Here is a 63,534-nt window from a genome sequence, read left to right as displayed (position 1 = left end):
CGTGGGTGGAGGCTGTCCCTTGGGCTGTGCCCTCCTCTGAGGTGGGACAGGAGGCTGGTTGGAGGGGACAGCCGTGCTGGGGGTCAGTGGTTCCCCACTGGAGGGACTGGGTGGGCATGAATGGAGGCCATGGTGGGCATGAATGGAAGGCCCAAACCCTTGCCCATGGGATATGTCCTGGCACGGTGCAACCAGGGGGATCTGGCTTTCTGGGGAGAGAGTCACAGGGCTCCAGATGCCCCCAGCTCCCCATCTCAGCTGGCACCAGGTGCTTGGATCCATCATGGTGTGGCCTGGTGGCACGTAGCATGGTGGCTACCGAGGGCAAGGACTACCTTGGAGCATGATCTTCCATCCAAGCCAGATGGTACATGAGCAAGCCCTGCCTGCTCTCCCTGTGTGCTGAGGTGGAAGCTGTCTCTGTGCTCTTCTTGCCCATCTGCTCCTTGCTCCCCTAGTTTCATAGTGGGTGGGATGTGTGGCACAGCCCAGCCCTTCTCCTGATGGAGGAGCTGGGCCACCGTAGGGCAGGTGAAGTGGGTCAGGGGCCTCAGGAAGGGTTTGGCTCTTCTGACTTGGGTCTCCATGAGATATCTACCATCAGCTTGAGCAACCTCATCCTTGGGGTGGAGGTTTGCCAGCTTGGATGGAGATGTTTGAAGCCACTCCAGGTGGGTCCTGTCCTCACTGATCATCTCCATGATCCTTCCAGCATCCTTGAAGGGCACTGGCATCTCGTACAGGTCAGGCTGGGGAGGTGTCAAGGAGGTTCAGAAGACTTTCCCCATCCTGCATTCCTTGCAGATTGCTGAGGGCACCATCCCTGCCCTTCCCATGGGAAAGGGCTTTCCCAGCAGAGCTTCCCACCCAGCCTTGCAGAGGACCTGCTTTTCCTGCTAGCTCTGAGCCGTTGCCCAAGAGAGGCTGCTGGGTGAAGTGGTCCAGGGTTTGATCCACAGCATCTACCCTGCTGGATCCAAACATCCTAAATCCCACCAGGAATGCACCAGATGTGGCCCCCAAGGTCGTGCTGCCATGACTTCCCAGCTGGGTCAGGCTGTGCTGAGGGCTCCAGAGCTGCACACAGCACTCCAGGTGAGGTCTCCCCGGAGCAGAGCAAAGTGGCAGAATCACCTCTCTGGCTCTGCTGCCAGCGCTGCTTTGGATGCAGCCCAGGCTGCCCTTGGCCTTCTGTGCTGCAAGCTCACACTGCCTGCTCCTGGCCAGCTTCTCCCCCGCCAGCACCTCCAGGTCCTTTCCCTCAGGGCTGCTTTCTCTGCCCTCCTCCCCCAGTCTGTATTGCTAGTGAGGATTATTCCAGCCCAGGGGCAGAGCCCTGCACTTGCTCTTGTGGAACCTCCTGAGGTTCACCTGGGCTTCACCTCTCCAGCCTGTCCAGGCCCCTCTGGATGCCATCCTGTCCCTCTGGTGGATCCACAGCCCCACTCAGCTTGGTGCCACCTGCACACTGCTGATGGTGCCTCAATCTCCCTCTCTCTGTCATTGCTAAAAAAATTGAAAGAGCACAGGTCCCAGTACAGACCCCTGAGGGACACCACTTGGCACTGATGACCTAAGTCCAATCCCTCTGCCATGGGCAGGGACATCTTCCAGTAGATCAGGCTCTGCAAAGCACCATCCAACCTCTCCTTGAACACTTGCAGTGATACATTTGAGGCATCCATGCAAGGTGATGATGATCTCTCAGGAGCTGGTGGCCCCTTGGGAGGTTACAAAGACCACGCTGGTGGTGGCCAAAGCTGCAAGGCTGGTTTCTTTGGCAAACCTCTCCTGCATGGAGCTGGTTTCCATCCCCAGCAGCCAGGGCAGCACAGTTGGGGCTTGCTTGGGGGTGCCATGGCATCGCTGATGGGGAGGAGTAACAGCAGGCACCAGGAGAGGTTAGAGGCTGCCCTGCTGGAGAGCAGCTCCATGGAGAAAGACCTTGGAGTGCTGGTGGGCAGCAAGTGCTGCAGGGGACAGCAATGTGCCCTTGTGGCCAAGAGAGCCAATGGGATCCTCGGGTGCAGCAAGAGAAGTGTGGCCAGCAGGGCCAGGGAGGTTCTTCTGCTCTTCTGCTCTGCCCTGGGGAGACCACAGCTGCAATCCTGTGTCCAGTTCTGGGCTCCCCAGTGCAAGAGAGACAGAGAGCTGATGGAGAGAATCCAACAGAGAGCCACAAGGGCACTTGAGCAGGGATGGATGGGTGTAAGAATGGAGAGATGGATGGATTGGTGGACAGAAGGATGGGTGGATGGATGGATGGATGGAAGGAAGGATGGACAGAAGAATGGAATGATGGATGGATGGATGGGTGGGTGGGTGGATGGATGGAAGGATGGACAGAAGAATGGAATGATGGATGGATGCATGGATGGATGCATGGATGGATAGACAAGATAGAAGAGTGGATGGGTTGGTGGGTGGGTGGATGGATGGATGGATGGATGGATGGATGGATGGATGGATGGACAGAAGGATGGACAGGTGGATGGATGACAGAAGGATGTGGACAATATAAAATTCCCCAAGTGTGGGGGAAGACAAGATGAGTTTGGGAGCAGTCAGGGAAGAACCTAGAGGTACCCTGGGTTGGGGGTGGATAGGGAGGCTCCAGGTGAAACCTGTGGAAGTCCTACTGTGCCCATGCCTGATGTTGCCATGGCCTTGATGCTTCCCTGTGAGTGGAGCTCTGTGACTTTGCCTTTGTGGCCATGGCACCCATGTCCCCATCCTACTTCAGGCCAAAGCCACGCCTGGGGAAAGTGAGGCTGGGTTGCACTTCCAGTAGTGGCAGGGGCTGGGTACTAACCCCTTAGTGCCTCCTGCTGCTCTGCAGAAGGCAGTGGGTGGGAAGAAGGAGAGCTCCTTCTTCCTCTTCACCGACCTGCTGGTCTGCACCCCGCTGAAGCGCAAGGCGGGGTCCCTGCGCCGCAGCTCCATGAGCCTGTGAGTGCCACCTGGGGGAGGGAGGGCACCCACCAGCTCCTTAGGGTGGTCCTCACCGCTTGGGATGGACTTTGAAGGCGTTTGGGATGTGAGTGCAGCTCAGCCAAGCCTCCCTCTGCTTCCCAGGCACACGTCGGCCAGCGTGATCGACACCGCCAGCAAGGACAAACCGCTCCGGAAGCTGCCCCTGGAGGAAGTGGGACATTGTCAAAGGTCTGCCCCTGCCTGCTGGAGTGTCCCATCCCAGCATAAACCCAGTGCTCAGAGATCACCAACCCCAATGCCAGAGGAGGATTGGGGCAGCCTCTGAAGGATGCCTGGGGATGGATGAGGGCAGTGTCGTGTGGTGGCCATGACGCTGGCCCCTGGCACCCTTACCAGGATGTCCTCTGGGAGAGAGAGAACCTCTGAAAGGGCTGAAGGCCACGAGTGTGCACTCAGACCCCCAAGATCCCACCAGCCTGAAAGCCAAAGTGGGGTTGGACAGCTTCTGAAGGATGCAGGGGGATGGATGGGGTCCTAACCAGGCATGTGGCTGGTTGTAGCCCATCCCTGAGACCTGAAATGTTGTCCCCCTCCTCAGAGCCTGCATGATGTGATCAAGGACCAGATGGCTGCCATATATCGGGAGCTGGAGGAGAAGCAAACTCTGTCCTTCAGCATGACCTTCCCCCCAGTGAGGTGGAGCTCAGCACCACCAAATCTGATGGCACTGAGGCCATTGTCTTCGGGTTTCCCAAGCCTGATGCCCAGCTCCGCTCGGAGCAAGTCTTTGAGGGTGCCAGGGAGAAGCTGGGTAAGAGCAGGGACCGGGGGAGTGGATGTGGCAGTGGGCTCAGCATCACAAGCCAGGCTAGGCAGGCCTCCATCCATCTCATTTCCTCATTCTCCAAAGTTGTTTTTTTTCCCATCTTCCAGCAAAAACTGCCTGGACCCAGAGTTCCTCAAGGCCATCCCCACCATGAAGATGAGGAGCAGGATGCAGGTACTTGGTGCTGATGCCTGGGTTCAAGCATCCTACAGGACCTGCAAGTCCCTCCTGGAGGTGGTCAAGGCCAGGTTGGTTGAGGCCTTGAGCCACCTTAGAATGTCAAAAGAGGAGAGATGTGGAGGTGGTGGAGCTGGTGCAGAGGAGGGCAGGGAAGCTGGGGAAGGGCCTGGTGAACTAATGTGATGGAGATGGACTGAGGGAGCTGTGGGTGGTTAGTTTGGAGAAGAGGAGGCAGAGGAGGAACCTCACTGCTCTTCACAGCTCCCTGAAAGGACATTGTGGAGAGGCTAGGGGTGGTTTCTTAGAGGAAATGAAGTGATAGAACCAAGAGGGAATGGATCGGATAGGATAGGATAGAATGGAATAGGATGGAATAGGATGGAATAGAACGGAGTAGAATAGACCAGGTTGGAAAAGACCTTTGAGATCTTGAAGTGATCGTGTCCAGAGAAGGGGTTGAAAGCTGGTGAGGTGTTTGGGGCACCAGCCCTGTGAGGAGACTCTGAGAGAGCTGGGGTTGATTAGCCTGGAGAAGAGGAGGCTCAGAGGAGCCCCTTATTGCTGTCCAGAACTACCCAAATGGAGATTATAGGCAGGTGGGCATTGGTGTCTTGTCCCAGGTAACCAGCACCAGGATAGCAGCACAGGAATCAATCCCTTTCCTTCAGCATGGCCTTCCCCCTACAAGGTGGATCTCAGCACCACCAAATCTGATGGCAGCCAGTCCTTCCCCTTCCAGTTGTCCAATGTGATGCCAGGCTCTGCTTTGAGCAAGCCTTTGAGGATGCCAAGAAGAAGCTGGGTAAGAGCAGGGGCCGGGGGAGTGGATGTGGCAGTAGGCTCAGCATCACAAGCCAGGCTAGGCAGGCCTCCATCCATCTCACTTCCTCATTCTCCAATGTGTTTTTTTTTCCCAGCTTCCAGCAAAAACTGCCTGGACCCAGAGTTCCTCAAGGCCATCCCCACCATGAAGATGAGGAGCGGGATGCAGGCACTTGGTGCTGGTGCTTGGGTTCAAGCATCCTACAGGACCTGTAAGTCCCTCCTGGAGGTGGTCAAGGCCAGGTTGGTTGAGGCCTTGAGCCACATAGGCACCTCAATGGAGGAGAGATGTGGAGGTGCGGGAGCTGGTGCAGAGGAGGGCAGGGAAGCTGGGAAGGGCCTGGAGAACAAATCTGGTGGGGATCGACTGAGGGAGCTGTGGATGGTTAGTTTGGAGAAGAGGAGGCAGAGGGGGAACCTCACTGCTCTTCCCAGCTCCCTGAAAGGACGTTGTGGAGAGGCTGGGGGTTGTCTCCTCTCACAGATGATGTAGTGATAGTACAAAGAGGGAATGAATAGAATAGAATAGAATAGAATAGAATAGAATGGAATAGAATAGAATAGAATAGAATAGAATAGAATAGAATGGTTTAGACTAGACTAGACTTGACTAACTAGAATGAATGGGAACTGCCTGGGTGGTAGTACTGAATGGGAGGGAATGAACGGAGCAGAGCAGAATAGAATAGAATAGCATGGAACACAACAGAATAGAAAATAATAGAATGGAAGACAAGAGAATAGAAAAGAATAGACTAGACTAGAAGTAACCAGGTTGGAAAAGACCTTTGAGATCTTGAAGTCACTGTGTGCAGAGAAGGGCAGGAAAGCTGGTGAGGGGTTTGGAGCACCAGCTCTATGAGGAGAATTTGAGGGAGCTGGAGTTGATTAGCCTGGAGAAGAGGAGGCTCAGAGGAAACCCTTATTGCTGTCTTGACCTGCCTGAAGGGAGGTTGTAAGCAAGTGGGCATTGGTGTCTTCTCCCAGGTAACCAGCACCAGGATAGCAGCACAGGAAGCAATCCCTGTCCTTCAGCATGGCCTTCCCCCTACAAGGTGGAGCTCAGCACCACCAAATCTGATGGCAGCCAGTCCTTCCCCTTCCAGTTCTCCAATGCGATGCCAGGCTCTGCTTTGAGCAAGCCTTTGAGGATGCCAAGAAGAAGCTGGGTAAGAGCAGGGGCCGGGGGAGTGGATGTGGCAGTAGGCTCAGCATCACAAGCCAGGATAGGCAGGCCTCCATCCATCTCACTTCCTCATTCTCCAATGTATTGTTTTTCCCAGCTTCCAGCAAAAACTGCCTGGACCCAGAGTTCCTCAAGGCCATCCCCACCATGAAGATGAGGAGCGGGATGCAGGCACTTGGTGCTGGTGCTTGGGTTCAAGCATCCTACAGGACCTGTAAGTCCCTCCGTGGATGTGGTCAAGGCCAGGTTGGGTGAGGCCTTGAGCCACCTTAGCACCTCAATAGAGGAGAGTTGTGGAGGTGTAGGAGCCAGTGCAGAGGAGGGCAGGGAAGCTGGGGAAGGGTGTGGAGTATAAATCTTATGGGGATCAACTGAGGGAGCTGTGGATGGTTAGTTTGGAGAAGAGAAGGCAGGGGGGGAACCTCACTGCTCTTCACAGCTCCCTGAAAGGACACTGTGGAGAGCTTGGGGGTGGTCTCTTCTCACACGTTATGAAGTGATAGAACCAAGAGGGAATGAATAGAATAGAGTTAACTAGACTAGACTAGACTAGACTAGAGCTAACCAGGTTGGAAAAGACCTTTGAGATCATGAAGTCACCGTGTGCAGACGAGGGCAAGAACTCTGGTGAGGGGTTTGGAGCACCAGCCCTATGAGGAGAATCTGAGGGAGCTGGGGTAGATTAGACTGGAGAAGAGGAGGCTCAGAGGAGCCCCTTATTGCTGTCTAGACCTGCCTGAAGGGAGATTATAGGCAGGTGGGCATTGGTGTCTTTCCCTGGTAACCAGCACCAGGATAGCAGCACAGGAAGCAATCCCTTTCCTTCAGCATGGCCTTCCCCCTACAAGGTGGAGCTCAGCACCACCAAAGCTGATGGCAGCCAGTCCTTCCCCTTCGAGTTCTCCAATGTGATGCCCCCACCCTGATATTTTTGGTCTTGTTTTTCAGACCATATACAATCTGCCACTGTTATGTGTGTGTGAATTGATTGGAGTGGAATGATTGGGTGCTAAATAAAGCATATTCTGTGAACTCTTAAGTATCTCTCAATTCCCCCTCTAGCTACGGTGCCTCTTACACTGAAGATGGCCCTGTTTATGGCAATCTCAATCAAGGTATTTCAGGTAAGCTTCATGTCAAGAAGATAAGATAGAATAGAATAGAATAGAATAGAATAGAATAGAGTAGAGTAGAATAGAGTAGAATAGACCAGACAAGGTTGGAAAAGACCTTTGAGATCATTGAGTCCAACACCATCTAACCAACTAAACCATGGCACCAAGCACCCCATCCAGTCTCTTCTTAAACACCTCCAGTGATGGTGACTCCATCACCTCCCTGGGCAGCACATTCCAATGGCCAACCTCTCTTTCTGGGAAGAACTTCTCCCTAACATCCAGCCTCAACCTCCGCTGGCACAGCTTGAGACCGAGCAGTTTTTATTGAACATGAGCATGTTTGCCTTATCTGGGCTTAAGCAAAGCTTAAGATCTTGAACTGCAGGAAAAAAAGGCCCCAAGAATAAAACCTTAACCAACTTTTTCATGTGGGGTTTGCACAAATTCAACCAAGCCAACACTCAAGGCCAGGGTGGAGCAACCTGGTCTAGTGGAAAGCATCCCTGCCCATGGCAGAGGGATTTGAAGTAGATGATCTTGAAGTTCCCTTCCAGCCCAGTCCATTCTGTGATTCTATCACTGACAACTACAAAATATCTGGAGACTGGAAGTCAGGGATCTGTTTTTCTGATGGCTGAAATGAGCAATGGCATGAGTAAAAGCTCTTACAAGATATTTGCAGAAAACTGGAAGTAGAGTCAGGAAGAGAACTGAATCACCATCTGCTGCAACTCACAGCCTCTTTCTTTCTCAGCCAGAGAAAAGCTTGCCTGTGCTGAAAGGCACAGTAGTATGTGGTTACTCCTTATTGCAAGAAGTCCTCCTAGCAGCCTAAAATGATTTCCTGCTCAGTCAGTAATGAGAAACTTCCTCTGCATTTGAAGAAACAAATGATTTTCATTTTCACAGTGTGTCTGAGTTTCTTAGCTCTTTGCCTCTCCCAAAACAGAGATTCATAGATTTTGTCAGGCTGGAAGGGACCCTCAAAGGTCATCTTGTCCAACCCTCCTGCCATCAGCAGAAGCTTCTCCAGCTAGCTCAGGCTGCCCAGGGCCACATCAAGTCTGGTCGTGAATGTCTTCAGGGAGGGGGCCTCAACCACATCTCTGGGCAACCTGTTCCAGTATTTTACCACTCTAATTGTGAAGAACTTCCTCCTAATGTCCAGCTTAAATCTACCCTGCTTTAGTTTCAAACCATTGCCCCTTGTCCTATCACTTCAAGCCCGTCTAAACAGTCCCTCCCCAGCCTTCCAGTAGGTCCCCCTCAGATATTGAAATGTTGTTCTAAGGTTTCCCCAGAGCCTTCTCTTCTCCAGGCTGAACAGGCCAAATTCTTTCAGCCTGTCTTCGTGGGAGAGGTGCTCCAGTTCTCTGATCATCTTTGTGGCCTCCTCTGGACCTAGTCCAGCAGGTCCATGTCCCTCTTGTGTTGGAGACACAGGACTCCAGGTGCTGTGTCACCAGAGCAGAGGGGCAGAATCACTGTTCTTGACTTGCTGGCCACGCTTCTTTTGATGTAGCCCAGGATGCCACTGGCCTTCTGGGCTGCACGTGCCCATTGCTGGCTCATGTCCAGCTTCTCACCCACCAGCACCCCCAAGTCCTTTTCTGCAGGGCTGCTCTCAGTCTCATTCTACTCCAGCCTGGACTGGCATCAAGGACTGAGGTGACCTAGGTGCAGGACCTTGCACTTGTCCTTACTGAACCTCATGAGATTCTCCTCAGGCCACCTCCCCAGGTCCCTCTGGATGGCATCCTGTCTTTCACTCTAAGCAGCCACACCACTCAGCTTGGGATCATGTGCAAACCTGCTGAGGATTCACTCAGTGGAGGAAGAAATCTGTGTGTGTTTTCAAAGCAAAACACACTTCTAACCCGGCAAGCTGGGGGCAGTCAGTTGTGTGGGTCTGTCAATCTTTGCAGTCTCAGCAGTGTGTCCCTAATAACTAAAACATTTCTCTACTTTGATAAATTCTAGAGGAGTGTTGTTACGAGCAGATGAAGTCCCAGCCTCAAAGGCCACTTAACCAACTACAGGTACCTTTACTTTTACTTCTGTGGGCTGTCTCAGAGTTCTTCTGTTTCTCCAGTGACAACATGTAAGCAAAACCTTCACCCTGCTCATCAGGAAAATGAGCCATGTGCTGGTGTCTCTGCTCATCACGGGATTTAAGTGGAGAATCGATCCTGTGCTCAATCTGGGTCATCCATGAGGGAGCAGAACAATTATAGACAGCTTGTTTCCATCCATATGGCTTGCTGAAGCTCAGTCATGGGCTGCCAGGGCTGAAGTAAAGAATTCATTTCATTTATTTTGGAGATTCATAGATTCATAGAATGGTTTGGGTTGGAAAGGACCAGAAAGATCAGCTGGTTTCAAACCCCCTGCTGTGGGCAGGGTTGCCTCTCAACTAGACTTGGTAGCTGAAGGTCTCATCCAACTTGGCCTTGAACACCTGCAGGGAGGGGGCATCCACAACCTCCCTGGGCAACCTGTTCCAGGGTCTCACCGCCCTCACTGTACAGAATTTCTTTCTCATGTCCAGTCTAAATTTCCCCTGCTTGTGCTTCAATCCAATTAATCAACTCCATCCAGAGCAACCAAGTGAAAACACAGGCTGCACCAGGAGAGTCTGACTGGTCCTTTCCTGCCCAGCACAAAAGCTATGTCATAACAAATTGAAGGTGGCTGTGTTGCTATGAATTTGTATTCTGTTGAGACACTTGGCTGCCTAAAAGCAAGCAAGCTTCAGCCAAAATTTGTCTGTAATTGAAACATTCCCAGCACCAATTTCCTGAGTTCATAGCTTCATAGAATGGGTTGGGTTGGAAGGGACTTTGAAGATCATCTAGTTCCAAACCCTGTGGCACTGGCAGGGACAACTTCCACTAGATCCAGTTGCTCAAGATGATTTCCAAGTATTTCATAAGGACAATTCCCAGTCTCTCTCAGGATGCTTCCAGAGGGTAGAAATATCCTTTTTTTTTGGTTATTTTTTATCTAGCTATTTGTTTTCATTAATTTCACAGGAACAGAATAATCTCTGGACATTCCAGTGTCAAAAGTGAGGGGTAATTTGGCTTGAAAAACCACAGAGAGAAGAAGGGGAACAACACCTTCCACTCTCACCTTGGAGCCCTTCAGCTCATCTCCCGTTCAGGTCCCCCCCAACCTCTCCTCTGGGACCTGCTGAAGGGTTCAGCAGCATGGCCTTCAGCCACCACCTCAGCCAGCAGTGGTGGGGGTGTTGTATCCTTGCCATGTCTTCAGCAAGGCCTGATCCTCCTCTCCACACCCCAAACCCAACAGCTGATGGCACAGCTCATCTTCAGGCCAGGTTTTCCTCCCCACACAGCATCTAAATTAAGCCCAATCTGGAAGAGAATAAGTGTCTTGCATCCCAAAGAACCTGGAGTCATTATCTAAGTTACTCTTACTCCCATAAAGCATCTTGGATGCTTGGATTCATCCTTGGATTAATTTTCCCTCACTGTCACTCTCCTGAGAATGCATGTCACAGAATCACAGAACTGTTTGGGTTGGGAAAGACCTCTAAGATCATTGGGTCCAACCAGCAACCTAAGTCCACCTGCACTGAACCATGACCTGAAGTGCCATCCCCATGAGGTTATGTTAGCCTACTCTCTGTGCTGCTACAGCTTAATTATTTGTGCTTTCAGTGGGTTCATTTGCAACTAGTCAGCTTCAGTCACCATTTGGATGGCAGTGTGGACACACTCAAAGCCTTAGATATAAAACCTTTTTTGGCTGGGGAGAGGCCTTGAGCACAGCCCTGCAAGGAGAGGCTGAGGGAGCTGGGGTTGTTTAGCCTGGAGAAGAGGAGGCTCAGGGGAGACCTTATTGCTCTCTACAACTACCTCAAGGGAGGTTGTAGCCAGGAGGGGGTTGGTCTCTTCTCCCAGGCATCCAGCACCAGAACAAGAGGACACAGCCTCAAGCTGTGCCAGGGAAAGTTTAGGCTGGAGGAGAAAGTTCTTCACAGAAAGAGTAATTGGCTGTTGGAATGTGCTGCCCAGGGAGGTGGTGGGAGTCACTGTGCCTGGAGGTGTTCAAGAGGGGATTGGATGTGCCATTTGAAGCCATGGTTTAGTTGGGTGACAGGTTGGACTTGATGATCTCTGAGGTCTCTTCCAACTTTATTGATTCAATGATTCTATGATTTTCAAACACCCCAAATGCTAAAGCAAATTTCCTTCCAGGTGGAGCCTGCCACTCAGATGTGTTATGCCTCACTTGATCACAGTGTGAAGGGAAAACGCAGGAAACCGAGGAGAAGGCAGAGCCCTTCATTGCAGGGGGATGAAGAAGAAAGATCATCCAACCACACCACGAGGGCTTCCAAAGCCTGCATTTACCTCAACAGCGAGCAGCTGGCTGCTGAAAATACAGGAAACGTGGAAGCCATTCACGATGATCCCATCAGATTGATGAGTTTGATTCACACTGCAAAAGGAGAGAACATCTGAAGTGGCCTCATGGACCAGGTCTGCAATTACACAGGGAGATCTGCTTGTTCATTCTGAATGGAGTAGGAATGGTTCAAGATTGTATCCTGGCAAAGCAACAAAGGTATAAAATGAGTGAGTATTCAAAAGTGTTCTCCTAGAGGATTTACAGGCTAAGCAAAAGAACCCCAACCCCAAACCCCAGAGATCCATGCTGCTGTGAAGGATCTGTCCTGAAGACATTTTGAAAGGAAGTTGGAGAAGCATTCTCGTGGTATTGGTTGCAGCAAAAGTGAATCCCTTGTTTAAAACAACCACCAACTCTGCCACAGTTCCAAATGCCCTTCTGTGCTGGCCTGCAGGCCTCTGGCAGGGTCTAACTGTTCCTCTGTACAGGTTCTAACAGCACTTTTGGAAGGAAATTGTGTTTCATACTTCCACACTTAAGATCCATTTGTTTCCCCAGTCCAAAACTGATCTGTTCAGCACTGTGTACTTCCTACCATGGTAATCACAAAATAAATCTCAGGCTAATTGGCAGCTAATTTACCAGTTTGCCTTAACAACCTCCTTCCAGGTCTTTCATTTTGTCCTCTGAGCCATACCAGCCTACATCTCACACCTTCTGCTAATGTCATGTTGTATCCAGCCTTATTTAAGAGGCCACAAAAATGAGCAAATGGTCTCCTAGGGGGAGGATTTTTCCTTCTGGTGGTCTATGGGTTGTTTTAGATTCCTCTTGAGTTTTACACTGCCATTGTTACCAACCCTTTGACACACATAGGAGCTGTTGGTTTCCCCAGATTCACAGAATGGTTTGGGTTGGAAGTGACCTTAAAGATCATCTAGCTCCAACCCCCCTGGCATTGGCAGGGACAGCTTCCACTAGGACCAGTTTGCTCAGGGCCCCATCCAACCTGGCCTTGTGTGCACATGCATCTGAAAAGCAGCTATGAGAAATGAAGCAAAGAAAAACCCCAGAGCTCAAAGAGCCAACCCCTCTTCTAAAAGCAGAAGCAAACTCACCCAGAGGTGGGACAAATGAAGAGTGGATATTCATAGTGATAGAACAAAACTTTTGGAGTGGAAGGGATCTGTAATATCATCCAGTTCCAACCCCTCTGCTGGGAGCAGGGACACCCTCCACTAGACCAGGTTGCTCCAAGCCTCATTCAACTTGGCCATACTTGTGTCAGTTTCACTTTGGTTTTTGTTTCCTGCTGCTAACACCAAAAAAGTGGCACTGGGATAAAATCATCTTCCAACCACCTAAGGGTTTCCAAGGACTGCCTCCTAACCTTCTTCTGATTTCCATTGAGATAACAAACTTTTGCTCTCTTGTTTACACAGGCTTACCCTCTTGCCTGCATTCAGCTTGTGGTGTAGGAGTCTTATCTAGAGTCAGAAACTTATCCAACCCCCAAATCCAGTTTACCTTGAGAACAGAAATACCAGTAATCATCTCTGACTATCTACATCTCTGGGGTATCAAGAAATACTGGGAAATAAATACCTCAACCAATCCAAGGGGAAGGTAGCTTGTGAAGCATATTCCCTACAGTTCATCCATGTCTGAAGCAGGAAGGAAAATGAGCCATAAAGACAAAATGTAGTTGAAGGAAACATACTAAGCATGAGGTATAGAATCACAGAACTTCAGGGATTGGAAGAGATCATCTAGTCCAACTGCCCTGCCACAGCAGGATCACCTAGAGTACATCACACAGGAACAAGAGGGGATTGGATGTGGCACTTGGTGCCATGGTCTAGTCATGAGGTCTGCGGTGACAGGTTGGACTTGATGATCTTTGAGGTCTCTTCCAACCTTGGTGATACTGTAACATGTCTGAGTGGACACATAAAACAACCCCAAAACATACAAATCCTTTCCAACCCCAACCACCCTGTGAATCTAGGAATCCCTGTGTGCCCAGAAATGAAGTAAAGCCAAAAGGAAAAGCTATTTGTTGTTTTCCCTGGAGCTCCCAACGCTGATGAAACTGACTGCATTTGACAACACTCCTTGCCAAAACCACCTCCTTACCCAGGGAAAAAACCCACAGCAATGAACAGATGTGGGACTCTGAGACATCAGTCTCATGGATTTCCTGTATGAACACAGACCCCTGGGAATTCCCAGAGCTGAAACAAAGCATTGAAAGCCAGCAGTTGTTCAAAGCAGGCTTTTATTTAGGACACAAATTGATTTGCAGATATAGAGTTCTCTTAGATAGATTCTTTAGAACAGGTATTTTTTCTTTGCAGATAGAATTCTCTTGGCTATAGATGGAGCAAATCCACTAAAAACTGTCAAATTGTATTGAACAATCAACTTCAGGGAATCAGTTGGGAAATAGCACTTTAAAATGACACACAGTGAGGCATATGACAATACCACTACATTTGGATCAGGCAGGCCTGAGGGGTTTTCCCCCCTCTCCCCCCTCTCTGTTAGTAAAAGTACATCTATAAAGTGTGAAAAGGCAGGAATTCAACAGAAGGGCTTGTTACTTATTACTGAAGGGATAAAAGCTTAGAAAGAGATAATAGAGATAACCCTCTGTGCTTATAAACACTGTGAAGTACAAAGACTCAGGAAAGGAAGCCACACTGCCTGCAGTATCTCACAAAGAAGTGCCCTGCCAGAAAGGATGGGCCAGTTCTTGAGGATTTTTATTAGAGGCAGCCCATGAGTGCTTCCTCAGTGAGTTTTGACCAGGAGGTTGTCCAGGGGTTTGCCAGGCTTTTGGGCTTCTCCATCCACGTAGATTACTTTTCTGGATACTCTGAAGAAAAGGTTTGTTTAGACAAAGTTAAATCACACAAACATAGGCTTGCTGAAATGCCCAGGAACAACAGAATGAAACTTGGTGACCTGTGAGTCTCTGAAACTAAACCAGCAAGGCAAGGGATCTGAACACCTGGACTGTGAACAGCAGCAAGGCTCCTTGTCCGCATTCCCAGGAGAACAAACTTCCCTGGAGAGCAACCTTTCCATCCTCTGCCATTCCAATGTTTAAACAGTTTATCAGCATTACTGAGACATGTCCCTGGAGGATGTGTAGATCTAGAGCTTGGGGATATGGCTTAGTGGTGGACCTGACAGAGCAGGGTAAACCATAGAATTGTTCAGGTGGGAAAAGGCCTCCAAGATCATGGAGCCCAACCATCAACCTAACACCACCATGGCCATCAAACCATGTTCCACAGGGCTATGTGCACGTGCTTCTTGAGCACCTCCAGGGATAGTCAATCCACCAGCTCCCCTGGACAGCCTGTTCCAATGCCTCACCACTCTTTCAGGACAGAAAGTTTTACTAATACCTAACCTAACCCTCCCCTGGCACAGCTTGAGGCCATTTCTTCTCATTCTATCACCTGATACTGGGGAGAAGATGCCAGCTCCCACCTGGGCTCAATGATCTTGAAGTTCTTTTCCAACCTAAATGTTTCTATGAAATATCAAACTGTGAGATGCAATCTTTGAATCTTTTAGCTCACCAAGAGCTAAAAGTTAAAAGACACAAGTGAGAACAGAATTCTTTCTTTGCATATTGCTGAATAAAAGGCATCACTTGTTAGCATCTCCTTTAATCTCTTTTGGTTTGATCTGCCAAGTCTAACAGAATGGCAGAGCCTCTCTCAGCCTTCTCTTCTCCAGCCTAAACAGCCCCAGGCCTCTCAGCCTTTCCTCATCAGACAGATGTTGCAGTCCTTTCATCATCCTCATAGTGTCTGTTGGACTCTCTCCAGCACCTTCCTGTCCCTCTTGAACTGGGGAGCCCAGAACTGGACACAATACTCCAGATGTGGTCTTACCAGGGCAGAGCAGAGGGGCAGGAGAACCTCCCTTGCCCTGCTGGTTACACTCTTCAGATCTGCAGGTTGGATTACCTTGAGCTCTCCCAAGCCTCCATGCTGGTTTTATGCTAGAAGCATGCATGTAAGCAACACCCTGCATACCTTTACTAGTTATTTCTTGTGACCTTTCTGTTCCCATCAGGCACTTACCTTCAGAGAGCCTCTTCCTCGCTTTTGGGACAATTGGTAACACTTCTTTGTAGAGTGGGCACCTGAAACCCCAGATTCTGGTGATAAAAGCAAAACAAACCAAACAACAACAACATAAAGAGTAAGAAAAGGGCAGGAGCAATGCTGGGCAGCTTGGACACAACATTATGTTGTTGTTGACATATTAGCCTCTTAACATCAGCAATATTTCACTGGCATACTTCAGTGAGCAAATTTCCTTCTGCAATGCACCTCATTTCTGGTGAAACTTAGTTCAAATACATTTTATACACTGAACATATGGAAGTGTAAGCTAGGGTTCTCCAAAACAGAATCATAGAATCAGCAAGGTGGGAAAAGACCTAGAGATCATCAAGTCCAACCTGTCACCCAACACCTCATGACTAAACCATGGCTTCACATGCCACGTCCAATCCCCTCTTGAACACCTCCAGGGACGGTGACTCCACCACCTCCCTGGGCAGCACATTCCAATGGTTAACAACTCTCTCTGGGAAGAACTTTCTCCTCACCTCCAGCCTAAACTTCCCCTGGCACAGCTTGAGACTCTTGTTCTGGTGCTGGTTGCCTGGGAGAAGAGACCAACCTCCTCCTGGCTACAACCTCCCTTCAGGTAGTTGTAGAGAGCAGTAAGGTCACCCCTAAGCCTCCTCTTCTCCAGGCAAAACAACCCCAGCTCCCTCAGCCTCTCCTCACAGGGCTGTGCTCCAGATCCCTCCCCAGCCTCGTTGCCCTTCTCTGGTCAAGTTCAAGTGTCTCAATGTCCTTCTTAAATGGAGGGGTCCAGAACTGGACACAGGACTCAAAATGTTTCAAGTCATCCTCTTCAGTATTTATCTGTTAGTTATCCTCATAAAAGAAAAGAAAGGGAAAAGAAAACTGGTGATGTTGCTTAGAATAAAAACCAAGCCAAGAACCCCCCCCAACAATGCTGGGGCCTGGAAGGAAGCAATCTACAAAAGCAAAAAGAGGCTCCTGAATTGCACTTCAGCTGCCTTTTAAAGGTCAAGTAGGACTTTTACTCCAAAACATGCATTTAGAATGAAATGGAAAGACCAACATCTAAAATCTGAAACTAATTTAGTTTGGTTTGAGGTTGGTTTGGTTTTTTTAAAGAAAACTCTACTGTCCTGAATTGGCAAAAGCCCTTTTTATCCTGATCATGAACCCAAGTCAGCTAAGCAAGTCAGGCTGTTTCTTCACTCTGGGGGTGGTGAGACACTGGAGCAGGCTGCCCAGGAAGGATGTGGATGCCCTCTCCCTGGAGGCTGCTCCATGCCAGGTTGGATGAGGCCTTGAGCAACCTGGTCTAGTGGAAGGGGTCCCTGCCCACTTCATGGGGTTTGGAACTAGATGATCTTTAAGGTCCCTTCTAACCCAAAGCATTCTATGATTCTAAGTCACAGTAGCTATACAACTCAACTGCAGGTTTATAGGAAGCTGAAGAATCCCAGCAAAAGCTTTGGCTTATTGAAGTGCAGGATTAGCAATCTCTGGATTCCTGCTGAACATTTAAACACAGAAAAGAGCAGCAAGAGCAAACTTAAAGAAAGAGAAAGCCTACAGATGAGAGGCAACACTTCAGTAGGAAAATTCCTAATTATTTAAAGGAAAGCAAGGCAGCTTGAGTAGCTTAATTAGTACATGCAGTTCAGGAAAGCAATTAGGTGTAAATTAAAGGAACACTTAAATATACCAAATTATTAGTGAGGAAGAAGAGCTGTCACCTTGACAGTGGTCTGTTGAGATCTGCAGATTTATCCTCAGAAGATTGCTAAAGCACTAACTCATAAAGTCTCTGAAACTAACCTTGCAGGTAAGTACCAGGAAGACAAAGACAATTTTTGTCTGTAGAAGCCTGAAGTCCAGAGTGCTGAAAAGAAAGCAGCAACAGATGACATTGAGAGAAAATAATGATGTATCACTTCCCAGCTTGCCTCAGGAGGAATCACTGGCCAGCTTGGATGGGGCCTTCAGCAACCTGGAGGTGGGAAGTGCCCCTGCCTGGGGCAAGGGAGTTGGAACTAGATGATCTTTAAAAGCTGCTTCTAACCCAAACCAGTCCATGATTCTGCAAGCCAAGGGCCTGAGTCAATAGTTGAATCAATGAGTCAAAGGAGTCAAGTGGATCCCAGTAAAGCTTAACTGGTTTGCCTTGTCCACCTACAGGGTGATTAAAAAGTCAGAAAGACAGCACCTTAATTACAAGGTGCACTACTTGAAGTGAGCTGGGCCAGTGACACAGCCTATTACAATGTGACAAAATCCTGCACTGAGCATTCTAAAGCCACTTGGAAGGTTATTAGAAACAGTGAGCTTCCTCACATGAGCCATGGAATTGGTTTGGTTGGAAAAGACTTTTAAGATCATCAAGTGCAACCATTCTCTGCCAAGTCTGGAGCTAAATCACATCTCTCAGCACCACATCACCGTGGCTTTTGAACACCTCCATGGATGGGGATTCTACCACCCCTCTCTGCAGCCTGTTCCACTGTTTGAGAGCCCTTTCAGTGAAGAAGTTTCTTCTAATGTCCAACCTAATCCTCCCTTGGTGCAGCTTGAGGCCATTATCCTCTTGTTCTGTCAGTTGTTATCTGGGAATCTGTGACACCCACCTCACTCCAAGCTCCTTTCAGGGAGCTGCAGAGAGCCAGGTCGCCCCTTAACCTCCTCTTCTCCAGACTAGACAACCCTAGTTCCCTCAGTTGCTCACCAGACCTATTCTTCAGCCCCTCCAGCAGCTTTGCTGCCCTTCTCTGGACATGCTCCAGCAATGTCCTTCCTGTAGTGAGAGGCCCAACACTGAACCAAGTGTATCCAAGGCAGTGCTGACTACAGAGGGACAATCACTGCCCTGTTCTCCCTGTCCACACTATTGCTGATCTAGGTCAGGTTGCTGGCCACTTGAGCTCACAAAATAGAGTAGCTGGTGGAGCCAACACTTCCTCAGGCAACAGGGCTGGCAAAGCAGAGAGGAGGAACCATCAGGCCCCCCAGGCGGAGGGACAGAGCCCTGCCACCACTGCCTCCACTCGATTGATTAAGAGACCTGATAGAAGTGAGATCTCAGCAAATAAAACCCCCCAACCCCCCAAAGGTGTAAAACCACCCTGCTGATCAAACAGCAAGGTCAAGTAGCTGGCTCTGACAGGTGGGACTGGCAGACAAGCTGGGGCTGCTGCTGCTGGGGGTGCTCAGAAGGTCCATGCCAACTCTTCTCATACAAATGTTTCCTCCCGGAGAAGCCTGCTGCCGTTTTGGGGAAGGCCAAGAACTTTCTGGCACATCTCTCTGTCGCTTTACTGGTGAGCAGTGGTGGGACTGAAAGTTGCCTCGCCTTTTAACTCCCAGGAGCTGAGAGGAAGCTCGAACAGGGGAGTTGACAACAGCATTGACAGTGTCAGACATGGGTATTCCTTCGTATCTCCTGTAAGCCAAAGCCCTCTGCAGCCCAGGCAGTTTTGGGGTAGGACCACCACACAGCTGCTCATAGACCCTGTCAAATGCTCTGTCAAACTCTGTGTCAGACTTCACAGCAACACTGAAACTACTCTTCACCCATCTCCCTGTCTCTTCAGGGTTCTGTGAATCTGACTGAGGTCCCAACAAGGTCAAAGGTTTGGGGCTTCCTTTGGGAGACAGTTCACTGTAGAGCTTTTCAAATGCATCTTCACATTTCTGGGCAGTCTCTGAGAGTCTCTGCTTCAGAGGCAGTGAGGAAAAGGAGTTCCTGCGCTGGAAAGGACTGTTTCTTTCAGGAGTGGCTGGTCTGGGATGTACAAGTAAAGTGTTTGATGCTCTTGCAGGATCACAGCTCGTGAGCCATGCAGAAGCGTTGCGATTGCCATCGGAACTGTCAGGGGATGGACACAGCTCTGAGGCATCCTCACAAGGCAAGGCAGGCTGAGTGCTGCTCTTGCTCACCAAATGCACCTCTGCTGACCCTGAACTGGCAGCAGATGCTACAAAACTGCCTTCTGAGGAACCTTTGTAAGCCAGGTTTTCACTTTGTTTGCATTTTGAGTTCTCTAGTGAGGCAGTCTGCAGCTTATCTTCAACCAGAAAGGTCTCTCCCATTCTAACAATATTGTCAAGAGGCTCTTTGGAGGCATTTTGGCCTTTTCCAAATACCAAATGCTGTTCCAAACTTGAGTCACAGTAGTTCCCTTTGTTTCCATTTGTAGCAATACAAGAGTAAGGGACCAGAGCAGAGGAATCACTAATGGAACAGTTGCCATCAGGAAGTTCTCTGTCCTCACATTCAAAGGTTTTATTCTGGATGTCTTCTCTTCTACTGCTGCATATGCTAGGCAGGGCTTGCTTCATTCTCAAAGGTCTGAACCCTCTCTTGTCTACAGTGATGTTGAGCCTTGACGATCTAGAGCGCCACCTTCTGCCTTTTAAGTGTCCGAACATGTATTTCAGCTGTTTCTTCAGAGAGTGCTTTGTCATGCTCCTTTTGATGATCTCCACCATCATTGGATACAGGTCTGCAGGAGTGAGGTTGCTCCAGGAGCACTCCTCGGCTCCAGACTGCTCCTCTTCTAAGTTGCTGTCACAGGAGGTGTTATGCAGCCCTGGATAAGGTGGATGCCTGGGTATGGTCATTGCAGTTGGTGAAATGGGGATACTAGAAGGCTGTAACTCTAGTGATCTTGAAGAGGAGCATTCATTTGACAGCTCTTCCCTTCTGCAGACAGCAGCCTGGTTGTCTAGTTAAAAAGAAAAACAATTGGAAAAAACCCAACCAACAAGCCAAACAAAAAACCAACACCCACCTCAAAACCCAACCATAAACCTGACAAAAGAATAGAGCAGAATAAACCAGGTTGGAAGAGATCTTTGAGATCATCCAGTCCAACCCATCACCCACCACCATTTAATCAACTAAACCATGGCACCAAGCACCTCACCCAGTCTCTTCCTAAACACCTCCAGTGATGGTGACTCCACCACCTCCCTGGGCAGCACATCCCAATGGCCAATCTCTCTTTCTGGGAAGAATTTCTTCCTAACATCCAACCTAAACCTCCCCTGGCACAGCTTGAGACTGTGTCCTCTTGTTCTGGTGCTGGCTGCCTGGGAGAAGAGACCAACCCCCACCTGGCTACAACCTCCCTTCAGGGAGTTGTAGACAGCAATAAGGTCTCCCCTGAGCCTCCTCTTCTCCAGGCTAAACAATTTGCTGCTACCCAACTCATGTTCAACTTCTCATCCAGAACCCAACCTGCAGAGCTTTGCTGTTGGATAAGGACTGCAGCTGTTTTCAGTAAATTAAATATTTAGTTCTATTAAAACAAATGAATAAAATCCACATTTCCTAGCTAACATATCTGACCAACACTCAACAGGTTTAATTGTACCACTCAGTTCTGGGCCTGGCAAAGCCAAAGGAAGAGCTACTGACGAAGCCTGAGGTGCTACCTGAAAAACAAAGGGAAAGAAAAGTCAAGACACACAGTCCAGTATCCCAAGTTTTTCCATGTTAAAGGTAACATCCAAACCTTATTTCACAGATGGCATTGGGTTGGAAGGGACCCTCAAAGGTCATCTTGTCCAACCCCCCTGCAGTCAGCAGGGACACCTCCAACTGACCAGGCTGCCCAGGGCTGCACTGTCTGACCACGAATGCCTCCAGGGATGGGGCCTCAACCACATCCCCGGACAGCCTGTTCCAGTGTTTCACCACTCTCATTGTGAAGAGCTTCCTCTCAATGTCCAACCTAAATCCACCCTGCTCCAGTTCCAAACCTTTGCCCCTCATCCTATCAACACAACCCCCTCTAAACAGTCCCTCCCCAGCCTTTGATGATGATGGATTAATCAGCTAGCAACTTCTGACAGCAGAAAATAAGTTACCGTCATCCACTCCGGAATTCTTCTGCCATAATCTTGCACTATGGGATCCACCTTGACTAGCTCTGGAATTTTCCCATCATGCCCAAACAGATTCTGAGAAGAGAAACAAAACACAGCACAAAAGGATTAAAGCACAGAAGTTACTGACAGCAATGAATTCAAACAGAGTACTTGGAGTTGGATTGAGTTAGTACTGTTCAGATAAGGACATCCCTGCAGAAACCTCGTTTTGGTGGGGATACTGAGTAAAAGAATTCAACACAAGCCCAAATCTGGACAGGATCATCAAGTTCAACCACTAACCCAGCACTGCCAGGCCACCACTAAACAATGTCCCTCAGCACCACATCTCCACAACTTTTCAACCCCTCTAGGGTCGAGGGCTCTACCACTGCCCCGGGCAGCCTGGCCCAGGGCTTGACAACCCTTTTGTGGAAGAAGTTGTTCCTCATGTCCAACCTAAATCCCTCCTGGCACAACTTACACACTTTGAACAGATCCCCTCTCAGCCTTCTCTTCTCAAGACCAAAGAGCCCCAGGTCTCACAGCAGAGATTTTCCAGTCCCTTCACCATCCTTGTAGCTCTCTGTTGGACACTCTCCAGTAGATATCCATCTGTCTTGAACTGAGGGGCCCAGAACTGGACACAGTATTCCAGATGTGGTCTCACCAGGGCAGAGTAGAGGGGAAGGAGAACCTCCCTTGACCAGCTGGACACACTTTTCTTAATGTACCCCAGGGTGCCATTGGCCTTCTGAGCCACCAGCGCACATTGCTGTCCCACAGATAACATTGCCCACTAGGACTCCAAGGTCTTTCTGCATGGAGCTGCATTCCAGCAGCTCAACCCCTAACCTGTACCGGTACCTGGTGTTGTCCCTCCCCAGATGCAGGACTCTGTACTTGTTCTTCACAAGTTTCCCCTTTGCCCAGATCTCTCTGAATGGCAAAACAGCCTGTGGTATATCAGCCAGGTCTCCCAGTTTGGTATCATCAGGAATCTGGCTGAGGGTTCACTCTGTCCCCTCATTCAGGTCACTGATGATATTGAACAAAACTGAAGCCAGTGCTGATCTCTGGGGAACACCACTGGCCACAGGCCTGCAGCTGGACTCTGTGTGCCACTGATCACAACCCTCTGAACTCTGTTGTTAATTGTCTCATTTGCTACGCTTCCTAAAATATGCATTAAGATGCAGACTAGAGTCTTCTTCTGGCTGTATCAACTCATCAGGGACATGTAAGCTATTCAAACAGTTCAAAGACCTCTGTTAAACCACAAAATTAATCCATATTAGACACCAGAAATCTTTTACCTGGGAGAAAGTGGCTTCATTCCTGCTGCTCACAACAGCCACACTGGTATCATTTTCTCCATCTGCAATTTGAAGCCAACCATGAAGTCAAATTTGGTTGAACCAAACCCAGAAACATTTGTAGACACACTCTTGATTCCAGAAAAGCTTTTCTGCACCCAAACTGCCTTCCTTTAGTACCTTGCCACTCCCATTGAGTCAGGGGATTGGATTTATGATTTGTAGCTTCCTAAACGACTTGAGGGCAACAAACCAATCTCCCTCCCACTTCAATTCTTTAGGAATACAAGGTCCAAACAAGCAAACCAACCAAATAATTCTTTCAGAATCCAAGGACAAAAAGACCCCAAAGTTCTCAGACGAGTCAAAGTGACGCTGAAGCTGTTGCAAGCACTGCCGAAGACTCGCTGCTGCAGCTGAATGCAGTACCCCTGTTAGGGGATGCTCAGGGCAGTATCCCTGCTAGGCCACCACAAAATTATGCATTTTTTGGGGAACTACTAATAAAAACTGGTGTCACTTACAAGCTTTGGCCTTCACTGCTCCTCTCTCTCTTTACTAAAAGTGACCATACTCTACATTGCCTTCGCAACACCTAAGGGATCCCAGCGAGATCCACTGCATAGAGCTACCAGTACCTCAGCCTCTTGTTAGAGCCTTTCAGAAAGTAGAGAACAGGAATAGAACACACATGAAATGGAACAGTGAGGAACCAGGCACAAGTTATTGGCAATTTCTTTTCAAGCAGTTCAGACAAACAAAAGGCAGACCAAAACCACATGAAAACCTCACCTAGGTCAGATGTTTCCATGGCAGAGATCTCAGGAGACTCCTTAAAAGCACAGGAAAGGAATGTTAAGGTCTGGCAGCATCAGCCATATTAACTACTTGGTAGAATTGTCTGGTTTCATTACTTGCTCAGGTGTTTTTTGAGATGGTGAAATCAGAGTATCACAGTGTCACCAAGGTTGGAAGAGACCTCAAAGATCATTGAGTCCAACCTGTCACCCCAGACCTCATGACTAGACCATGGCACCGAGTGCCAGGTCCAATCCCCTCTTGAATTAAGTCAGTCATCCTCCATAACCCATAACCACAGGACACCATCATGATTAACAAACCAGTACACAAATTGGCCTTGATGGGCATCTCACAACTCACTGGAGAAGACCATTTACTTCCCAGCCCTTCTATAGTCAGACTAATAATGCAAGGAGAGGCTATTATACAGCAAGAGCAAAAGAAAAGCAGTTGACAGATGAATTCTAATCAGCAAATCTTTATCAGTATGTACTGGAGAGTGTCTTCCAGTGTATAAGTAAAGATTCTGATCTGCCTACTTTAATCAATCCTTAATTTCCTACTTGCAGAATACAGAATTAACCAGGTTGGAAAAGACCTCAGAGATCATCAAGTCCAACCTATCACCCAACACCATCTGATCAACTAAATCATGGCACTGAGTGCCTCATCCAGGCTCTTCTTAAACACTTCCAGTGATGGTGACTCCACCACCTCCCTGGGCAGCACATCCCAATGGCCAATCTCTCTTTCTGGGAAAAACCTTCTCCTCACCTCCAGCCTAAACCTGCCCTGGTGCAGCTTAAGACTCTGTCCTCTTGTTCTGGTGCTGGCTGCCTGGGAGAAGAGACCACCCCCTACCTGGCTACAACCTCCCTTCAGGCAGCTGTAGAGAGCAAGAAGGTCCTTTATTGTGGAATGTCCATCTTCAAAATCACTGCTCTCTTGCTTTGACATTTCTGAGCATGCATGGGAGAGGGAAAAAAAATAAATCATTTTGATAGGTCACAGATCAATACAATAGAATTGACCAGGTTGGAAAAGACCTTTGAGATCATCAAGTCCAACCTATCACCCAACACCATCTGATCAACTAAATCATGGCACTGAGGGCCTCATCCAGGCTCTTCATAAACACCTCCAGTGATGGTGACTCCACCACCTCCCTGGGCAGCACATCCCTATGGCCAATCTCTCTTGCTGTGAAGAACTTCTTCCTCACCTCCAGCCTAAACCTCCCCTGGCACAGCTTGAGACTGTGTCCTCTTGTTCTGGTGCTGGGTGCCTGGGAGAAGAGACCACCCCCTACCTGGCTACAACCTCCCTTCAGGCAGCTGTAGAGAGCAAGAAGGTCTCCTCTGAGCCTCCTCTTCTCAGGCATTAATTCTTCCTTTGTATATACTTAGTGATTTTGAAATAAAATTAAACAAGTGGAGAATATGCAAAGGGCTAAACCAAAGAACTGACTACAACACTGTTCTGGAACTAGAGCAGACAGAACATAGAGCAGATGAGCTCTGATCAGGGATCTACTGTGTTACAGGTGGCCTTCTTAACCCATAAAGCACCACAGAAAACTTCCCCCTTTTATCAGGTGCCATCACTTGTGGAAAAGGAAGGCAACTGCAAATTTTCTGTGGCAAATGTTGAAAAGGACATGAAAAAGCCTACTGCTGAAGCCTGAAGGTAGAGCCCCAAAACTCTATTGCAGCTTTTCAACAACTTTTGGCAAGGAGGCTTTCCATGATTGCTACAGAATAGAATTAACCAGGTGGGAAGAGACCTTTGAGATCATCCAGTCCAACCTATCACCCAGCACCATCTGCTCAACTAAACCATGGCACCAAGTGCCCCATCCAGGCTCTTCTGGAAAAGAATATGTTACATATTCATTATTATTGTTGCTGTTCTCATATGGGGTTTTGGAGTGGCTCCCCCTAAAAATCAACCACAAAAAAGTAAGCATCCTCAAGAGCTTGGCATAAGCCTGGGATGCTGCAGAATAGAATTAACCAGGTTGGAAGAGACCTTTGCAACCACGACTCACTCAGGAAGATAATCTACAGCACTTAGTTTTCTTACCTGCATTCCTGTGAACTCTTCTTTTACACTGCCATGGGAAAGAGGAAAATGAAATCATCAGAAGAATTTTGGAACAGTAAAGTTAGCCTTAGAATAGTAAAAGTGACTTTCACAGGTGCCTTTGTTTGCTTTGGTGTGTCACAGTTTGGCACTTCCTCAGTGGCTATTCAGTTTCCTTTAGGTTTCCTGTCACCTGCTCAGCAAAGCCACAAATAAATGGTAAAAAGATAGTCTATTGCTGCTAAAAATCACTGCAAGAGCTTAGCTTACAGCTGCTTTGGCCCACATGAGAGGCTAAGGCAGGATTCCAGTCCTTAATGGATTTAGTCTGTAAAGTTATCATCTCCAAGGGCCCTTCCAACTCAAACCATTCTGTGAATAAATGTGTGACAAGAAGTGGAAGAGGAACAGGAAATTCAGCCCCTTCTCTCTCTCTCTTAAATACATTGTTTCCCCAAAGTGATTTTCACTCCTCATCCCCTCACTCAGTGGGCTTCAGAGCAGCTTGTCCTAGCCACCAAGGCAAAACTTAGCTTTTCAGGCAGGGAGTAGGAGCAGGGTAACTTCTAAAGAGTCATTGGGAGAAACCCTGGGATTGTGATGAAATGCCCTGCTGAGCATTCCATGGGGGAGTTTAGGAAACAGGGAAGTGACTGCTTGTCTAACATAAACATTCAGAATAGAAACTTAACAGCTTATATGGACACAACATCAATAGAGTTTGGCCTGACCCCACCAGTGCTGAGGCTGCCAAGGTGTTTTTATTATTCTAGCAGTGTCTGACACACAAACATGGATAAAAAATAAATCTAAAGATGAAACCAGGAAGCCCTTTGGAAAAGCTGACTGCCTGAACCAAGATAAACTGAGTCGAGTTGTGGTAACCTCTCAAGAATGAGAGAACTGGGTCTGTTCAGGGTGGAAAAGAGCAGACTGAGGGGGCATCTCATCAGTACTTAGAGAATGGGTGTCAGGAGGAGGGGACCCAGCAGGTGAGGAGGGCACCCCCAGCAGGGCGAGGAGGGCAACCCCCCCAGCAGGGCGAGGAGGGCAACCCCCCCAGCAGGGCGAGGAGGGCAACCCCCCCAGCAGGGCGAGCAGGGCAACCCCCCCAGCAGGGCGAGCAGGGCAACCCCCCCAGCAGGGCGAGCAGGGCAACCCCCCCAGCAGGGCGAGGAGGGCATCCCCCCCAGCAGGGCGAGGAGGGCATCCCCCCCAGCAGGGCGAGGAGGGCAACCCCCCCAGCAGGGCGAGGAGGGCAACCCCCCCAGCAGGGCGAGCAGGGCAACCCCCCCAGCAGGGCGAGGAGGGCAACCCCCAGCAGGGCGAGCAGGGCAACCCCCCCAGCAGGGCGAGCAGGGCAACCCCCCCAGCAGGGCGAGCAGGGCAACCCCCCCAGCAGGGCGAGGAGGGCATCCCCCCCAGCAGGGCGAGGAGGGCAACCCCCAGCAGGGCGAGGAGGGCAACCCCCAGCAGGGCGAGGAGGGCACCCCCCAGCAGGGCGAGCAGGGCAACCCCCCCAGCAGGGCGAGGAGGGCAACCCCCCCAGCAGGGCGAGCAGGGCAACCCCCCCCAGCAGGGCGAGCAGGGCAACCCCCCCAGCAGGGCGAGGAGGGCAACCCCCCCAGCAGGGCGAGGAGGGCAACCCCCCCAGCAGGGCGAGCAGGGCAACCCCCCCAGCAGGGCGAGCAGGGCAACCCCCCCAGCAGGGCGAGGAGGGCAACCCCCCCAGCAGGGCGAGCAGGGCAACCCCCCCAGCAGGGCGAGCAGGGCAACCCCCCCAGCAGGGCGAGGAGGGCAACCCCCCCAGCAGGGCGAGGAGGGCAACCCCCCCAGCAGGGCGAGCAGGGCAACCCCCCCAGCAGGGCGAGCAGGGCAACCCCCCCAGCAGGGCGAGCAGGGCAACCCCCCCAGCAGGGCGAGCAGGGCAAACCCCCCAGCAGGGCGAGCAGGGCACCTGTCTTTTTTTCCAGTGGTGCCCAGCGATAGGACAAGGGGTAATAGGGTAACAGGCAGAAAGTTGAACATCAGAAGTTCCATCTAAACATGAGAGGGAACTTCTTCAATGTCAGGGTGCTGGAGCACTGGAACAGACTGCCCAGATAGCAGGTGGAGTCTCCATCTCCAGAGATATTCCAAGTCCACTGGGACGTGGTCCTCTGTGGCCTTCTTTAGGTGAACCTGCCCTGGCAAGGGGGTTGGACTCCACCTCCAGAGGACCTTTCCCACCCCTACCATGCTGTCATTCTGTGACAATGCTCCAATGTAATCCAAAAGTAGATATCCCCATCAGACAGCATTTTAAGACAGGGTGAATGATTTTTCCAGGTCTGCCAGGGGTGCTAACCAATAGTTATCTATTTCATTCTCTCTCTTCTGATGCTCTGAGCCAATCTGTCCCCAATTGCTTACAGAAGACAGCAAGATGACAATGTACTCCTGCATACACAGTAGATTCAACCATAACTATTGCCACATTTTGACTGCAGAGTAGGACTGCATTATCAGATACCTTAAATACTTCCTTCTTCCATTCTTTGAGCTGCTTGGTTGACACTTGCCCCCACGGCTTTGGTCCTAAAAAAAACCCCACAATGTTGTGTATTTTATGTTTATATCCCCAGAAGCATTTTTGTTTTACATTACCCACACCAAGTATCATTCCAACAAGCACAAATAGGTAGGAAGAATTTCTTACATAGTTAATAAAAACCATTATCAAATCTGGGCAGCTGCCTTTTGCCCTTTCACATTACACTATGAACCAGCTTCATCTAGCTACAGCCTTCCTCTCTCTTTTCATAGCACCACAAAGTTGTTTGGTTGGAAAAGACCTCCAAGATCATCAAGTCCAACCATCAACCTAACACCACCGTGGCCTTTAAACCACATGCCACCTCCACACATCTTGAACTCCTCCAGGGATGGTGACTCCACCACTCCCCTGGACAGCCTGTTTCGAAGCCTGACCACTGTTGCAGGAGAGAGAGAAACTGTTCCTAACATCCAACCTGAACTTGCTTGTGTGTATCAAAGTTTATATGCAAAACACCACACCTAAAACTCAGTATCTGTTGCAATTAGATGCCACATAACTGCCAACATCTGCCTGCTTTCCTGAGTCTAAATATGCAGCATGCAAATATTAAAGCTTCAAGAAGTTCTTACCATCAGCTGTCTCATAAGTGAGGGTTTCCATGGAAATGAGCAAGTCATCTTCAAAAGGTTGATTGTACTAAGTAAAAAGGAGCATTAGGAGTTAGAAGAAATGATTAAAGCAATGTTTCATTCCTTGCATTTGATGTATTGCTTCTGTTCACAGCCTGGTCAAAGCAAAACTGCAGTTATCTGTGTGTTGTTTGCTTGGCTGAAGGTAGAAGCCAGCAAACTGGAAACCTTTATCCCTGAGGAAGGTGTTCATGTTTTAAGCATCTACAGAAGTCGCTCCACTTCCAGGTATAAGCCTGTCACTGAGAACAACAGGCCTTCAGAAGGGTTTAAAATGTTCTGTAAGTTTCTCCTAAATCCCCTGTGCAGCTGGAAGGAGCACAGACTGCTCATGACTTGGAAATCTCCCATCTCGTCATGGGAAAAACCTTCTAGGATCAGGCTTTGCACCTAGCTATTGGCACACAGGATTGCCCTGAGCAGCAGAGGTGACATCCCTGAAGACATCCTCACACCTGTGGATGGAGATGTGTGGCTGCCACATCTGTAACACAAAACAGCTCTGAAGTGAGGATTTGTGGGGGGAGTCTCTCGCTTGTTCTGTGGTCTCAGTGCAAACACTTGGTGTAATGCTAGCTAACTGGGGTTAAGGGCGCTGTAAAGATGACTTGGAATTATAAGTAAGTCACTTGGTATTGACAGTCACAGATCAGAGTTTCCTGGGTGTTACTGGAGGAGGTGGCTCCTCACCAGCTTGCTCATGCCAAGGCACAAACCTGCCGAGTCTGTGCCACGCTGGGAGGCCTCAAGTGACAGCTAGGAGGAACAGGACGCTGTGACACCACGAGTAAATAATTGGCGACGATAATTCAGCGCCAGTTACTGCGAATTAGTGCACAGAAAGCAAAGGGTCTGTACGGACACACAGGACTTAAGGGTGGTCGAGGAGAAAAGGGACAGAGAGCAGTGCCTAAGGCAGGGGGGGCAGAGGGACACGAAGAGGCGGCCAGGCCTGAACGAGCCAGGCCAGACAGCAGAAACCGCAGGGGACAGGCGTTCCTGAGGCAGACAGGAGGCATGGCAGCACAGACCCGCAGGCACCAGAGAGCTTCCCCGCAGACCCTGCCAACAGTCCGCACCCCACGGCCCAGCGCCGCACTCACCCGCTCCAAAATGCTGCTGATGGTCAGCACAAAGCGCTTGTTGTTCTGCCGCATCCGCCTGTTCAGGTCCATGGCTCGCAAGGCACTCCCCACCGGCAGACGGCAGGCACCGGCACATGCAGGCCTCTGCTCCAGCCGCTGCAAGACACGTCGGATCGGACCCGTCCCGACCCGCCCCACGCCGATTCAAACACCGCGCCGGGTCACCGCCCTCCCCACCTCTGATTGTACTCCACTCATGTCAGTTCAGTGTCACAGCCTATCCAAGCAAGAGTGGGGAGATGGTCTCATTCTAATTGGCTGCTCTCTGCTAAGAGCCCACCCTCCTCCTCACAGTCACCCCGCCTCAAAGTCCTCCCATTGGCTATAGGGCTCGCAGAGGGTTGGGGATTGGACGCCGCCGCTGCTCGGGGCGGGCTCTAGCCGCCGCGTGAGGGCCGGCCGGCTTGTGCTGCTACTCGTGTGTGCGGCGGTGTGTTGGGCCCTGAGGGGAACGGCCCTCCGAGCGGGTAGTTCCTGGGGTAGATGTGGCAGTGCAGGACCCCCGGCAGCAGCCGCTGTGAAGGCAGCCACGGCTGCTAGGAGCGGGGAAGCTCCCTTCGCCCTGCGGGGGGCTGCCTTGGCCTCGTTATAAAAAGCATCTTTCTAATGTCCAACTTCAGTCTACCCCACTGCAGATTCAAACCATTGCCCCTCGCCCTATCGCTACAAGCCCTGCTAAAAGTCCCTCCCCAGCCTTCCTGTAGGTGCCCTTCAGATACTGAAATACAGCTTTAAGGTCTCCCTGGAGCCTTGCCTCCTCCGGGCTGAACATCCCCAACTCTCCCAGCCTGTCCTCACAGGAGAGGTGCTGCAGGCCATCATCTTCATAGCCTCCTCTGGACCCCCCCTCCAGCAGGGTCCATAGCTCTTTGGAGCTACTCTTTAGCTACAGCTACTCCTCCTTACACACTTCTGAGGTTTTTTGCACAGGCTCTGAATCTAAGCTTTAGTCACTGCCTTGACACAAGCTGGGCGCTGCAAGGGTTTCTGGAGCTGAGCAGTTGCTTTGTGCTCTCATACTTCCTTCTAGGAAGAGCAAGAGCAGAAGAGCACTCAGAAGAAACACACTAAAAAGCGATGAGTTTGGCATTTCAATAGTCAGTGTGATATTTTGGCTGTGCCTGAAGAGCAACATTTACAGAGCATAGATGTCTAAATCACTTTTTTATATGGTTTCTTCAGAGGTTGCTTGCTGAAAATGATTTACTGTTCCAGATGCCTCCAATACCCCCAGGATATCGACTGGCTGGAGAGAATAAACCTTTATTAGAATAAACCAAACCAGGTTGGAAGAGACCTTCAAGATCATCGTGTCCAACCCATCAACCAATCCAACCCACCCAAACAGCTAACCCATGGCACCAAGCACCCCATCAAGTCTCCTCCTGAACACCTCCAATGACGGCGACTCCACCACCTCCCCGGGCAGCCCATTCCAATGGGCAATCACTCTTTCTGTATAGAACTTCTTCCTAACATCCAACCTGAACCTCCCCTGGCGCAGCCTGAGACTGTGTCCTCTTGTTCTGGTCCTGGCTGCCTGGCAGAAGAGACCAACCTCTGCCTGTCTACAACCTCCCTTCAGGCAGTTGTAGAGAGAGCAATAAGGTCTCCCCTGAGCCTCCTCCTCTCCAGGCTGAGCAGCCCCAGCTCCCTCAGCCTCTCCTCAGGGCTGTGTTCCAAACTCCTCACCAACTTCGTTGCCCTTCTCTGGACTCGTTCCAGCAAGTCAACCTCCTTCCTAATCTGAGGGGCCCAGAACTGGACACAGGACTCAAGGTGTGGCCTAACCAGTGCAGTGTACAGGGGCAGAATGACCTCCCTGCTCCTGCTGGCCACACTGTTCTTAATGCAGGCCAGGATGCCATTGGCCCTCTTGGCTGCCTGGGCACACTGCAGGCTCATGTTCATCCTACCATCAACCAGCACCCCCAGGTCCCTCTCTGCCTGGCTGCTCTCCAGCCACTCTGACCCCAGCCTGTAGCACTGCATGGGGCTGTTGTGGCCAATGTGCAGAACCCGGCACTTGGATGTGTTAAATCTCATGCCGTTGGACTCTGCCCATCTGTCCAGCCTGTCGAGGTCTCTCTGCAAAGCCTCTCTACCCTCTAGCAGATCAACTCCTGTCCCCAGCTTGGTGTCATCAGCAAATTTACTGATGATAGACTCAATGCCCTCATCCAGATCATCAATAAAGATGTTAAAGAGCATGGGGCCCAGCACTGATCCCTGGGGGACTCCGCTACTGACTGGCTGCCAGCTGGATGTGGCACCATTCACCACCACTCTCTGGGTTCGGCCATCCAGCCAGTTCCTAACCCAGCTCAGAGTGCTGCTGTCCAAGCCATGGGCTGACAGCTTGGCCAGCAGTTTGCTATGGGGGACGGTGTCAAAGGCCTTGCTGAGGTCCAGGTAGACTACATCCACAGGCCTCCCCACATCCACCAGGCGGGTCACCTGATCATAGAAGGAGATCAGGTTGGTCAGGCAGGACCTGCCCTTCCTAAATCCATGTTGGCTGAGCCTGATCCCTTGGCCATCCTGTAAGTGTAGTGTTATTGCACTCAGGATGACCTGTTCCATGATCTTGCCTGGCACTGAGGTCAGGCTGACAGGCCTATAATTCCCTGGCTCATTCAACCGGCCCTTCTTATGGATGGGCACCACGTTGGCCAGCTTCCAGTCCTCTGGGACCTCGCCAGTGAGCCAGGACTGCTGGAAAATTATGGAGAGTGGCTTGGCCAGCTCGTCTGCCAGCTCTCTCAGCACCCTAGGATGAATCCCATCTGGTCCCATGGACTTGTGGGGATCCAGGCAGCTGAGCAGATCACCAACTACCCCATTTTGGAACAGTGGAAAACTATGCTGCTCCCTGGCTCCTTCTGCCAGCTCTGCAGGCCAGCTGTCTGGAAGACATTCTGTCCTGCTAGTAAAAATTGAGGCAAAGAAGGTGTTAAGTATCTCTGCCTTTTCCTCATCCTTTGTTACAATGTTCCCCTCCGTGTCCACCAAGGAGTGGAGGTTGTCCTTTCCCTTCCTCTTACTATTAGTGTATTTATAGAAGGACTTTTTGTTGTCCTTCATAGTAGAGGCCAGTTTAAGCTCCAAGTGTGCTTTTGCCTCCCTAATTTTCTTCCTACAAGACCTAGCAACATCCTTAAACATTCCATGGGTTGCCTCCCCTCTCTTCCAAAGGTGATACACCCTCTTTTTTTCCCTTAGTTCCATTAAAAGTTCTTTAACCATCCAGGCTGGCCGTCTGCCCCGGCGGCTCATCTTCCGGCACACTGGCACAGCCTGTCCCTGAGCCTTCAACAATTCTTCATTGAAGTAGGTCCAGCTCTCCTGGACCCCTTTATTATTGAGGGCTTTATCCCAAGGAACCCTCTGAATTAGTTCCTTGAGTAGCCTGAAGTCCGCCCTCCGGAAATCCAGAGTGGAGGTCTTCTTGCTACCCTTCCTAGCTTGACCAAATAATGAGAATTCAATTATCTCGTGGTCACTGGACCCTAAGCACCCTCCGACCACCACATCACCCACCAGCCCTTCCCTATTGGTGAAGAGGAGGTCAAGCATAGCCTTGCCCCTGGTAGGCTCTCGCAGCACCTGGGATAAGAAGCTGTCCTCCATGCATTCTAAGAACCTCCTAGATTGCCACTTCTCTGCTATGTTAAGATCCCAGCAGATATCAGCACAGCTCCATTGGCTGCCTCTGAGTGACCACACATTGCACTAGGACAGATTATTGGTCCAACTGCTAATGACACAACGAGGTTGTTGATGCAGGTGCATGTCCTGTTGTCCCAAGATAACTGTCCATGTTTATAGCTACCAGTGCCTTGTTTTAGTTACAAGCTGCAGGCACAGCACTGTTTTGCTCCACTGCTAGCTGGCTCTGCACTTATGCTGAGCATGGCCAACCACCATGTCAGGCTCTAGGCCTGCACTGCCAGATTGCTCACACTGCTCGTCGCTGGCATTGCCACACTCCCAGCCTCTAACAGCTCAACTCCTGCCCCCAGCTTGCTGTCATCTGCACACTGACTGAGGATGGACTCAGTGCCCTCCTCCAGATCATCAATAAAGAGATTGAGCAGGCTGGGGCCCAGCACTGATCCCTGGGGCACACCACTAGTGCCTGGCTGCCAGCTGGCTGTGGCACCATTCACCACCACTCTCTGGGCTCAGCCTCCAGCCAGTTCCTCAGCCAGCACAGAGTGCTGCTGTCCAAGCCAGGGGCTGACAGCTTGGCCAGGAGTTTGCTGTGGGGGACGGTGGCAAAGGCCTTGCTGAAGTCCAGGCAGACCACAGCCACAGCCTGCCCCACATCCCCCAGGCAGTCACCTGAGCAGAGCAGGAGATCAGGTTGGTCAGGCAGGAGCTGCCCTTCCTGAATCCATGCTGGCTGGGCCTGATCCCTTGGCCCTCCTGGAAGTGCTGTGTGATTGCCCTCCAGATGCCCTGTTCCATCCTCTTGCCTGGCACTCAGGTCAGGCTGACAGGCCTGGGATTGCCTGGCTCCTCCTGCTGGCCCTTCTTGTGGATGGGCATCACCTTGGCAGCTTCCAGTCCCCTGGGACCTCTCCAGTGAGCCAGGGCTGGTGGGAAATGATGGAGAGAGGCTTGGCCAGCTCATCTGCCAGCTCTCTCAGCACCCTAGGATGGATCCCAGCCGCTCCCATGCACTTGTGGGGATCCAAGTGGCTCAGCAGGTCTCTAACTACTTCCTCCTGGATCTCAGGGGCATTATGCTGCTCCCTGACCCCACCTGCCAGCTCAGGAGGCTGTTAGCCTGGAGTCCTCCTGCCTTGCTGCTGAAAATGGACAGTCTGAGGCTGCTGCTGAGCAGGGTTGGAGGTGCTGGAGATGGAAGGAGAGCCTGAAGCTGGTGCTGAGGAGGGTTGGAGGTGCTGGAGGTGGAAGGAGAGCCTGAAGCTGGTGCTGAGGAGGGTTGGAGGTGCTGCTGGTGGATGGAGAGTGTCAGGCTGGGGGGGGAAGGGTTTTAGGGGTCCTTCTCTGCTCCTTCAACCCAGCTGGCAGTCAGGAGGGTCCCTGTGGTCATCTCCTGGGGGGGGTCCCTGCAGGGGGGATCTGGTTGAAGCCCCCAGGAGCTGTCCCCTGGGTCTTGGTCCCTGGCAGGCTGTCTGGGAGCTGAGGGCAGGTTTGCCTACAAGCTGCTCCAGGACCTCTTCTCCAACTACTCCAAGGCCCTGCTGCCTGTGGAGGACACTGACAGAGCCCTCAACGTCACCCTGCAGGTCAGCCTCTCGCAGACCATCAACATGGTGAGAGCTGGAGCTGGCCCAGGGCCCTCACAGTCCATGCCCAGACCCTCAAACCCAGCCCAGACCTCCTCAAACCCAGCCCAGATCCACTCAAACCCAGCCCAGACCTCTCAAACCCAGCCTGGCACCGAGCCGCCCAGCGCCGTGCCGGACACTGGCAGGAGGTGGCCACGGTGCTGGATCGCTGCTGCATGTGGCTCTTCCTCACCATGGTCTTCCTCAGCAGCCTGCTGCTGCTGGCCAGAGCTGCCTGCAGGTCATGGCCTCAGGGACCTGAAGGACCTGATGGCCACAGGGAGCTTGCCCAGGACCTCATCCAGTGGGTGGTAATGGCCACTGAAGCCCCATGAGGGTAGCTTGGGGCCAGCAGCTGTAGGCTTGGAGCTGCACCAGCAGCAGGGAGGAGGAACCCAACAGCAGGACCTCAAGCCCCAGCTTCAGGCTTGAGAGGTCTCAGCTGCCCCAATGACCACACCCAGGCTGTGGCTCCAAGTTCTTCCCTTCCCTATGTCCAAGAAACTGGAGCTAAACCCTGGGGCTGTGTCCTACTCCTCCTGCTTGGAGCCAAAGTCCTCCCAGGACCTCCTGGTCCCAGGCGAGCTGAGGCAGCATCCCTGGAACCAGCTGCCATGGAGCTGCTCCCACCTGGAGCCTTGGGGCTGCTCCTGCCTGGAGCCTTGGGGCTGTTCCCACCTGGAGCCTTGGGGCTGCTCCTGCCTGGAGCCTTGGGGCTGCTCCTGCCTGGAGCCATGGAGCTGCTCCTGCCTGGAGTCTTGGGGCTGCTCTCCCCTGGAGCCTTGGGGCTGCTCTCCCCTGGAGCCATGGAGCTGCTCCTGCCTGGAGCCTTGGGGCTGCTCCTGCCTGGAGCCTTGGGGCTGCTCTCCCCTGGAGCCTTGGGGCTGTTCCCACCTGGAGCCTTGGGGCTGTTCCCACCTGGAGCCTTGGGGCTGCTCCTGCCTGGAGCCTTGGAGCTGCTCTGCCCTGGAGCCTTGGGGCTGTTCCCACCTGGAGCCTTGGGGCTGCTCCTGCCTGGACCTCCCTGATCCCACCCAGCCCTCCAAACCAGGCTCCTGACTCCCCCCATCCCCCAAAGCAGCTCCCCCTGACCCTTGTTGTCCCTTGGGGGGGCACAGGCCCCCAGAAAGTAATTTTTAAGGTGGAATTTGGAAATAAATGTTTATTTTTGCTTCTCACTTTGGGGTCCTTTGAGTTCCATTTGTGACCCCCACATTTGGCAAACACACCTCCGAATTGTCACCTCCCTCCCCTCCCCATTCCCCCTCCCAAACTCCTCTCTCCCTGTCCCCCACCCTCCCCCAACACAAGGTCCTACCCCTTAAAATGTCCTGAAGCGATTTTGGAGCAGAACCTCCCCACACCAAATCCTTCCCAAACCCTTCCAAAAGTCCTAGGGAGGAACTTGGCCAAATCCTGACCAATTCCCCCCAACACTTCCTCAATCCTGCCCCAACCCCCCACAACCTCACCAAAACCTCCCACATCCTGCACCAACCCCCCACAGCCTGACCCAAACCTCCCAAATCCTTCCCTAAACCTTCCAAATTTTGGGCAGGATTTGGCAAACCCTGCTTCAATCCAGAGACCAAATCCTTCCCAAATCCCCACAAAACCTCCCAAATCCTGCCCAAAACCTCCCAAAGACCTATGGAGGAACTTGGCCAATGCCTGACAAATTCCCCCCAAAACCTACCAAATGCTGTACAGAGCTTGGCCAAATCCTGGCCCAAATGAGACCAAAACCTCCCAAATCCTTCCCCAAACTTCCCAAAGTCCCAAAGAGGAACTTGGCCAAAGCCTGACAAATTGCCCCCAAAACCTCCCAAATCCTGCACCAACCCCCCACAACCTGACCCAAACCTCCCAAATCCTGAACAATACCTCCCAGATCCAGGACAGAATTTGGCCAAATCCTGGTCCAATACAGACCAAAATCTCCCAAATCCTTCCCCAAAACCTCCCAAAGTCCTAGGGAGGAACTTGGCCAAATCCTGAAAAATTCCCACCAAAACCTCCCAAATCCTGCACCCACTCCCCAAAACCTGACCCAAACCTCCCAAATCCTGAACAAAACCTCCCAAAGTCCCAGGGAAGAACTTGGCCAAAGTCTGCTCCAATCCAGAGACCAAATCCTCACCAAATCTCCCCAACACCTCCCAAACCCTGGGCACAACTTGGTCAAATCCTGCCCCAACCCACACCAAATCCTGACCAAATCCTGCCCCAAACCTCCCAAAGTTCCAGGGAGGAACTTGGCCAAAGCCTGACCACTTCCCCCCAACACTTCCTCAATCCTGCCCCAACCCTCCACAACCTGACCACAACCTCCCAGATCCTGGGCACGGAGTCCTCCAAATCCTTCTTCCTGGAGCTGAGAGTCCTGCTAAGGATTACTAAAGCTAATAGCCCTGCTGCTGAGAATGAATGCTGCTAATGATCCTGCTGGGAGGGATCAACACCATGGCTGCTGTGGGGGTGGGGTTGTTGTTATTACTATTGTTTAGAGCTAAAAGTCCTCCTAATAATAACGAACAGAGCTAACAGTCCAGTTTAAAAGAGCTAAGAATCCTGTAATATTGATAAATAACATAGATAATAGTCTTAATAATGCAAATAATTACTAATAGAGCTAAGAATCCTGCTAATATTAAGTAATGGTGCTAATAATCCTGCCTATAATTAATAATAGAGCTAATATTATAGTTTCATAGCTTCCTAGTTTCATTCAGGGTTGGAAGGGACCACAAGGATCATCCAGTTCCAACCCCCCTGCCACAGGCAGGGACACCCCACACTAGATCAGGCTGGACAGAGCCTCATCCAGCCTGCTCTTAAACACCTCCAGGGACAGAGCCCCAGCCACCTCCCTGGGCAACCCATTCCAGGGTTTCACCACTCTCATGGTGAAGAACTTCCTCCTCACATCCAGCCTGAATCTCCCCACCTCCAGCTTCATTCCATTCCCCCTAGTCCTGTCACTACCTGAGATCCTGAGAAGTCCTTCCCCAGCCTTTCTGTAGCCCCCCTCAGATACTGGAAGGCCACAATGAGGTCACCTCGGAGCCTTCTCTTCTGCAGACTGAACAGCCCCAACTCCTTCAGTCTGTCCTCATAGGAGAGGTGCTCCAGCCCTCTGATCATCCTTGTGGCCCTTCTCTGGACACCTTCCAGCACCTCCACATCCCTCTTGTAATAGGGGCTCCAGAACTGGACACAGTACTCCAGGTGGGGTCTCACCAGGGCTGAGTAGAGGGGGAGGATCACCTCCCTCGACCTGCTGGCCACACTTCTCCTGATGCAGCCCAGGATCTGATTGGCTTTGCGGGCTGCAAGTGCACACTGAGAGCTCATGTTGAGCTTTTTGTCCACCAGCACCCCCAAGTCTCTCTCCTCAGGGCTACTTTCCAGCCAGTCACTGCCCAGCCTGTATTTGTGCCTGGGATTGCCTCGACCCAGATGCAGGACCCTGCACTTGCTCTTATTGAACTTCATGAGGTTGGCTTGTGCCCACCTCTCCAGCCTGTCCAGGTCCCTCTGGTTCCTGCCATAACACTTAGATGAGCTAATAATCCTCTTAATAATTCATAATAGATGAAGCTAATAATAATAATGGATCAATACTGATAAATAATGTGCCTAATAGTCTTAATAAGAATAATCAATAATAGATCTAATATTCTTCCTAATAATAAACAATACAGCTAATAACTAATAGAGCTAACAGTCCTGCTAGGGATTAATTATAGAGCTATAGTCCTAATAATGGTAATAATTAACAATAGAGCTGGTAGTCCTGCTGAAAGTAATTGACAGAGCTAATAACCCTGCTAATAATTATAAATAATGTGGCTAATAATCCTGCTAATAGTAATAAACAACGTGTCTAACAGTCATAGCAGCAATTACAATGATAACAATAACAACACCAGTAATGATGATGATGATGATGATAATAATAATTAATAATAATAATAAACCAGCTAATTGTGCTGCTAATAACCATAGGGCTATTAATCCCAGTAATGATTAATATGAGGGGATGCCCACAGAGGACCTCACAGCCTCCCAGAGCTGTCTCCAGACCCAGCCCTGACCAAAACCTTCCAAATATTGAGCAGAACCTGACCCAAGCCAGACCAAAACCTCCCAAATCCTTCCCAAACCCTTCCCAAAGTCCTAGGGAAGAACTTGGCCAAATCCTGACCAATTCCCCCCAACACTTCCTCAATCCTGCCCCAACCCCCCACAACTTCACCAAAACCTACCAAATCCTCAGCTCCACCTCACCAAACCCTCACCCAATCCACACCAAAACCTCCAAAAACCTCCTCAAGCCTTTCCCAACCTCACAGCCCCTCACCAAAAGCATCAAACACTTCCCAAACAAAGCCTCAGCACAACTTGCCCAAGTCCTGGCCCAAGCCTGACCACAGCCTGCTCCAAACCTCCCAAATCCTCATCCCCCCCCCGACCACGTCCTGATCCATCCGAGACCAAAACCTCCCAAAAGCTTCTCAAACCCTTCCCAAAACCTCCCAAAGTCCTAGGGAGGAACTTGGCCAAGGCCTGGCCCAAGCCAGAACAAATCTTGCCCCAAACCGAACAAATCCTCAGCTGAACCTCACCAAATCCTGACCAAAACCCCCAAAACCTACTGAACCTTTCCCCAGTCCCCCAGAACCTGACCCGAACCTCCCAATCTCTAACCAAGACTTCCCAAAGCTGAGCAAAACCTGACCCAATTCTGACAAATTCCTCCAAACTCCCTGAATCCTGCACCAACCCCCCACAACCTGACCCAAACCTCCCAAGCTCTAACCAAAACCTCCCAAACCTGGCCACAACCTGAACAACTCCTGATCAATTCCCCCAAAACCTGCCAAATCCTGCCCAAATCCTCCAAAAGTCCCAAAGAGGAACTTGGCCAAACACTGAACAAATCCACCCAAAACCTCCACAAACCTGTCCCAACCCCCCAAAACCTCCAAAGCTGTAACCAAGACCTCCCAAACCTACCCACAACCTGACCAACTCCTGACAAATTCCCCCCAAAACCTCCCAAATCCTGCACAAACCCCCCACAACCTGACCCAAACCTCCCAAATGCTTCCTGACACCTCCCAAAGTCTAGGGAAGAACATGGCCAAGTCCTGGCCCAAGCCAGAACGACTCCTTCCCAAATCACCTCAACACCTCCCAAATCCTGCTCAAAACCCCGCAAAGTCCCAGGGAAGAACTTGGCCAAATCCTCACCAATTCCCCCCAACACTTCCTCCATCCTGCCCCAACCCCCCACAACCTCACCAAAACCTCCCACATCCTCAGCTCAACCTCACCAAACCCTCACCCAATCCACACCAAAACCTCCCAAAACCTCCTCAAGCCTTTCCCAACCTCCCAGCCCCTCACCAAAAGCATCAAACACTTCCCAAACAAAGCCTCAGCACAACTTGCCCAAGTCCTGGCCCAAGCCTGACCACAGCCTGTTCCAAACCTCCCAAATCCTCAGCTCAGCCTGACCTAATCTTGACCCAACCCAGACCAAAGCCTCCCAAAGCTGTCTCCTGACAAATTCCCCCCAAAACCACCCAAATCCTGCACCAACCCCCACAACCTGACCCAAACCTACCAAATCTTGAACAAAACCTCCCAAAGTCCCAAGGAGGAACTTGACCAAATCCTGACAAATTCTTCCCAAAACTGCCTCAATCCTATCCCAAACCCCCAACAACCTGACCCAAACCTCCCAACCTCTAAGCAAGACCTCCCAAACCTGCCCACAACCTGATCAACACCTGACAAATCTCCCCCCCAAACCTCCCAAAATCCCAACCAAAACCTCCCAAAGCCCTAGAGAAGAACTTGGCCAAGTCCTGGCCCAAGCCAGAACAACTCCTGACCAAATCCTGAACAAAACCTCCCAAAGTCCCAAGGAGGAACTTGGCCAAATCCTTTCCAAATCCCCCCAAAACCTCCCAAATCCTGCACCAACCCCCCACAACCTGATCCAAACCTCCCAAATCCTAATCAAAACCTCCCAAATTCTGGGCAGGATTTGGCAAACCCTGCTTCAATCCAGAGACCAAATCCTTCCCAAATCCCCACCTAACCTCCTAAATCCTACCCCAAACCTCCCAAAGTCTTAGGGAGGAACTTGGCCAAAGCCTGACAAATTCCCCCCAAAACCTACCAAATGCTGTACAGAACTTGGCCAAATCCTGGCCCAAAACAAGACCAAAACCTCCCAAATCCTTACCCAATCCCCCCAAAGACCCAGGGAGGAACTTGGTCAAATCCAGGCCAAATTCCCCCCAAAACCTCCCAAATCCTGCACCAACCCCCCACAGCCTGACCCAAACCTCCCAAATCCTTCCCCAAAACCTCCCATAGTCCAAAGGAAGAACTGGGCCAAATCCTTACAACTTGCCCCCAAAACCTCCTCACTCCTGTCCCAACCATCCTCTTAATAATTAATAAAAGACCTAAGAGGCCTGATACAGAAAATTAATGAAGCTAATAATCCTACTAATAATGATTAATAATATGGCTAATAATCTAAATAAAGTTAATGATTAACAATAGAGCTTATAGTCCTGCTAATAATGATAAATAATATGGCTACTAGTCTAAATAATTATAACAGTAATAACTAAGAGAGCTAAAAGTTCCCCTAATAATAAATAATAGAGGTAATAGTACTGGTAATGATTAATACTGGAGCTACAATCAGGCTAATGATGATAAATAACATGGCTAAGAGTCTTACTAGTACCAATAATAAAACTTAGTGCTAATAATCATGCTAATCATAAAGAACAGAGCTAATATTCCTGTGAATAGCAATCAAGGGAGCTAATAATCCTGCTTATATTGATAAATACGATGGCTAATAGCCTTAATAATGGTAAAAATAATGGAGCTACTAGTCCTGATAATAACAACAACTAATAGAGCTAATAATCCTGATAACACTGATAAATAACACAACTAATTATCCAAATACGGCTAACAATTAATAGTAGAGCTAAGAGCCCTGCTAATCATAACTAATAGAGCTAAGAGTCCTGATAATGGTTAATAGAGGTAAGAGTCCTGGGAATAAAAATTAATATAGCTAATAATCCTGTTCACAATTAATAATAGAGCTAATACACCTGCTAAGAATAATTAATAGAGGTAATAATACTGCTAATAATAATTAATAGAGCTTATAAACCTGCTAACACCAAAACAATATTATGGCTAATAATATTAACTATGGCAAAAATTAATCATAGAGCTAATAATACTGCGAATAATAATTCATAGAACTAATAATCTTGCTAATACCTATAAATAATACAGCTAAACATCTTAACTATGGCACTAATTCTAATAGAGCTAATGATACAGTTAATAATTCTTACTACAGCTAATACCTACAAATAATATGGCTAATAATCCTAACTATGGCAATAATTAATAAGAGAGATAATTATCCTGGTAATAACAATTAATGGAGTTAATAATCCTGCTAATACCTATTAATAATATGGCTGTTAATTTTATCTATGGCTATAAATAATGATAGATATAATTATGCTGGGAATAATAATTAATGGATGTAATAATCCTGCTAATAGCTATAAATAATATGCCTAATAATCCTAACTATGGTAATAATTAAAAATAGAGCTAATAATCCTGCTAATAATAATTTATAGAGCTAACAATCCTGCTGACATTGATAAATAATATGTGCAATATTCTTAATTATGGTAATAATTAATAATAGAGCTTATCGTCCTATTACTACTAATAAATAATAGTGCTAATGATAGTAATTATCATTAATGGAGCTAATAGTTCTTCTAACAGTAATTAATGGAGCTAATAATCCTGCTAATTGTGATAAATAATATGGCTAAGAGTCTTAATACTACTACTACTTATAATAATACCAATAACTAACAGAGCTAAAAGTCCTCCTAATAATAACTAATAGAGCTAACATTCCTGCTGGGGATTAATACTAGAGCTAGAATCAGGCTAAGAATGATAAACAATATGGCTAAGAGCCTGAGAAATAAGAAGAAGAACAAAGAATTAGAGCTAAAATTCCTGCTAATAATAAGTAATGGAGTTAAGGTTCCTGCTAATACTGATAAATACTATGGCTAATAATCTGACTTATGGTAATAGTTAATAACAGACCTAATAACACCACCAATGCTAATGTTTAAAAGAGCTAAGAATCCTGCTAACATTGATGAATAATACGGCTAAGCATCTTAATAACGGAAATAATTAATAATAGAGCTAAGAATCCCACAAATATTGAGTAATGGCGCTAATAATCCTGTTAATAATAAATACACCTCTTAATAGCTAATAATAGAGTTAGTAGTCATACTTAAAAGACCTAATAATAATTAATGCACCTAATAGTTCTGCTAATACTGATAAATAATGTGGCTATAAGTCTTAATAAGATAATAAATAATAGAGCTAAAAGACTTCCTAATAATAACTAATAGAGATTACTAATACAGCTAACAGCCCTGCTAGGGATTAATTATGGAGCTATAGTCCGAATAATGGTAATAATTAATAAGAGAGCTGGTAGTCCTGCTGAAAATAATTGATAGAGATAATAAACCTGCTAATAATTATAAATAATCTGGCTAATAAAACTACTAACAATAATCAAGATAATCATCATCATCATTAAAAAAAAAACCATCTAATTGTGCTGCTAATAACAACAGGGCTAATAATCCTGCTGAGGATTACTATCAGGGGATCCCCACAGAGGACCTCACAGCCTCCCAGAGACGTCTCCTGACCAAGCCCTGACCAAAACCTTCCAAATATTGAGCAGAACCTGACCCAAGCCACACCAAAACCTCCCAAGTCCTTCCCAAACCCTTCCCAAAGTCCTAGGGAAGAACTTGGCCAAATCCTGACCAATTCCCCCCAACACTTCCTCAATCCTCCCCCAACCCCCCAGGACCACACCAAAACCTCCCAAATCCTCAGCTCAACCTCACCAAATCCTCACCCAATCCACACCAAAACCACCCAAACCCTCCTGAAGCCTTTCCCAACCTGACCAAATCCTGACCCAACAAAGACTAAAACCTTCCATACCCTTCCCAAAACCTCCCAAAGTCCTAGGAAGGAAGTTGGCCAAATTCAGACCAAATTGCCCCCAACACTTCCTCAATCCATTCCCAACTCCCCAATAACCTCACCCAAACCTCCCAAGCTCTAACCAAGACCTTCCAAACCTGGGCACAACCTGACCAAGTCCTGACAAATTCCACCCAAAACCTCCCAAATCCTGCACCAACCCACCACAACCTGAACCAAACCTCCCAAATCCTCAACAAAACCTCCAAAGTCCCAAAGAGGAACTTGGCCAAATGCTGACAAATTCCCCCAAAACCTCCTGTGTTAGGTTAATGCCCATTCTGGGAACAAAAAACCCAAGCAGGGTGGAGGGCTTGAGGGGACTTTACCCTCCCTGCAGGGCGTTGCTCCCCTGGGAAGCTGACTCTGTTCCACTCCCCCCTCCCTGCCCAGCTAGGCTAGAAAAAGCAGGACATCGTAGCTGTTGGCTCTCCTTTTGGCTCCTGCCTCTGCTGGATGAGAGCCACTGTAGCTGCCCTCCTGCTCCTCTGCCACATGGTCACACCTGATCCTTCTCCATGCTGCGTTCTCAGAGAAAGACTGGTTTTGTATTTGTCCCTTTTTTTGTCCCACTCCCATCCATCCTTCTCCCTTGCCCCTGTGAACCTTTCCTGTTATTGTTATATATATATATATTGTTTAAAGACAACTCTTTACCTCTCTACTTCCAAGCCGACTCCAAATTATTGCCTGGTGGATTTATCCTTCCTTTTCTCCCCTCTCTGTTGGGAGGGAGGAGGGGGGAGTGGGGGAGAGATTCTCAGCCTTGCCCCCATCTGAGCTCTTAACTCCCAGTTAAGGCTCAAACCACCACACCTCCCAAATCCTGCACCAACCCCCACAGCCTGACCCAAACCTACCACATCCTGAACAAAACCTCCCAAATTCAGGCCAGCATTTCACCAAAGCTTGCTTCAATCCAGAGACCAAATCCTCAGCAAATCCACCCCTAACCTCCCAAATCTTGAACAAAGCTTCCTCAATCCTGTCCCAGTCATCCAAAACCTGGCCCAAACCTCCCAAGCTCCAACCAAGCCCTCCAAAACCTGGCCACAACCTCACCAACTCCTCACAAATTATTCCCAAAACTACCCAAATCCTTCCCAAAAACTATCAAAGTCCTAAGGGAAGAACTTGGCCAAATCCAGACAAATTCTCCCCAAAACCTCCCCAATCCTGAACAAACCCTCCCGAAGTCCTAGGAAAGAACTTGGCCAAATCCTCACCAATTCCCCCCAACACTTCCTCAATCCTACCCCAACCCCCCACAATCTCAACACAACCTCCCAAATCCTTAGCTCAACCTCAACAAACCCTCACCCAATCCACACCAAAACCTCCTAAAACCTCCTGAGACCTTTCCCAACCTCCAAGCCGCTCACCAAAAGCATCAAACACTTCCCAAAGCCTCAGCACAACTTGCCCAAGGCCTGGCCCAATCCTGACCACAGCCTGATCAAAACTTCCCAATTAGAGAGCTCAGACCAAAAACTTCCCAAAACCTTCTCAAACCCTTCCCAAAACCTCAAAAAGTCCCAGGGAGGAACTTGGACAAAGCCTGACAAATTCCCCCCAAAACCTACCAAATCCTGCACCAACCCCCCACAACCTCACCCAAACCTCTCAAATCCTTCCCTAAACCACCCACATTCTGGGTAGGATTTCACCAAAGCCTGGTCTAATCCAGAGACCAAATCCTTACCAAATCCCCACAAACCCTCCCAAATCCTGCCCAAAACCTCAAAAAGTCCCAGGGAGGAACTTGCCCAAACCCTGACAAATTCCTCCCAAACCAACCAAATGCTGTACAGAACATGGCCAAATCCTGCCTAAACGAGATCAAAATTGTCCAAATCCTTCACCAAACCTCCCAAAGTGGAACTTGGCCAAATCCTGACAAGTTCCACCCAAAAGGTGCTCAATCCTATCAAAAACCCCAACAACCTGACCCAATCCTGACAAAATCTCCCCAAAACCTCCCAAATCCTACCCGAAACCTCCCAACCCCCCACAACCTGACCCAAACTTCCTAATGTCCTAGGGAAGAACTTGGCCAAGTCCTGGACCAAGACAGAACAAAACCGGACCAAATCCTGCCCCAAAATGTCCCAAAGTCCCAGGAAGGAATTTGGCCAAGTCCTGACCAAATTCCCCCCTAAACTTCCTCAATCCTGTCCCAAACCCCCACAACCTGACCAAAACCTCTCAAATCCTACCCAAAATCCACTCTAATCCTGATCCAACCACCCACAATCTGAGCCAACCCTTACAAGCTCTAACCAAGACCTCCCAAACCCGGGCACAACCTGACCAAATCCTGACAAATCCTGACACAAAACCTCCCAAATCCTTCCCCTAACCTCCCAAACTCCCAGGGAGGAACTTGGCCAAGTCCTGGCGCAAAGCAGAACAACTCCTGACCAAATCCTGCCCAAAACCTCCCAAAGTCCTAGGGAGGAACTTGGTCAAATCCTGACCAATTCCCCCCAACACTTCCTCAATCCTTTCCCAACCCTCCACAACCTGACCACAACCTCCCAGACCCTGGGCACGGAGTCCTCCAAATCCTTCTTCCTAGAGCTGAGAGTCCTGCTAAGGATTACTAAAGCTAATAGCCCTGCTGCTGAGAATGAATGCTGCTAATGATCCTGCTGGGAGGGATCGACACCATGGCTGCAGTGGGGTTGGGGGTGTTGTTGTTGTTGTTGTTGTTGTTATTATTATTATTATTATTATTATTATTATTATTCTTATTATCATCATCATCATCATCATCATCATCATCATTGTACAGAGCTAAAAGTCCTCCTAACAATTACTAATAGAGCTAAGAATCCTGCTAATATTAAGTAATGGCACTAACAATCCTGCCTATAATTAATAAGAGAGCTAACAGTCCTGCTACCAATACTTAGATGAGCTAATAATCCTCTTAATAACTTATAAAAGACCTAACAGTCCTGCGAAGAATAATTCATAGAGCTTATAATACTGCTAATACTCATAAATAATACAGCTAATAATCTAAATAATGTTAATAATTAACAATAGAGCTTATAGTCCTGCTAATTATGATACATAATATGGCTAATAGTCTAAATAATTATAACAGTAATAACTAAGAGAGCTAAAAGTCCTGCAAATAATAACTAATAGAGCTAATAGTACTGGTAATGATTAATACTGGAGCTACAATCAGGCTAATAATGATAAATAACATGGCTAGGAGTCTTACTGCTAATAATAATAAAACTTAGCGCTCATAATCATGGTAATCGTTAAGATCAGAGCTAATATTCCTGCTAATAACAATCAAGGGAGGTAATAATTCTGCTTATATTGAGTAATACGATGGCTAATAGCCTTAATAATGGTAATAATAATGGAGTTAATAGTCCTGATAATAACAACTAATAGAGCTAATAATCCTGCTAATATTGATAAATAACACAACTTATAATCCAAATACTGCTAATAATTAATAGTAGAGCTAAGAGCCCTGCTAATCATAACTAATAGAGCTAAAAGTCCTGCTAATGGTTAATAGAGTTAAGGGTCCTGGGAATAAAAATTAATAGAGCTAATAATCCTGTTCACAATTAGCAATAGAGCTAATACACCAGCTAAGAATAACTAGTAGCACTAATAAAAATGCAAATAATAATAATTAATAGGTCTAATAATCCTGCTAATACCTATAAGTTGGCTAATAATCTCAACTATGGAAATAATTAATAATAGATCTAATTATCCAAATATCTCGGTAATAATAATTAATGGAGCTAATTATCCTGCTAATACCTATACATAATATGGCTAATAATTTTAACTATGGCAATAATTAATATTAGAGGTAATAATATTCCTAATAATAATTAATAGATCTAACAATCCTGCCAATACCTATAAATAATGTGGATAATAATCTTAGCTACTGCAATAATTAATAATGGACCTAATTATACCATTATCCTGGTAATTATAATTAATGGAGCTAATAATAAGCTAATACCTATAAATAAAATGGCTAATAATCTTGACTATGGAAATAATTAATAATACAGCTAATAATACTGCCAATAATAATTAATAGAACTAATAATCCTGCTAATACCTATAAATTGTGTGGCTAGTAATCTTAACTATGACAATAATAATAGAGCTAATAATACTGGTAATAATTATTAATGGAGCTAATAATCCTGCAAATACCGATAACTAAAAAAGCTAATAATCTTAACTGTGGCAATAATTAATAATAGAGCTAATAATTCTAATAATGATTAATAGAGCTAATAATACCACTAACATGTCTAATAATCTTAATTATGGTAATAATTAATAATAGTGCTTATAGTCCTATTACTAGTAATAACAAATAGTGCTAATAATGGTAATTATAATCAATGGAGCTAATAGTTCTGATATCAGCAATTAATGGAGTTAATAATCTTGCTCATAGTAATAAATAATATGGCATATAAATAATAAGTCTTAATACTACTACAAATAATACTACTACTAACAACTAAGAGAGCTAAAAGTCCTCCTAATAATAACTAATAGCGCTAACATTCCTGCTGGGGATTAATACTAGAGCTAGAATCAGGCTAAGAATGAGAAACAATTTGGCTAACAGTTATAGAATAGAATAGAATAGAATAGAATAGAATAGAATAGAATAGAATAGAATAGAATAGAATAGAATAGACCAGACCAGACCAGACCAGGTTGGAAGAGACCTTCAAGATCATCACGTCCAACCTATCATCCAACACCACCTAGTGGAGTTCTTACTATGGCCTTGCCAGTGACATGGGACATCCACTTTCTGATATTCACAAAAAGTGAGAATATAATATCCTTGGGTGCTCTATCTGCCAACTTTGAAGTTTCACTCCCCAACATGAAAGGGGGATATATTACGGATGAGCTGGGCTCACAATCTGCTGGCAACTAGAAAACTCAGGAAAGGTCAAGCTTGCTCTAACTAACCTGCTTGTGATGCTCTTGCTCAGGCAAAGTTCTCAGCAGATGTCTTTACAGTTGTCAGTAGAAGTCCTTCCCATGGAAGGACCTAAGAATTTGGTGCACTGCTTATGAACTTCATAAGAAAATTGATTTTCCTACCCAAAACCCCTACACAGCTATTCTATTATTCTATAGCTCTACTTGCTTTCTTTGCTCTTAAGCGGGGGGACTTCTCAGGATATCAGGTAGTGATAGGACTAGGGGGAATGGAATGAAGCTGGAGGTGGGGAGATTCAGGCTGGATGTGAGGAGGAGGTTCTTCATCATGAGAGTGGTGAAACCCTGGAATGGGTTGTCCAGGGAGGCGGTTGGGGTGCCATCCCTGGAGGTGTCTAAGAGCAGGCTGGATGAGGCTCTGGCCAGGCTGATCTAGTGTGGGGTAGTCCCTTCCCATGGCAGGGGGGTTGGACCTAGATGATCCTTGTGGTCCCTTCCAACCCTGACTGATACTATGACACTAAGATTTGTTTCACTGAAGTGCATTAGAATAACCTTTATTAGAATAAACCAAACCAGGTTGGAAGAGACCTTCAAGATCATCGTGTCCAACCCATCAACCAATCCAAACCACCCAAACAGCTAACCCATGGCACCAAGCACCCCATCAAGTCTCCTCCTGAACACCTCCAATGACGGCGACTCCACCACCTCCCCGGGCAGCCCATTCCAATGGGCAATCACTCTCTCTGTATAGAACTTCTTCCTAACATCCAACCTGAACCTCCCCTGGCGCAGCCTGAGACTGTGTCCTCTTGTTCTGGTACTGGCTGCCTGGGGGAAGAGACCATCATCCGCCTGTCTACAACCTCCCTTCAGGTAGTTGTAGAGAGTGATAAGGTCACCCCTGAGTCTCCTCTTCTCCAGGCTGAGCAACCCCAGCTCCCTCAGTCTTTCCTCATAGCGCTTGTGTTCCAAACTCCACACCAACTTTGTTGCTCTTCTCTGGACTCGTTCCAGCAAGTCAACATCGTTCCTAAACTGAGGGGCCCAGAACTGGACACAGCACTCAAGGTGTGGCCTAATCAGTGCAGTATACAGGGGCAGAATGACCTCCCTGCTCCTGCTGGCCACACTCTTCCTGATGCAGGCCAGGATGCCATTGGCCCTCTTGGCTGCCTGGGCACACTGCAGGCTCATGTTCAGCCTACCATCGACCAGTACCCCCAGGTCCCTCTCTGCCTGGCTGCTCTCCAGCCACTCTGACCCCAGCCTGTAGCACTACATGGGGTTGTTGTGGCCAATGTGCAGAACCCGGCACTTGGATGTGTTAAATCTCATGCCGTTGGATTCTGCCCATCTGTCCAGCCTGTCGAGGTCCCTCTGCAGAGCCTCTCTACCCTCAGTAGTAGTCTCAGTAGTAGTAGTAATAGTTAATAATAATAATAATAATAATAACAACTATAACAATCATAATAATAATAAAGCAGCTAATAGTGATGTTAATGACAATAGGGCTAATAATTCTGCTAATAATTAATATCAGGGGATTCCCCCAGAGGACCTCACAGCCACCCAGAGCTGTCTCCAGACCAAGCCCTGGCCAAACCCTTCCCAAAACCTCCCAAAGTCCTAGGGAGGACTCGGCCAAAGCAGAACAAATCTTACCCCAAACCTCCCAAATCCTCAGCTGAACCGCACCAAATCCTGACCAAAACTCCCAAAACCTCCTGAACCCTTCCCCAGTCCCCCAGAACCTGACCCAAATCTCCCAACCTCTAACCAAGACCTCGCAAACCTGGCCACAACCTGACCCAATCCTGACAAATTCCCCCCAATACTCCAAATCCTACTCAAAACCTCCCAAAGTCCCAGTGAAGAACTTGGCCAAACACCGTACAAATTCTCCCCAAAAATACCTCAGTCATTCACCAACCCCCCACAACCTGACCAAAACCTCCCAAATCCTTACCCAATCATCCCAAAGACCCAGAAGGAACTTGGTCAAATCCAGGCCAAGTTCCCCCAAAACCTCCCAAATCCTTCCCCAAAACCTCCCAACCTCTAACCAAGTTCTCCCAAACCAGGGCACAACCAGACCAAAGCCTGGCCAAATTCCCCCAAAACCTTCCTCAATCCTGCACCAACCCCCCACAGCCTGACCCAAACCTCCCAAATCCTGAACAAAACCTACCAATCTCGTAGGGAAAATCATGGTCAAAGCCTAACAAATTTCTCCCAAAGCCTCCTATATCCTGACCAAAACCTCCCAATGTCCCAGGGAGGAGGCTGGCCAAATCCAGATCAAACCCACCCCAAACCTTCTCATACCTGTCCCAACCGTCCAACAACCTCCCAACCTCTAACCAAGACCTCCCAAACCTGCCCACAACCTGACCGACTCCTGAATTCGCCCCAAAAACCTCCCAAATCCTGAACAAAACCTCCCAAAGTCCTAGGGAGAAATTTGTCCATAGCCAGACAAATATCCCCCAAAACTTCCTCAATCCTTCACCAACCCCCAAAAACCTGACCAAAACCTCCCAAGCTCTAACCAGGACCTCCCAAACTTGGCCACAAACTGACCAAATATTGACAAATACTCCCCAAAACCAACCAAATCCTGCACCAACCCCCCACAACCTGACCCAAACCTCCCAAATCCTGACCAAAACCCCCCAAATTCTGGGCAGGACGTAACCAAACACCGCTTCAATCCAGAGAATAAATCTTTACCAAATCCATACCAAAGCTCACAAATCCTGACCAAAACCTCCCAAGCTCTAACCAGAGCCAAGAGAGGAACCTGGACAATTCCTCACCAAAACCCCCAAAACTTGCACAATCCTTCCACAACCTCCCACAACCTGTCCCAAACATCGCAACGTCCTAGGGAAGAACCTGGACAAGTCCTGGCCCAAGCCAGAACAAATCCTTTCCAAATCCTTCCCCAAACATCCCAAAGTCCCAGGGAGGAAGTTGGCCAAATCCAGATCAAATCTACCAAGACTTGCTGAATCCTTCCCCAACCCCACACAGCATGACCCAAAACCTCCCAAATTCTGGGCAGGATTTGACCAAAGCCTGCTTCAATCCAGCAACAAATCCTGCACCAAATCCTCACAACACTTCCCAAATCCTGCCCAAAACCTCTCAGATCCAGGACAGAACTTGGCCAAATCCTGGCCCTAACCAGACCAAAACCTCCCAAATCTTTCCACAAAACCTCCCAACCTCTAACCAAGACCTCCCAAACCTGGCCACAACCTGACCAACTCCTGACAAATTCCCCCCAAAACCTCCCATATCCTGCACCAACCCCCCACAACCTGACCAAAACCTCCCAAATCCTTACCCAATGCGCCAGAAGTCCCAGGGAGGAAGTTGGCCAAACCCAGACCAATTCCCCTCAAAACTTCCTCAATCCTTTCACAACCACCCCATCCTGACCCAAACTTCCCAAATCCTGAAGAAAACCTCCCAAATCCTGCCCAAACCTCCCAAAGTCCCAGGGAGGAACTTGGTCAAAGCCTGACCAATTCCCCCCAACACTTCCTCAATCCTTTCCCAACCCTCCACAACCTGACCACAACCTCCCAGACCCTGGGCACGGAGTCCTCCAAATCCTTCTTCCTAGAGCTGAGAGTCTTGCTAAGGATTACTAAAGCTAATAGCCCTGCTGCTGAGAATGAATGCTGCTAATGATCCTGCTGGGAGGGATCAACACCATGGCTGCAGTGGGGTTGGGGATGGTGTTGTTGTTGTTATTATTATTATTATTATTATTATTATTATTATTATTATTATTATTATTATTATTATTATTATTATTATTATTATTCAGAGCTAAAAGTCCTCCTAATAATTACTAATGGAGCTAAGAATCCTGCAAATATTAAGTAATGGCACTAACAATCCTGCCTATAATTAATAACAGAGCTAATTGTCCTGCTAACAATACCTCTTAATAACTAATAAAAGACCTAATAGTCCTGCTAAGAATAATTAATAGATCTAACAATACTGCTAATACTGATAAATAATATGGTTAATAATCTAAATAATGTTACTAATTAACAATAGAGCTTAATGTTACTAATTAACAATAGAGCTTATAGTCCTGCTAATCATGATAAATAATATGGCTAATAGTCTAAATAATTATAACAGCAATAACTAAGAGAGCTAAAAGTCCTCCTAGCAATAACTAATAGAGCTAATAGTACTGGTAATGATTAATACTGGAGCTACAATCAGGCTAATGATGATAAATAACATGGCTAAGAGTCTTACTACTAATAATAATAAAACTTAGTGCTAATAATCATGGTAATCATTAAGATCAGAGCTAATATTCCTGCTCATAACAATCAAGGGAGCTAATCATACTGCTTATATTGAGAAATACTATGGCTAATAGCCTTAATAATTGTAACAATAATGGATCTAATAGTCCTGCTAATAATAACAACTAATAGAGCTAATAATCCTGCTAATATTGATAAATAGCATGACTAATAATCCAAATATGGCTAATAATTAATAGTAGAGCTAAGAGCCCTGCTAATCATAACTAATAGAGCTGAAAGCCTTGGTAATGGTTAATAGAGTTAAGAGTCCTGGGAATAAAAATCAGTATAGCTAATAATCCTGTTCACAATTAATAATAGAGCTGATACCTGCTAAGAAGAATAAATAATAGAGCCAATAATACTGCTAATAATAATTAATGGAGCTAATAATCCTGCTAATACTTATAAATAATATGGCCAAGGATCTCAACTATGACTATAATTAATAACAGAGCTAATGATACTGTTAATAATAATTAATGAGCTAATAATCTGGCAAATATCTAAAAATAATGTGGCCAATAATATTAACTATGGAAATAATTAATAATAGACCTAATAATACAGCTAATAATTATTAATTGAGCTAATAATCCTGCTAATACCCATAAATATTATGGCTAATAATCTTAACTATGGCAATAATTAGAAGAGAGCTAATAATCCTCCTGATAATGAGTAATATCTCCCAAATTAATATCTCCCACGGAAGAACTTGGACAAAGCCTGGAAAATTCCCCCTCAAAACCTCCCAAATCCTGCACCAACCTCCCACAACCTCACCCAAACCTCCCAAAATACTGAACAAAACCTCCCAAATTCTGGTCAGGGTTTGACCAAAGCTGCTTCAATCCAGAGACCAAATCCTGCACCAAATCCCCCCAAAACAAATCCTGCCCTAAACTTCTCCCAAAACCTCCCAGATCCTGGAAAGAACTTGGACAAATCCTGACCAAAACCAGACCAAACCTCCTTCCTCAAACCTCCCAAAGTCCCAGGGAAGAAATCGGCCAACTCCTGACAAATTCCCCCAAAAACTTCCTGAATCCTGCACCAACCCCCCACAACCTCACCCAAACCTCCCAAATCCTGAACAAAACCTCCCAAATCCTTCCCCTAATCTACCAAAGCCCTAGGGACGAACTTGGCCAAGTCCTGGACCAAGCCAGAACAACTCCTGACCAGATCCTACCCAACAACTCCCAAAGTCCTAGGGAAGAACTTAGCCAAAGCCTAACAAATACCCCTAAAACCTACCAAATCCTGTCCCAACCCCCAAAACTTGACCCAAGCCTCTCAATCTCTAACCAAGACCTCCCAAACCTGGCCACAAACTGACCAAATCCTGACAAATATCCTCCAGAACCTCCCAAATCTTCCCCAACACCCCACTACCTGACCAAAACATCCCATATCCTTTCCAAAACCTCCCAAAGAAGAACTTGCCCAAAGCCTGACAAATTCCCCCCCAAACCTCCTCGATCCTGCACCAACCTCCCACAACCTGACCCAAACCTCCCAAGCTCTAACCAGGACCTTCCAAACATGGACACAACCTGGCCCAACCCTGGCAAATTGCCACCAAAACCTCCACAATCCTTTCCCAACCCCAAAACTTAACCAAAGCCTCTCAACCTCTAACCAAGACCTCCTATACCTGGTCACAACCTGACCAAATACTGACAAATTCCCTGAAAACCTCCCATATCCTGCACCAATCCTCCAAAGCCTGACAAAACCCTCCCAAACCCTCCAAATCCTGCCCAAACTCCTACGGGAGAACTTACCAAGTCCTGGCCCAAGCCAGAACAACTCCTGACCAGATCCTGCCCAACACCTCTCAAAGTCCTAGGGAAAAACTTGGCCAAAGCCTAACAAATTCCCCCCAAACCCCCTAAATCCTCAACAAAACCTCCCAATGTCCCAGGGAGGAAGCTGGCCAAATCCTGAACAAATCCAACCCAAACCTTCTCAAACCTGTCCCAACCCCCCAAAACCTACCAACCTCTGTCCAACACCACCCAAACCTGCCCACACCCTGACCAACTCCTGACAAATTCCCCCCCAAAACCTCCCAAATCCTTCCCCTAAACTCCCAAAGTCCTAGGGAGGAACTTGGCCAAATCCTGGCCCAAGCCAGAACAACTCCTCACCAAATCCTGCCCAAAACCTCCCAAAGTCCCAGTGAAGAACTCGGCCAAACCCTGACAAATTCTCCCCAAAACTTCCTCAATCCTGCACCAACCCCCCACAACCTGACCAAAACCTCCCAAATCCTTACCCAATCATCCCAAATACCCAGGAAGGAACTTGGTCAAATCCAGGCCAAATTCCCCCCAAAACCTCCCAAATCCTGCACCAGCCCCCTACAACCTGAACCAAACCTCCCAAGCTCTAACCAAGGACTCCCAAACCTGGCCACAACCTGATCAAATCCTGACTAATTCCCCCCAAAACCTCCCAAATCCTGCACCACCCCCCCACAACCTGTCCCAAAACTCCCAAACTCCTAGGGAAGAACTTGGACAAGTCCTGGACCAAGCCACAACAAATCCTGTCCAAATCCTTCCCCAGACCTCCCAAAGACCCAGGGAGGAAGTTGGCCAAATTCAGACCAAATCCCCCAAGACTTGCTGAATCCTTCCCCAACCCCACACAGCATGACCCTAAACCTCCCAAATTCTGGGCAGGATTTGACCAAAGCCTGCTTCAATCCAGCAACAAATCCTGCAACAAATCCTCACAAAACATCACAAATACTGCACAAAATCTCCCAGATCCAGGAGAGATCTTGGCCAAATCCTGGTCCAAACCAGACCAAAACCTCCCAAATCCTTCCCCAAAACCTCCCAAGCTCTAACCAAGACCTCCCAAGCCTGCCCACAACCTGACCAACTCCTGACAAATTTCCCCCAAAACCTCCCAAATCCTGCACCAACCTCCCACAACCTGACCACAACCTCCCAAAGTCCCAGCGAGGAACTTGGCCAAAGCCTGACCAATTCCCCCCAACACTTCCTCAATCCTTTCCCAACCCTCCACAACCTGACCACAACCTCCCAGACCCTGGGCACCGAGTCCTCCAAATCCTTCTTCCTAGAGCTGAGAGTCCTGCTAAGGATTACTAAAGCTAATAGCCCTGCTGCTGAGAATGAATGCTGCTGCTGATCCTGCTGGGAGGGATCAACACCATGGCTGCAGTGGGGTTGGGGGTGTTGTTGTTGTTATTATTATTATTAAACAGAGCTAAAAGTCCTCCTAATAATTACTAATGGAGCTAAGAATCCTGCAAATGTTAAGTAATGGCACTAACAATCCTGCCTATAATTAATAAGAGAGCTAACAGTCCTGCTACCAATACTTAGATGAGCTAATAATCCTATTAATTACTAATAAAAGCCCGAATAGTCCTGCTATGAATAATTAATAGAGCTAATAATACTGCTAATACTGATAAATAATATGGCTAATTATCTAAATAATGTTAATAATTAACAATAGAGCTTATAGTCCTGCTAATAATGATAAATAATATGGCTACTAGTCTAAATAATTATAACAGCAATAACTAATGGAGCTAAAAGTCCTCCTAATAATAACTAACAGAGCTAACAGTACTGGTAATGAGTAATGCTGCAGCTACAATCAGGCTAAGTGTCTTATTTCTATTAATAATAAAACTTAGCACTAATAATCATGCTATTCATACAGAACAGAGCTAATATTCCTGCTAATAACTATTAAGGGAGCTAGTAACCCTGCTTATATTGATAAATACTATGGCTAATAGCCTTAATAATGGTAATAATAATGGAGCTAATAGTCCTGCTAATAATAACAACTAATAGAGCTAATAATCCTGCTAATATTGATAAATGACTAACAATCCAAATATGGCTAATAATTAATAGTAGAGCTAAGAGCCCTGCTAATCATAACTGAAGGAGCTAAAAGCCCTGCAAATGGTTAATAGAGTTAAGAGTCCTGGGAATAAAAATCCATATAGCTAATAATCCTGTTCACAATTAATAATAGAGCTAATACACTGGCTAAGGAGAAATGATAGAGCTAATAATATTGCTAATAATAATTAATGGAGCTAATAATCCTGCTAATACCTATAAATAATATGGCTAAGGATGTAAACTATGACTATAACTAATAACAGAGCTAATGATACTGATAATAATTAATAGAGGTAATAATCCTGCTAATACCTATAACTAAGATGGCTAATAATATCAACTATGGAAATAATTAATAATAGACCTAATTATCCAAATATCCTCATCATAATAATTAATGGAGCTAATTATCCTGCTAATACCTATAAATAATATGGCTAATAATTTTAACTATGGCAATAATTCATAATAGAGGTAATAATATTCCTAATAATAATTAATAGAGCTAACAATCTTGCCAATACCTATAAATAATGTGGATAATAATCTTAGCTACTGCAATAATTAATAATGGACCTAATTATCCTGGTAATAATAATTAATGGAGCTAATAATCCTGCTAAAACCAATAACTACGGTGGCTAAGAATGTTAACTATGGCAATAGGTAATGATAGAAATAATAAAGAAAGGTAATAATCCTGCTAATGCCTATGAATAGCAAGGCTAATAATCTCCACTATGCAATAATTAATGATAGAGCTAATTATCCTGATAATAATAACTAATGGAGCTAATTATCCTGCTAATACCTATAACTACAGTGGCTATTAATCATAATTATGGCAATAATTAATAATAGACCTAATTATCCAATTATCCTGGTAATACTAATTAATGGAGCTAATAATTCTGCTAATACCTATAACTAAGGTGGCTAATAATCTTTACTATGGAAATAATTAATAATAGAGCTAATAATACTGGTAATAATTATTAATGGACCTAATAATCCTGCAAATACAGATAACTAAGAAGGCTAATAATCTTAACTGTGGCAATAATTAATAATAGAGCAAATAATCCTAACAATGATTAATAGAGCTAATAATACCACTAACATGTCTAGTAACCTTAATTATGGTCATAATTAATAATAGCGCTTATAGTCCTATTACTAGTAATAACTAATAGTGCTAATAATAGTAATTATAGTCAATGGAGCTAATAGTTCCGGTATCAGCAATTAATGGAGGTAATAATCTTGCTAATAGTAATAAATCATATGGCTTATAAATAATAAGTCTTAATACTACCACTAATAATAATACTACTAATAACTAACAGAGCTAAAAGTCCTCCTAATAATAATTAATAGAGCTAACATTCCTGCTGGGGATTAATACTAGAGCTAGAATCAGGCTAAGAATGAGAAACAATATGGCTGAGTGTCTGAGAAATAATAAGAAGAACAAAGAATTAGAGCTAATATCCCTGCTAATAAGAAGTAATGGAGTAGTAGTAAGATTTAATCATCATCATCATCATCATCATCAAATAGTGATGTTAATGACAACAGGGCTAATAACTCTGCTAACAATTAATATAATCATCATCATCATCATCTAATAGTGATGTTAATGACAATAGGGCTAATAACTCTGCTAATAATTAATTTCAGGGGATTCTCCCAGAGACCCAGAGGACCTCACAGCCTCCAAGAGTTGTCTCAAGACCAAGCGTGGCCAAGCCCTTCCCAAAACCTCCCAAAGTCCCAAGGAGGAACTTGGCCACAGCCTGGCCCAATGCAGAACAAATCTTCCCCAAACCTCCCAAATCCTCAGCTGAACCTCACCAAATCCTGACCAAAACCCCCAAAACCTCCTGAACCCTTCCCCAGTCCCCCAGAACTTCAACCGAACCTCCCAACCTCTAACCAAGACCTCCCAAACCTGGGCCCAACCTGACCCAATCCTGACAAATTACCCCCAAAACCTCCCAAATCCTCCCCAAAACCTCCCAAAGTCATAGGGGAAAGTTTGGCCAAAGCCTAAAAAGTTCTCCCCAAAGCCTCACAAATCCTGACCAAAACCTCCCAATGACCCAGGGAGGAAGCTGACCAAACCCTGAACAAGTCCACCCCAAACCTTCTCATACCTCTCCCAACACCCCAAAACCTCCCAACCTCTAACCAAGACCTCCCAAACCTGGCCACAACCTGACCAACTCCTGACAAATTCCCCCCAAAACCTCCCAAATCCTTCCCCAAAACCTCCCGCAGTCCTAGGGAGGAACTTGGCCATAGTCTGACAAATTCCTCCCAACACTTCCTCAATCCTGCACCAACCCCCAACAACCTGACCCAAACCTCCCAAGCTCTAACCAGGACCTCCTAAATTTGGCCACAACATGACATAATAATGGCAATAATAATGGAGCTAATAGTCCTGTTAATAATAACAACTACTAGAGCTAATAATTCACCTAATATTGATTAAGAACACAACTAATAATCCAAATATGGCTAATCATTAATAGGAGAGCTAAGAGCCCTGCTAACCATATCTAATAGAGCTAAAAGTCTTGCTAATGCTTAATAAAGTTAAGAGTCCTCAGAATAAATTTAATATAGCTAATAATCCTGTTAACAATTAATAATAGAGCAAATAAACCTGCTAAGAATCATTAATAGAGCTAATATTACTGCTAATACTAATAATTCAAAAAGCTAATAATCCTGCTAATACCTATAACTAAATTGGCTAATAATCTCAACTCTGGAAATAATTATAGACCTAATTAGCCAATTATCCTGAAAATAATAATTAATGGAGCTCATACTCCTGCTAATATCTATAAATAATGTGGCTAATAATCTTAACCATGGAAATAATTCATAATAGAAGTACTAATACTCCTAATAATAATTAATAGAGCTAAAAATCCTGCCAATACCTATAAATAATGTGGATAATAATCTTAGCTATTGCAATAATTAATAATGGATGTAATTATCCAATTATCCTGTTAATAATAGTTAATGGAGCTAATAATCCTGCTAAAACCTATAACTAAGGTGGCTAATAATCTTAACTATGGCAATAATTAATAAGAGAGCTAATAATACAGCTAATACTTATTAATGGAGCGAATTATCCTGCTAATACCTCAAAATAATGTGGCTAATAATCTTAACTATGGCAACAATTAATAATAGAACTAAAAAACCTGCTAATTATAATTATTGGAGCTAATAATACTGGTAACATTGATACATAATAGGTCTAATAATCTTAATGATGGTAATAATTAATAATAGAGATTATAGTCCTATTACTACTAATAACTACTAGTGCTACTAATAGTAATTATAATTAATGGAGTTAATAAACCTGCTAATAGTGATAAATAATATGGCTAAAGGCTAAAGACCACAACTAATAATAATAATAATACCAATAACTAACAGAGCTAAAAGTCCTCCTAATAATAACTAATAGAGCTAACATTCCTGCTGGGGATTAATACTAGAGCTATAATCAGGCTAAGAATGAGAAACAATATGGCTAAGAGTCTGAGAAATAATAATAAGTAATGGAGATAATATTCCTGCTAACACTGATAAATACTATGGCTAATCATCTGACTTATGGTAACAGTTAATAACAGACCTAATAACACCACTGATGCTAATGTTTAAAAGAGCTAAGAATCCTGCTAACATTGATGAATAATATGGCTAAGCATCTTAATAAAGGAAAGAATTCATAATAGAGCTAAGAATCCCACAAATATTGAGTAATGGTGCTAATAACCCTGTGAATAATTAATAACAGAGCTAATACTCCTCTTAACAACTAATTACACAGCGAACAGTAATACTAATACTTAAAAGAGCTAATAATAATTAATTAAAATAATAAATAATAAAAAATAGCTAATAGTCCTGCTAATACTGATAAATAATGTGCCTAATAGTCTTAATAAGATAATAAATAATAGAGCTAAAAGACTTCCTAATAATAACTAAGAGAGATAATTACTAATACAGCTAACAGTCCTGCTAGGGATTAATTATAGAGCTATAGTCCTAATAATGGTAACAATTAAGAATAGAGCTGGTAGTAGCTACAGAAAACAATTGACAGAGCTAATAACCCTGCTAATAAAAATAGATAATGTGGCCAGTAATCCTGCTAATAATGATAAACAATGTGGCTAACAGTTATAGTCTCAGTAGTAGGAGTAGTAGTAATAATAATAATAATAATAATAATAATAATAATAACAACAACAACAACCATAATAAAGCAGCTAATAGTCATATTAATGACAATAGGGCTAATAATTCTGCTAATAATTAATATCAGGGAATTCCCCCAGAGGAACTCACAGCCTCCCAGAGCTGTCTCCAGACCAAGCCCTGGCCAAACCCTTCCCAAAACCTCCCAAAGTCCTAGGGAGGACTCGGTCAAAGCAGAACAAATCTTACCCCAAACCTCCCAAATCCTCAGCTGAACCTCACCAAATCCTGACCAAAACCTACCAAAACCTCCTGAACCATTCCCCAGTCCCCCTGAATCTGAACCAAACATCCCAAACTCTAACCAAGACCTCCCAAACCTGGGCACAACCTGGCCCAATCCTGACAAATTCCCCCCAAAACCTCCCAAATCCTGCACCAACCCCCAAAAACCTGACCCAGACCTCCCAAATCCTTCCCTAAGCCCCCCAAATTCTGGCCAGAATGTGACCAAACCCTGCTTCAATCCAGAGACTAAATCCCAACCAAACCTCACAAATCCTGCCCAAAACCTCCCGAAGTCCAAGGGAGGGACCTGGACAATTCCTTACCAAATCCCCCATGACTTGCTGAATCCTTCCCCAACCCCCCACAACCTGACCCAAAACTCCCAAACTCCTAGGGAAGAACTTGGACAAGTGCTGGACCAAGCCACAACAAATCCTGCCCAAATCCTTCCCCAGACCTCCCAAAGTCCTAGGGAGGAATTTGGCCAAATCCTGGGCAAACCAGACCAAAACCTCCCAAATCCTTCCCCAAAACGTCCAAACCTCTAACCAAGACCTCCCAAACCTGGGTACAACCTGACCAACTGCTGACCAAATCCTGCCCTAAACCTCCCAAAGTCCCAAATAGAAACTTGCCCAAAGCCTGACAATTTCCACCAAAAATTTCCTCAATCCATTCCCAACCTCCCAACTATGACTATAATTAATAATAGAGCTAATCATACTGATAATAATTAATAGAGCTAATAATCCAGCAAATGCCTATAAATAATGTGGCTAATAATATTAACTATGGAAATAATTAATTACAGACCTAATAATACAGCTAATAATAATTAATTGCACTAATAATCCTGCTAATACCTATAAATATTAGGGCTAATAACCTTAACGATGGCAATAATTAATAAGAGAGCTAATAATCCACCTAATAATAATATCTCCCAAATTAATATCTCCCAAAGTCCCAGGCAAGAACTTGGACAAAGCCTGAAAAATTCCCCCCAAAACCTCTCAAATCCTGCACCAACCTCCCAAGTCCTTCCCTAAACCTCCCAAATTTTGGACAGAATTTAGCCAAAGATTGGTTCAATCCAGAGACCAAATTCTCTCCAAATCTGCACAACCACCTCCCAAAGTCCTAGGGAAGAACTTCACCAAGTCCTGGCCCAAGCCAGAACAAATCCTGGCAAATCCTGCCCCAAACCTCCCAATGACCCAGGGAGCAAGTTAGCCAAAGCCTGTCCAAATCCCCACAAAACCTTCCAAATCCTGCCCAAAACCTCCCAATGTCCTATGAGGGAACTT

The 63,534-nt window shown here is 47.0% G+C and overlaps 2 protein-coding genes across 5 annotated transcripts; one reads left to right on the top strand and one right to left on the bottom strand.

Annotated features, from left to right (window-relative positions):
• Window positions 1–3,910: 3,910 nt before the first annotated feature.
• Window positions 3,911–12,084, top strand: LOC137458884 (rho guanine nucleotide exchange factor 17-like). The gene is made up of 6 exons (XM_068170193.1): window positions 3,911–4,008; window positions 4,699–4,742; window positions 5,869–5,931; window positions 6,046–6,162; window positions 7,011–7,072; window positions 11,290–12,084. The coding sequence occupies exons 1-6, from the start codon at window positions 3,911–3,913 to the stop codon at window positions 11,554–11,556; spliced, it is 651 nt and encodes a 216-aa protein (XP_068026294.1). The 3' UTR covers window positions 11,557–12,084.
• Window positions 12,085–13,712: 1,628 nt separating this feature from the next.
• Window positions 13,713–30,049, bottom strand: LOC137458876 (uncharacterized). 4 transcript variants are annotated; one of them, XM_068170170.1, is made up of 13 exons: window positions 29,957–30,049; window positions 28,794–28,860; window positions 28,138–28,202; window positions 25,626–25,653; window positions 24,405–24,502; window positions 23,535–23,574; window positions 22,743–22,804; window positions 21,427–21,519; window positions 20,931–20,991; window positions 18,717–20,279; window positions 17,377–17,440; window positions 15,547–15,623; window positions 13,713–14,321 (listed from the first exon to the last, which is right to left on the bottom strand). In XM_068170170.1, exons 1-13 carry the CDS (start codon window positions 30,026–30,028, stop codon window positions 14,305–14,307), a joined length of 2,307 nt encoding a protein of 768 aa, XP_068026271.1. In that variant the 5' UTR covers window positions 30,029–30,049; the 3' UTR covers window positions 13,713–14,304. The 4 variants fall into 4 exon arrangements, with proteins under 4 accessions (XP_068026271.1, XP_068026272.1, XP_068026273.1 ...); XM_068170171.1 differs by having other exon boundaries at window positions 18,792–20,279; XM_068170172.1 differs by having other exon boundaries at window positions 18,905–20,279.
• Between the last annotated feature and the right edge of the window lie 33,485 nt (window positions 30,050–63,534).

The sequence above is a fragment of the Melanerpes formicivorus genome, unplaced genomic scaffold, assembly GCF_026170545.1.
Source record: "Melanerpes formicivorus ecotype bairdi unplaced genomic scaffold, bMelFor1.0.p_v2 SCAF_291, whole genome shotgun sequence".
Lineage (NCBI taxonomy): Eukaryota > Metazoa > Chordata > Aves > Piciformes > Picidae > Melanerpes > Melanerpes formicivorus.
Note: the sequence above shows the minus strand (reverse complement) of the source record. Positions and strands in the feature narration are given on the sequence as shown.

Bases quoted from the DNA above. Each gene is read 5' to 3' on its own strand.
- LOC137458884 (XM_068170193.1), top strand. From the start codon at position 3,911: ATGAAGATGAGGAGCAGGATGCAGGTACTTGGTGCTGATGCCTGGGTT. The intron at 4,009-4,698 runs GTTGGTTGAGGC...ATGTGATGCCAG, and splicing joins CTGGAGGTGGTCAAGGCCAG to GCTCTGCTTTGAGCAAGCCT. The intron at 5,932-6,045 runs GTAAGAGCAGGG...TGTTTTTCCCAG, and splicing joins GGATGCCAAGAAGAAGCTGG to CTTCCAGCAAAAACTGCCTG.
- LOC137458876 (XM_068170170.1), bottom strand. From the start codon at position 30,028: ATGGACCTGAACAGGCGGATGCGGCAGAACAACAAGCGCTTTGTGCTG. The intron at 25,654-28,137 runs GTATCTGATAAT...TTCCCATGGCAG, and splicing joins GGAAGAAGGAAGTATTTAAG to TGTAAAAGAAGAGTTCACAG. The intron at 15,624-17,376 runs GTTAGTTTCAGA...TTTTATCACCAG, and splicing joins TCCTGGTACTTACCTGCAAG to AATCTGGGGTTTCAGGTGCC.